Raw genomic sequence first — 72,089 nt, 5'->3', positions numbered from 1 at the left:
AGGTATTGGGATTTGAAAGTAAAGATAGCATAGAGAAAATACACCTTCAATTTTGCAAAAACATTTTGAAATTAAGAAGCAGTACACCAAATTATATGGTGTATGGGGAACTCGGAAGATTCCCTTTGGAAACTATTGTTAAACGTAAAATGGTGTTGTTTTGGAATAGTTTATTATTGGAGAATAACAAGTTATCTTCAATTATGTATAAATTAATGCTCAAATTACATTTTCAATACCCCACAAAATTTAAATGGATTACGTACGTTAAATCCATATTTGACGAAAATGGAATTAGTTTTATTTGGCATGCCAAATAAGATCAACTTCCATTGGATAAACTGTGTTTAAAGAACATTATTTCACAAAAACTGAATGATCAATTTATCCAACATTGGTTTTCACAAATGAATAACTCTTCAAGAGGTTCATTTTATTCAGATTACAAACAGGAATTTCGTTTGGAAACCTATTTAATAAAGTTGAAGCTGTGTGACAGGATTTATATAGCAAAATTCAGATGTTCAAATTTAAAATTTCCTGTAGAAACTGGAAGATGGTCTGGAATACCTAAAAATGCACGAATTTGTCATCTCTGTGGAAATGGTATAGGAGATGAATTTCATTATCTTTTCAAATGTCAAAAACAGGAAATAAAACTGCTTAGAAATAAATATATACCACAATATTATACTGCAAATCCAACGGAGTACAAATTAATACAGCTTTTAACATTCTGTCATGTAGAACTTTACAAAAACTTAGCAATATTTTTAAAAATACTTACACGATACTTATGATTTATGTTTGTCTTTTTCAGTTGAATATTTTGGTTATGTGTAAATTGACATTTTGCTATATGTTAACATGCATGCATGCATGGCATTATTCTGTTTAGTGTAAATATATTGAGCATAAACATGTGTATACGTGTATATATGATGTCCTCTTGTACACCTATGTGTCTGAGGTTTAATAATAAAGTATTGTCTATTGTCTAGACTTATTGGAAACACTGCATTGCCTTAGAATTGTGTATTGCCTAATTAAGGAACTCGGGATTAATAACACACTTATAAATCCTACAGCTTACGAAGCAGGAGATCATTGAAAACCACAAATAGGTTCTAATCTCCTTTAATCGGTTTTAATCCAAAGGATGAAGACCAGGATCTTCCATCCTTATATTGGATTCATACGCTTCACAAGAATCCTTATGAGGAAAGGTACATTGCGGGTTCTATCAAGTGTTCCACTAAACCCCTTTCTAAAGTTCTTACTGCCATAATCACTGCATTTAAAGAAGGACTTCAAAAATATTTCGAAACGGCATATTTAAGAAGTGGTGTTAATCCGATGTGGATACTGAAAAAAATATAGAGTTATTGGTGAATTTACAATCTCAATCATTAAAACATTGTACCAACATTAAAACCTTTTTTTCAACTCTTTATACCACTATTCCACATACTAAACTTAAAGATCGACTGAAAGAACTCGTCAGCTTATGTTTCTTTAACAAAAAGGGCACTAGACGTTTTAAATATCTAGTTTTGGGCAGGAATTCAGCTTACTTTGTGAAAAATCACACAGAGTCGAGCAAAAAATACACCGAAGATGATATCACTGCAATGCTGGACTTTTTAATTGACAACATATTTGTTTAATTTGGAGGTTTGATTTTCCAGCAGATTAATCATTATTGGAATCCCAATATGTACCAATTGCGCTCCTCTACTTACAGATTTGTTTTTGTATTCCTATGAAGCAGAATTTATCCAAGGGCTTGTACAGAAAGGAGAAAAGAAATTAGCCCGGTCTTTTAATTTCACATATCGGTATATTGATGGTGTACTTTAATTATAATAGATTCAGTGATCACTTACATTTAATATATCCAAGTGAAGTTGAAATTAAAGATACTACCGACACAAATAAATCTGCTTCATATTTAGACGTTTTTTTTCTCGAAATGAATACTTATGGTAGGTTAAATACCAAAATCTATGACAAACGCGATGATTTTAATTTTCCTATAGTCATCTTTCCATTTCTGTATAGCAACATCCCAGCGGCACCAGCATATGGAGTATATGTGTCTCAATTAATACGTTACTCTAGAGCTAGCTCAAAGTACGTTGATTTTGTTTAATGCTTTCTCAAAACTTCTAAAGACAGGGCTATGAATCAATCAAATTAAGGTCATCACTCAAGAAATTTTACGAACGCCATAATGAGCTGATTGGCCATTTTGACAAAAGTATGTCAGAAATCATATCTGGTATTCTTCCTCAGTCATAATAACCTTCCATCATTACCGAACTGACCAAAGAAATAACACGACGGGTGCCGTATACGGTGCAGGAAATGTTTATCCTTTATCTGAATTCACTCCCGGTTTTAAGTGGAGTACGTGTTGTTATTATTTGTAACTTTTGATGTAAATGTCTTTTGGTTTTATGAGTCTTTGTTTACTTCTTGGTTTTGATTGTTATTGTCTTATAGCCGTATTTGCACTGCTAAAGTGTAGAATGGTAACGGATTCTCCTTCATCGGGTTTTTGTCGGCGTTTCCGCACTTATGCAAAAGAGAACAGTTTAATTTGTATTCTTAGTAGGATTTCTACTTCTTTAGAGAGTACTTGTACACTATTTACAGAGGTGGAAGAATATCAAGATACCATGCAGTTATAAGGCCACAACCAATTATGTTGACCGAAAATCGTGACAAAAATATAAAAGATGGTACAAAGTTATACGTGACATTTTGTTTTAATTACAAAAGGTTTAAACTAAGTTTTTGTACACGATCTAGCTAACGGAAGATTGCTATTTTTTTCATCAATTATTGCTAAAAAAGAAAGCATTTAATTTAAACAAACTGTGTGATAAAAGTTGAACAAATCACGAGGGAACTGAAGGTGAAGACATTATAATTTTGATGAAACGGTGCTACCGAAGTTGTAAGACCATTAAAGCAGTTTTCAAAACTGTCTTTTTCCAAATGTCTAGAATTGCAATAAAAACCAGCATGGCATTTTTCATCGCATGATTCTTCATAATTCTCATTTACACTAACTGTCCAGAATTTACGGAAAGATTGAAATTCGTGGTTCTTCTGAGTCCTCATCCGGGTAACAAGCTGTGCCATCGACGCAGGAGAGAGGTCAGCCAACTCATAGGCCGTGGTGGCATTATACTCGATTTTCCATTCAGATTGATTGTTCCTATTGACTTCTGGTAAATCCATGTAATACTGTGTAAAGTCTAGCAAGTTTCCATTCGATCGGTCGTATTTTAGAAGCCTGAAACTTGGATTGTGAGCGGGTCCTGTTCTACCATCAAATTTGTACCTCCAAGGTGTTATGGAAGGCGCACAAAACTGCGCAAGTACACCAACACCTGTAAAAATAAACATGACAAATAGAATATCAAAGTGATAAGTAGATCATCATGAAGAATGATTTTTAAATCTAACAATTTCATAAAAAAAATACTTGTAACTAAGATCTTTATACAAAGTATGTATGATCCCTATTTTTACAAAATGGCTACGTGTTTAGTAGAATTTAAAATACCTATACTATTATTTCATCTCAGTATACTCTTTCTCTAGTTGGAATAATGAATTTGTATTCTAAAAATTAATGATAATGGCATGAATGACACTCTTCGTATGCAAAAAAAAAGAACATGATATAAAAACTATAAACATGAAGAGCATGTCACCAAATAAAATGTATCATTACCACATCTTCTTTTTTATATATACTGACATTATTTCAGCTTAGTAAATTATTCGTTCTTGTTTGATTATTCAATTTCAGTTCTAAATTTCATGATACCATACAAATCTCAAATTATTGGTACCTGTGTCGTCATGGTAGATTCTAAAATTGTCAGAATGTTCGTGTCCAAAATGCATCCCAACAATCTGTTTTGTGTAGTTCATAAATATGTTGTTCAGTTTGGAATTATATTGTGGGTACATCCAGGGGATTCTATTAGGGGTGGGATTTACACCCGGTGGTACATGTGCTGTTACTAGAACCTGATGAAAAAGAAATGTATTTACGTTTAAGTTGTAGTTGTTTAAAAAATAAACAAGAACTTATTTGATGATATTTTATAAGTATTACTATATATGCGTTCCGTGGTATTCTCAAGTTATCAAAGTCGTTAGTCAAAAAGAGTTTAAGAGATTTTTACAGAACCTATTGAAGGTAAACCATAAATTCAAGGCAGCAGTCCTTTTGCGACAATTACTGTTTTTCATGGGTATCATTTGCGCCAAATTTTGTTTTCCAAATGTATCAATTGCGCCAATATTCGGAACTCATTTGCGACAATTTACCTGTACACATATCTATGATCAAAAATATTAATGATAAATATTCTTTCTTATTTTTGGCTTAAAAAGTATTATAATTATGTTTGGAGATATTTCATCATGAAGATGAGCATCTGGAGAGAAATGACTTAAGATGCATTAATCTACAGTCCATTTACAGAGAGAGAAGAAAACTTATTGCTTTGCTGAATATTTAATACAAGATATGCCAAAAGAGAAGAATATAGAAGCTTTTGCTAATTATGTTTTAGCCACATTTTTTGATGACACAGTGCTGAAACTATATCTACCACAAGAAGTACCTGTAATGGAGAAGAAGCATTCAACAGAAATTATTATGAACTGTTTTATGCAGTTCATTCTTCAATGTTTGTCTTTTTGGACAATAAAGTGAAGTTACAAGCTACAACATACATTAAATGGGGAAGTACACATGCAGCAGCAGTAGGAAGAAAGTATGTTTCAGAAAAAGGAAACATTTGTCGCGTAAACTCCCGGTTCGAAGTCCAAATAAAGGTGGAGGGAAGTCATTTTTCTTCTAATTGGCGCAATCGTATGTTTTATTTTTGGCGCAAATGATACCATATAATTTTAAAACAGGTGGCGCAAACATAGCATTGGAGAAAAAAGTTGTGGCGCAAAAGGACGCATTTTTGGCGCAAACGGATCTCCGTCCCAAATTCCAAAACATCAGAAAGGTATACAAAACCCAACAACATTTGTATATAACCATAGACAAACTCTCATGTCGCTTCTCACTTAGGATATACTTCTGCAATCAATCCGAAACAAAACAAAATTTTCTATATCGTTTAAATTCACATACCTTCTCATTGGCTACCTTAGCTGCGTCTAGTACTTGTTCTAACCAGACAAACTGACCGGCGGGATCTTCTGTGGTACCAGTTTGTTTGTTGGAAGTATAATAAAGATTTGTATTCAGTCCAACTATTCTCATACCGGTTGCAGTCTTTAGTGTATAATACCCACCTTAAATAAAAGGATCAGAAGAGAATAATGGTGGGTTTAGAATAAAGGGCAAAAAAAATAGGCTTAAACAATAAAAATTGAAATATATAATTTAAGGAACTCAATCCAAACCCTCATATATAATGCATATAGATATATATCCAGTTGTTTGAATTAATGTAATTATAACCAGTAGAAACTTTATAATTGCAGTATTTTGCACTGATCGTTAAACATAGTACCAAGAATATTACGCAAAGCTTTATATTTAGCGCTATATGCTTTTTAAAATCTCCTCGGACGGAGAATGAATATTCCAAACATTTACCTCGAAGAAAAGTATTCATGCTTTCTTCACCAATCCAGCTTTTCCATCTATCAAAAGACCTGTTATACAACAAATTACCGGTCTCTGGGAACTGGTTATGGGGAAAGTAGTCATGGTTTCCGAATGTGGCATACACGGGAACAGTCGTAAATACATCCTTGAGTAGATTTGTAATGTTTCCCAATATTGCATCATGGATTTCAAAATTAACGTTATCATCACTTGTATGGAGAGTATTGTCTCTGAAATCAATTCAAAATTAACGTTATCATCATTTGTATGGAGAGCATTGACTCTGTAATCAATTCAAGTTTCATCTTTACTTGACATAAACTTAAAGAATTTCGTATTTTTTTCAATGGATATCTGTCTTCTTTTTTTTCTTTTTTTTTCTTTTTTTGTTGTTGTTTGTTTTCTCTCGATACAACAGCAGCGGCCAAATTATAAAGCTTAATCACATAACTTTCTATACTCTCTGGACAGGTTTCAAATACATATACGTACAGAATATTTATCAACTATAAACTCTAAAGGTTTGACTTATCCTTTATGCCTACTGTCTTTTTTACAGTACAGGAAATTGTAAAATGGTGTAGGGCTATCCTAAATATCAGAGGTATATCATTGAAAAAGAAGCTAACATAATTTAAGCTTCGATATAAGAAATTGAAATGAAGTAAAAAAAAGTATACCCTGTCCACAATATGAAGTCTGGATCAGGCTTAAGAGCCTTCATTGCTTCAACGCTGTCGTTCACAAGTTTCCAGGGCGCATCACACCAATAATCTCCATATAGACCATAGGTTTCTACGACGTCATTACAGGAAAGGTCCTCACTCATGTAAGTATGATCCCAGTGGAAATCTGTCACGTGCCAGAAATATCCTGTAACGATTTATTGGGAATACAATATCAAATAAAGGTAACATGGATGTATTACTAGTATTTCCATGCAAATGTATACAAAAACAGACAAGTAAGACAAACTACACCACTATATGTACGCCATCAGCATCTTCACTAGCCAAGGGTTACTATCCAATCCAAAACACGTGGAGAGGAAAGGGATGGATCGCAACCCTTGGTCTGCGAAAATGGATGTACACATGCTACAGGGACACTGTCTTAATAGCTTTAGATGTATCGCAGACGGGTCACCACGGTGCATATCATACCATTTATCAGTGCAGTTTACTTATGCCCGAGCTTTTGAATGATTTAATGCGGCGATAAGTAATTACCGGTTCCAACTATCATAGGGTTGACTACTCTATCTTCTGTACAACCTTACTAGGGAAATGTTCATATATTCATTTAAATAAAAACGCCAGTTTAAATAAATATAGGAGTTATAATATGCTTTAATTTCTTCGGTGTCTTTTGGCTTTCAAGACGAAAGAATACAGTTCTGATTCCTTCCTCCCTACCGACCCAAAATGTGCATGCATACTGAACAATTTTGGTTTAATATTGTTAAATTTATGACATATTTTGGTAAAGCACCATTAAAGTCTGAACATTTCCAAACAAGTTCTAGTCTGTATATCATTTCCCGTGTAAAATTATTGTACCTACCTACATACCTTATTTTATCTGTCAAGAGGCAGAAAAAAAAACATATTTTGGGGGCCTAATGATCTTAATACTAGTAAAACAAAGAAGAAATCAATACTATACATTTATATTACTATACACGTCTACCACCAAGTAATGTGTATATTATTCATTAGCTTCTTCAACTTTTAGAATTGCTGTAAGTAGATTATTAGTCCCGAGGTACCATTTCTTTAGCCATGCAGAAGAAGTATAATTATGCATCAATTGTCACTGCTGCACTAACATGCATGACGGGCAAACATGTATCAAGTATTGAAATATTGATATATAAAAAAATCATACATGATTTGTACAATGTTTAATGGAATTGTTCTAAAATCTACTCACCAATATCTGCTGTTACGGAAGAAACCGTCAGTATTAGCATCAAGATGATCATCTTTTCTTTGTTGCTGCTAAAGCTTCAATATGATCATATTACAAAAAAATCTGTTTACAGTTGTGTCTTCGTGAGACATACCAGTCGAAAGTGATGTTTGTTTTAAGTGGTGTTTCTTAAAAATTAAATGGTAGGTAGGTAAAATAATTCCACTTTCTATTTCATTGAATTTATTTAATGCCCTAATGATACTTTTGAGCGAAAGAAAATTCACACGAACGTACGAAATTGTTACATTAATCTATACTCTGCCTGTACATACATGTATGTGGAATGCCGTTTGCACACAGTGGTATTTATGGTAGCCCCATTATAATTATAGCATGTTGATATTGCGACAGGTAAACGATGTTTGTTTAGAGCATGTAGAGTGTCCTAGGTTTTGCATTTGAACTTAGTCAGGTAAATCCAATAAATCACGCATCCCACTTATTATAAATGAACGCGTTTTATGATTTATTGTATCATTTTACCACGAAAATGAAATTTTCTATGTGTCTAATACATATAATAAATATATGGAGTTGCACAAACATATTAGACTTAACCACCTCTGTCACCAACTGACCCAGTCTCAGGTAAAACAAAAACAAATATTGGTTACTAGTATCTCATTTTTGGATCAACTTTCAATTCTATCGAAATTCATCTATCGTTCTCTGCTACTAGTATTCTAGTTGCATATATTTTGACCATGTTGATCGTAATGCGTTCTATATAGCTTCTTGTATGCTTGGTATATATTCTCCTTAAAAACATATCATTCCTTTAAACTCGTGTGATAAATACTCGGACACACATCTAAATGCAATAGTTTAGCATGAAAGACAGAAACATCGACATGCATATACCATGAATCTCCACATGTATTCTTCATTCTGTGTATTTCTCTTGATCGTGGCCGTCTTCTTATAATTATTATGGGTGTTGACTGTCCCCTACATCTAATGAAAAAAGGTGGCGCGGCTTAATATTGGCATTGAAGACCAGAGGACAAAGGTTTGGACATTTTCAAGTCACATACGGCCTTCAAACATGAGCAGAACCCCCATACCATATAGTAAGCTATAACAGACCTCGTTATGACTACAACTATGAACGAAAGAAAAATCAGTATGAACGACAGAAACTAACGACAATCACCGGGCTGCCTTTAATATTCTGTGACAGTCAGTTTTTCAGTTTACTTTCAGGTTATTAATTAAATTTTCGTTAAAAAGAATCATTGCAAGGTGTTCACATCTGTCTTTCTTCTTTTTCATATAATACTGTATAATGGAAGCAATGTACCTTACGTCAAATGTCAGTTTTTTTTTCAATTTCAATGTTTTTTGAGTGATAAGACCAATTTCTATTTGACTATCAGAATATCGTGACCACCTTTATTGTTCTACAGAATCATTGTAACATGTACATGGTCAGCTGACAAGAGACACCTGGCAGTAAACTTGGTCCACGCAGTTTACATTAATATTAAATGTAAATTTGCTATTTGTGTTCTACAAAATCTTCTCAGGGTGAATATAGGATACGGTATACTGTACATCAACCACCTAAGGATTCTGTTAGACCACAACTAGTAAAGCTAGTATATTAACTGTATGTGGTCTACATAATCTTTGTGAGGTGAATATGTCTAACCATGACCTCATCTTCATGATTCATTAATCGGTTAAGTTTTGGTGATTATATGGATCTTTATGCCGGAAAGGGTTCATCTGTTACTTAATAACCCCTTAATTGGTACCTTCTCTCTTTTAAAGTTTTTACTGCTATTTGATCCCTCTGGATCGGAGACCATGACTGGAGACGTAAAATTATGTATTTAAATTCTGAATACCACGTAGAAACTGTGAGGTTAATTAGAAAGAAAATTTAAGCTTTTAAAAATAGACTGTAATCAAACTATTTCTGTTTATGCATCTTTCAATGTTGAACTTCCATGTTTTTATAGTTATATTTAATGGACAGATGGAATGAAAACCTGCAGTCCTTTTTATCGGAAATAGTCTGAATATTACATCAAGCTAGACTACCAGTTTATCCCGATTGCACCTGTCCTAAGTCAGGAATCTGATTTACAGTAGTTTTCGTTTGTTTATGTAATTTATACTTGTTTCTCGTTTCTCGTTTTTATATAGATTAGACCGTTGGTTTTCCCGTTTGGATTGTTTTACAATAGTAATATTGGGCAGGGGCGTAGCTCGGCAATTTTGATATGTACGCAATGCCGGAGAAGGAAGTCATACGGCAGGGGGTCTGGGGGCCGATTATGCCCCCAGAAGCTCTGGGATAAATGGTGCAAAATCCTGCATTCTCGCAATTTCCGAGGACTTAAAATGACCTCACATAAATCTTACTTTTAGGAAAAACAAGTCAACTTTGGAAATAAATAATCAGAGAAAAACAAAGAAACCCGTACTGTTGGCTTAACAATTTTTTTTTTTCCTTATGTGTAGAGGGTAAAAATGGCTTGATTAGGTATATTTTATTTGTTACCTAATCATGCTGAACCCACTTTACATTAGAAAACAAACTAATTTCTAAGCCAACACTGTCCAACTTAAATGGTATTTTTTTTATTGAGGAAATACTAAATAAAAATTCGAATCACATATATCTTTATGTTTTAATTTATGAGTGAACAAGCAGTGTTTTTCAGCTTTTTTTTCTCTCTCAAAGTTAATTCTGAAAAATCAATGCCCATTTCCTTTCTTTTTTTCTACTAAAGATGTCCAAAACCGTGTCTGCTTTAATTTTTTTCCTCGGTATATGTTCAAAAGACCGAGTCCAGATAAACAATTCGTTTTCATTGTATTTCTCAAGTAGGTCTTCACTCTTCTCATGGTACTAAAAGACCGTTCTGCCGTTGCCATCGAGACCTGCATACGACGGACGAACCAACAGACAGACGGATGTACAGACCAGAAAGCACAATGCCAATCTATTATCGTAGGTAGGGCATAACAAAATCAAATCATTTTTTTTCTTCAACAATATTAAATAAAATCTAAGATTAAATTCTAAAAATTTGCTAGTTAGTAAAGGTTAAAAATGGTAGTAAAGGGTTGGGTTGGGATGGTGGATCAGTACTTCGCGAAAAAAAGTTTTTTTTTTTATTAAAATTAGGATTACGGAAAATAAAAACTTTAAAACTGAAAGCATGGAAAATACGCACTTTTATTTAAATTTGGGAACATGTAACTTGTTGAACGAAAGAGGCACCCGTCTTGCACTAGAATTTAAAAAATGGGAAAAAAAGTTGAACGTCAAATGAAAAAAAGGTGAATACAGTTGCACGAAAATTACCCTTTACCACTCCCGTTAAACTTAAGTTGGAGTAGACTATTTAAGACTTATACATACCTCACAGGAAATTCATAAGAATGAATTGATGTCCATGATCTTTTAAGAATGTCATATTTTATTTCATCAGTTATTTTGGAATCTTCAGAAAAGATGTCAGGGTAAGGAGGCATAGAAGACGTAACACTTGTGTTTTGACACCCGGAGTACTCAGCCATTTTAAATTATTGGCATCAGCAACATAATTACGATGCTGGTTTCGTGATGAAAAGGGAAGACTAGTTTTTGGAACGAAATATAGCTACAAAGTGATCATTAACATATTTGTAATTTTTTTTTAATTAACTTTATCACTTCAGTTTTGCTCTTACTAGATTAACCATATTTTTATTTCTGTGAAATTTTCAATGTGTACGCAACTGCGTTTTTGCGTACGGGTTGCTACGCGCCTGTTGGGGCCCTTTATAGCTTGTTGTTCGGTGTGAGCCAAGGCTCCGTATTGAAGGGCGTACATTGACCTATAACGGTTTACTTTTATAAATTGTTATTTGGATGGAGAGTTGTCTCATTAGCACTCACACCACATCTTCCTATACCTATCCAGTAATTACTGATAAACCAAATGCTATGAAGAACATAAATCCATCAACTGGTCCAAGGACACAGTTTTATCGTCTTTTGGTTTTCGTTTCACAAATATAGTCCCTAGTGTGAACAGTGTATAACTTGCAATTTTTATTTGATACACTTTCCCAATTTATTTCTTGATATTTAATGCATGAAATATTAAGTAGGGTGGGGGTGTAATTACATGTTAAAAATATTTGGGTGCTGAATCTTTTTGTTAAGTGGTGATTTGGTCCAGTTAAAAAAGGTCAAATTTTATTACGTATGAAGCTGTCAAACTGAATTTTAGGCCCCCTTAACACATAATTGTCAATATTTTGGGTTAGAGCTGGTAGAAGTTTCTATAAATTTTATATTTTAATTTGAATTTATTGTCTAAAAGAAATGCACTACGAAATAACTGTGTTCTCTGGCCAACTGGCATATAATTGCATAAAATCAATACAATGCGACAGGAATGTTCCTAGGTTCCGACAAAAGTGCAAAAAATCGGAAAATTTCATGGCAATAACTCATATTAGGAATTGACTGGTGATTTTGGTTGTGTTATCTGAATTGTAAAACTTGTTTTGCTGATCACTCAAGTCTTTGGTTATCTAGTTTCAATGTATGCACTTAGATGTGCAAAGACAGAACGATGGGTATTAGTTGTCCATAAAGGGACTTAACTTCTAAAGAGGTCTGACGTTTTTGCAAATTTTGTCCTAACTTGTCTTCTGCCATTAAAATTTTCTCTATTTCTATGTCAGTTCCACAAAAAAAAAAAAAAACACGAAAATGAGTACAAATCTTCACCAACTTCTTTAATGAATTTCAGCCATACATAAATATTTGTTAATCTTGTCCTGTTGATCATTTTGGATTTTTGAAAAGATTCTCTTTATCGATTACCATTTTTAATAGCCTTAGGACAAAATTGGTTAAAAATGTCACCCAAGGGCAACAACTCCTTTAGAAAGTCTTCAGACACTTTTAATCAGCATAGGTGCAAGGTAGAAATTGACATTCACAACATTCTGCCCTCGTCTTAATCTATAATGGTTTACAAAGTAATTAACAATAAGTTGCATTTTACCCTATATTTTAATTTTATGCTTGGCATCCATGTTAGGTGGGACAAGGATTTGTATAGTATGTTATACAAATGCTTTGCTGGGAGGTGAGCACATGATACACTTTTTCTTAACTATATACCAAAGGATGGTTGTGGTCAAGTTGGTCCCAATTGGCCCCAGAAATTTCATAGTGGAAGATTTTTGTAGAAGTTAACAGACCACAGATGACAAGTGATTAGCATCACATCCCTTAGGGACAGGCTAGCTAAAAATTAGGGGAAACTGATATTTTCCAAAACATTTCTGAGTCTCTGATACAGGGCTATAACTTTAACAACTGAAACTGAATCATAATCTGTGTATTTTAATATGAATAAGTCATGTTTATACCAAAATCTATTCAACAAACTGAATTATAAGAGAACAAATTCTGAAAAAAACTTGATGGATGAGGATGAACTGCCAAATAAAAACCTAGTTCCCTTCTGCCCCTTGCCAGTATATGGGCTTACAAAAGGAGAAGTAGAGTTCAAATCAAAATAAAAGATGCATCAAGGAAAATAAAAGAGATTTCATAGTTTTCAACAATAGACAGGTGTCTGCAAGATATGCAAAATTTATATCAATTTATGAAAAATGAAAATGAGGCTTAGGTAAGTGACCATGGACAGATGGACACCTTAAACCAATCAGAGTAATAATATCTACATCACAGTCGTTTGAACGAGACTTTACCTGCGCTATTTCTCGATACGCCATATAGTTTTGACACTGACAGCGTGTCTTTATCTTATAATTTTGGTAATCGGTAATTAGTTTTTTAGTATAATAGTCCCAGTTAATAATACCATAAGGACATACCTTTAACTTTTTAAAAAGTATGTTTAATGCCAATAATAGAGCTGAATTCTGTCTCCAGGTGCTGGATTTTTTCTCGCTGTGTTGTCAAGACCCATTGGCAGCCTAATTCATCCGTGTGTTTTACTCTTTGACACATTCCCCATTTTCATTCTCTATTTTATTCAATGGGTCTAAATCTTGACCAGGTAATTTCAATTTAGTCAGCATACACAATTACAGATAAAGTAAATTGTTTGTTGGTGTATATTATTTTGTTTTTCTCTTGTTTTGTTGATAAATCAGGCCATTAATTTTCTCAAATTGTTTTACATTTTTCATATCTGGGCCTTTTATAGCTTCCTCTGAGGTATGTGTTTTGTTCGTTATTGAAGGCCATACATTGACGCTATAATTTGTTAACCTCTATATGTCATTTAGTCTCTTATGGAAAGATGTGTCATTGGTTATGATATGTTTTCAAATCAAACCTCAGACCACAATTGCTGAGTGACTTTTGTGTTCTACCAACATTTTCATGTCAATAGTGAAGCAATAATAATAATCTTCCTTCAGCATGTTCCTTTAGTAGGCTCCTGTGATAATTGTCATAACATACACTTTCAAGTTTGCTTACTGTTTGACATAAATTTCTAAACCATTAGTAAATTAAATAATGGGAACATGAAGTACTTTTAGTACATTGATGAGTGTAATGTCAATTTTCATAAACATATTTTTTGTCCATTCACCATTCATGTAAAGTGATTATTAGAGAGTTCCGAATGAAAATGACGCCAATAACTTGACAAAATCTGTGTTGAATTTTTGTGGAAATACTTCTAATTTGGTGAGTTTTTTGTATTGATATTATTGTATAAACCTTCCGTAACTTGTCAGAGTTGTATTGCTTAAGTTTAAGAACTTTTTTCAGTGAATAGAGATGTCAAACTCCTCTCAGACCATGCTATATTTCTATAAATAGATATTTCACAGGTTGTAAAGTGTGAACTGATAATTACATTTTTGTGTCAATGATGTTTCATTGTTTTTTGGTTAATATTGTTTTTATGTATTTTCACTGGGTTAAACAAGATGTTTACAAGTTTGGTATATAAATTTGTTTGTTTTCTGGATAACATGTATTTTTGCAATGTTTTGAACATTTATTATTCAAGTGAATGACAGTATTTTTCAGTAAATCGTATTTACCGTATTTAGAGTATGACTTATTTGTATGGAACGTATTTGTATTGAGGATTTAAATATGGAACGTATTATGATATATTGAACTTTATTAGAATATATCACTGTGTTTACTGGATTTAATAAAGATTAATTAACTTTCTCTGGAATACGCATTTGCCTTAGAATATTTCCACACTTTAACTTTCTAGCCAACACAATGAGACAGACAAAAACAAAACAGCAAAAATTGGAAAAAAAAAGATTCGCATTTAACAGCCTTCAGAAATGGACATGTTTTACTAATTTCTAGGAGTTATTACTGTCAATTGGAATCAGAAATCTATAAAGGAAAGACATGAAACATTGTCATAGCATCAAATTCACTGAATAGTCTATAAAAATCTTAAAACCAATCATAAATGTAAAACAAGCAATTTTATTAATAGATATCATACAATGTAACAATTTACAAATGAATTTATCTACAATTAGCACTAGTTAGATAACATAAACACATTAATAACAACTAAAAAAGGATTTGCTCATATTAATTGATACCATGGCACTGTGACAAAATGTTTTATTATAACATTCCAATTTTGGGAAAAGTTAAAGAAATATATTTAAAATTGAAGATGATTTTTTTTTCGAGTTCTTTAACTGCAGATAAAACTTTCTACTGGAAACAGGATTTATTTTTAAGCTTGAAAAAGTGCACTTTTACAGAAGAGTACATCTAGAATAAAACAAAATATATATTATGCAAGCAATATGGAATTGGAAAAAAACTTTTTGTTTTACCCTCATGTCTCCACCTCTTCAAATAAAATAAATAACACATAAAATTGTCTACAAACACTAAAAAATTTCAGATCTACTTTTGAACTTTTCCTTGGTTTGCAACTTTATCCATAGCTGCCTTAACTTGGGCTTCATCAGCCAGATAATAATGCTTAATTGGTTTAAGATTTTCATCTAACTCATAAACTAGTGGGATACCTGCAAAATAATATAGAACAATTTTTAACTTTACCAAGTTTCCTCATCTTTATAATTATACAAATCTGAAGAGATAATATACTTACCACAATTTTCAAGGGAAAACCAGCAATCCAAAGGCAAATTTTAGTAGTCTGTTTTTTTTTGCTGGAGATATTTTAAAGGCATACTTTTTACAAATTTTGCAGTTCAATTTTTCACTGGATATACCTGGGTTTAGTGTTTTAGTTAGCAAGATGTTGTGACAATGTCTACATTGATAAAGTATGGGTATTTATCTCATTTCAATTGTATTTCATTTGTAGAATAAATAAGAAATCTTTTCTTAAAACTTCTCTGGATTCATCCGAAATTATACTGATCCTGTTTATTTTCAATAATTATGTATGATTTGCCCGCTCTCGGCTTTAAATTTGCATACACTAAATTATGACTTTACCAAACGTTTTTTAGTATCTATGATTTCAACTTCTCTTGATTCATCAGAAACTTTACTGATCCTGTTTATTTTCTATGAAGCATGTCTGATTTGCCCATTCTGGGCTTTAAATTAGGATGGAGAGTTGTCTCATTGGTACTCATACCACTTCTTTTTATATCTACTAAATTTTGACTTAATCAAAAAAAAAAATAGCATACTCAGATTTCCATGCAGTTATTTATCTTCATCTGAAATATAAATCTGACTGATTATGAAAATCAGTGCAAAGTGTGTATAGACATAAACATTTACTGACCTGTTGGGATATTGAGTTCTGGGATTTCTGAGTCTGGAATATTATCCAAGTACTTCACTATTGCTCTCAAACTATTTCCATGGGCTGATACTATAACTCTCTTTCCTGCCTATGAAAAGATTAAATATCTTATAACATTCAAACTCTAACATTTTTGTACATTCTAGTAACAGAGGATCTTTACACCACAACATATGCAAAGTAAAAGGAAAAGCTCATAAATTCAAACAGTATTTACCTCTACACCCTGTATATATAAATTATGATGCATTCAAATCAGTCTTCACAAAAAAACTTTCAGGCAAACTGACTTTAAATCGTTTTTCTTAATATATTTCAGTATCTATGAGGCCCATAACTCATGTTTTGCCTAAGAAGTTAATGGCACAACAATATTTCCACTAGCTAGGTCAGCAGGATTGTGGTTTACCCCGAAATTACATTATACAGGAAAGGAAATCTTTTTACAGCTGTTTAAATGGAACTGTTTGTCTATTTGATTTTTTGGTGGCCTTACAATTTTTTAAATAGTTACTATGGACAAGAATGTCGGGTAAATAATGTCAAAAGGCTATAAAACAAAAAGCTATGAAAACTTTTAAATCAATGCTACTTGTCCTCAAACTTTTGAATCACTATTACATAAAAACAAGTTATTACCTTCATTGCTGGTACAATGGCATCATGCCAAAATGGTAAAGCTCTAATAACTGTGTCTTTTAAACATTCACATGGTGGAACAACACTTTCATCTATATTCTGAAATCAAAGAAAATTCTGTGATGCCTTTTTAAAAAGAAACCTTTCAATTATGATGATTTCAGAACTCAACATTTTAGATACAATCCATGTAAAGTTATTGATCCTTGAAATAACTTGTCCCTAGAGATCATGAATTTCAAGACAACACTGAAGTTAGATCTTTGAATACTGTCTTTATCTGAACTAATCTTGATTTTGTTTTTTATTTACTAAAATTTTAAACATAAATATTTAATATATTTCTGTTTTGAAATATTTGACAGCTGACCCAGAGTAGCAGTAGAAAATCTGCTGACTTCTGCCTTTTCAGCCTTTTTAAAAATAAAACTTTTGTTCATCGTGCTAATACATCGTAATAGCAATGTCTGACGGGTGGGATTTCTGCTCATTATAATTCTTATAATTTAGTTATTTACTTACTCCATATTTAACCTCATTAGCTGACCATCTTTTATCTGATTTCTCTAATGCTGGAGGTGGTGTATCATAAGATCTTCTCCAAATCTAAAACAAAAGTTTAATGTTGTTAGAAATCATATATTCTACATGTTCTAATAGCTATTTGTACTGTCTATACATATTTATTCTGATTAACCTGATTACAGTCAGAAGGAGGAATCTTTTATTAATTACAAATAGTGACAAACTTACCAATATATTCATAGAGATTTTTTATTTGTAAACAATATAAAACTGACAGTCCCTATCAAGAATTAAAGTTTGATCCATAAATCACACATTTCTATCTAATAAAGGGGATTTCAAATGAGCTTAATTGATGCACAAATTTGCTCATCTAGTTTGTTAATTGAAAAAAAAATCTTCCATTCTACAACTGCAAGAAATACTATAAATTTCATTAATTTTTCAAATGTACAGGTCAGGGGTTCATCTGACATGGCAAATTATATAGAATTCACCTTCCCCCTCCACCCTACCCCCCCAAAAAAAAAAATTAATTATTTCATTGACTCAAATGAATGAAACTATCAGAAGTGATATTAACACAGAAATATTTAAAGTTCATCCGGTAATAGCTCTTCACTTCAGGTGCAATGAGAGTTCGAGGGAATAAAAAAACATGGCAACTAAGCATATACAAATTCTGGCATAATCACTAATATTTTACCTTAACTTGTGCCTCTCCATATTTTTCAGCAGTTTCTGACTTATTCAGTCCCTGTAAAGCACCATAATGTCTCTCGTTCAACCTCCAATGTCTAACAACAGGGATCCAGTGTAAGTCCAGCTCATCTTGTACGAAATACAAAGTTTTTATAGCTCTCTTTAGTAAACTTGTGAAGGCTATGTCAAAGGTATATCCCTTTTCTCTCAACATCTACAAAAACATCATCATAATGTTAAAATTATTGTATCAATATACGTGTAACCATGGTAACACTGAATAAAAGTAGCCTCCAAACATCAATCTAACTAAAAAAATGAAATTCCTAATCTTAAACTTATGCACAGATAATTAGACAACTTCTTTGTGTATTTAAAAAAAAAAAAAACATTTTGTAAAAGGTTTATTACATTTAGATGAGGGAATTACTTTAGTTACAGAATGGAAACGAAAAATTCTGCAATTTTTTCATTTTTAAAGGGGCATAACTCTAGAACAGTTTTAGTCGCTACATAAATTCAAACTTGATCTGTATTTTGGGTATACCTTTCATTTTATTTGATTGAGGCAAACTAACGTTAGAGAATGGAAACAACTTTGGGATGAACGGACAAACAGAGGTACAGACGGACGAGGGTAAAACTTAATGTACGCTACAGGCATACAAAAAACTAATTGTGGCAAAATAAACTTTCCTTTTTTCTAATTTTCATCAACACAATGTTATAAAACTCATTTCATTATTTCTTAAAACCCTTTCCTCCATAATGACGCATTTTGACGCCTGTGTAGTACCAGTTGAAAATATGGAAAAATTAAGGGCGGCAGGTAGGTAAAACTTACATGAATGAAGAGATAAATGAAAAATGAACAGATTGATGCCCAATTTATATAATTCCAAGGCCGTCAGTCAGCCCCAGAAGCAACGAGCCAAGTGCATCTGTTTTGGACAAGCAAATATCCACTTTTTGATATGGGACAAGCTCTGACGTCCCACATTCCCAGCATGTCAGGCAAAAAAGCCGCTGGACATCAGAGTAATCTCGGACTAGACAAAGTGGGCTAATAAAATGTCTAGGTTATGGAATGATTAGCGCTGAGTTCAAACTAGTTTTACATTTTTACCCGCCATATTCTGTATGTGCCTGTCTGAAGTAATTAGGAGCCTGTAGATCGGTGTTTGTCACTGTTGTTTTTTGTTCATTATTTTGTATATAAATTCATTTGTAACATTTTTTATATATAATTTCAAAATCTCAAAAGGGAATTTCGGCAGCTAGTCAAATTGGACTTATACAGCTAGAATGAATTATGATGGCTCAAACTACAGATGTGCTTAACTGATGTTATGCAAATTACTTGTATCACTGTCTTTCTACACCCCAAGGTTCATACATGTACACCTATCACATACACTGTGACAGTGTCAGACAACTGTCAAAATTTACCGTTCCAGCATTTTTAGCTTCAGCTAAGCCGGTTTCTGACAAATCAGCATCATGCCAGCCACAAAATAAGTTCTTTTGGTTCCATTCACTTTCTCCATGCCTCACAAAAACGATTGTATATTTTGCCATGACTGTTTATAGTTGGAATATGAGAAGTGACCTTCTGCCGGTGTCCTGTCCTTCACCTTTCAGGGAAGTAAGGGAGGTAATCCAAAAGAGTTTCCGTGTCATGACGCTACTTTCATTTTGATCATCCTGCATCGATTTCTTAGCAGCCCTTTTATTGAAAATTTAAATTGATTTTGACGAAAAATATTTAACTAGGTAATGCTATGAACTTATTGATAACATTATTAGTGAGTGTCAAATCCACTTGGACAAGGATTTGTATATTTTTTGTATTTTTCTCCCCCCCTTTTTTTGTTATTAAAGAAAGATTATTGTTTGTTATGTATATGTTACAGTAAATAGGTGAAATTAGGAATTAGACGTAATTACTAACATTTCAGTAAATACCTGTATTCACTAGTCAATTTAGTAATTACATGTATTTACTAGTTGTTTCAGTGATTACAGGTATTTACTGATTTATTTTGTCATTTTTACAGCTATTCACTAACCATGCTAACTTCATATTTTTGTTTAAAAATTAAAGACATAATTCAAGATATCAAATAAGAAAGTAAGGGGTAGGGATTTTTAGGGCTTACTTAAGGGGCAAGGATTATAAGGCACATTAAAAGTGCATACTCTTCAGTATTTGTGATAATTGAAACTGGAAAATGGTTGTTTTATAAGTTTTGAAACTCCCTAGAAATCATTTTGAACATGCAAGACAATGATATCAATCCAAAATTGAGAAAAACATTTGAGAAATTTATAGTCAACTTAGCCAGCTATTTTTTAAGATAGACATTAGATTAATGCAAACTTGGTTAAATGATCTTGATAATTCTTAAAATCTCATAATTTTGTTATATTAAAATCTCCATCAGGCATATCAACTTGGCCAATAACATGAGTTAAATTCCTTTTACAAAATAGGTTTAACTACGACTTCTTTTGTCAGACATTTGCATTGAAGCTGACATTCTTCACAAACATACAAATTGATGGCGTTAAGAGTCACATTTTCATATTTCCGTGTTTTTATGAGTTTTTCAAGACCTCCAAACTTAAGCTTATATACCTCCAACAAAATGTCATCATCGTTTCTTCCTGTATAAGAATGATCTTTTTGTGGATTGAAAAAGTCAACTAAATGGTCCATCCCTTTTGTTTTCCACAAATATTCGCTCTGTGGTTATATTTTTTAAATTTGGTAAGTTTCTCAAATTATCCTGGATTTCTACCAAACTTGAACAGAAGCTTCAGTTGTTTACGATCAAAAAATAAATTTCAAGAAGTAAATTGTATGAAAACTAAAATCAAGTTTTTCCGTATTTTACTTATAAAGGGACTTGGTTTTTATGCCTGTTAACATTAAATTCACACTGTGGTTAATTTTTTTTAAATTTTAATAATTATAACTTTCTCAAAATATCCTGGATTTCTACCAAACTTGGACAGAAGCTTGTTTATGATCATAAGATAATATCTAGAAATAAAGTTTGTAAAAAAAATATACTTTTTCGTATATTACTTATTTAAACGGACTATTTTTTTTGAGTTAACATATTCTTACAGAACTAGTCAAAAGATAGTATCTAGAAGAAAATTATAAATATTTTTTTCCATTTTTTGTTGGACCTGCGACTCACAGCAAAAGTAGGCGAGACACTGGGTTCTGCAAAACCCTTAAAATTTTGATAGCTGAATACTCACTGATTTTCTAATTAGTATTACCATAACTTTTGATCTGTTGACCATATTACAACATTGTTTTAACAATTAGTAAATAGGTGTAAAAATTCATTTTAAAATCAGTAATTACTAGTAACTACTGGGCAGTTTTAGAAATTACTTGTATTTACTAAGTGCATCGGGAATTACATGTAATTCCTAAATTTTAGTAATTACATGTAATTCCTAATTTCACCTATTTACTGTAACATATATAATGATTTTAATGTAATGTTTCGTTTATCTGCATTTTATGTTTGCTTATATGCTTTAATTGTGCTTATTAAAATTGCTGTGCTTGATAACATTATTTATTTTGCATGATGCACTTTATGTTTTATGTGTTTTATGTATTGTGCTTGCAGAGGCGGATCCAGAACTTTTCCTAAAGGGGGATGCTTGATGTCCTTATTTGGAACTTGATTGATATGCTTATAATAAGCCCTATGATTAGGAAAAAATAATAAAAAAATATGCTATTCTAGTTTACCACAGATCGAGTGACAGACCAATTTCAAGTTTTTTATAGGCACTGGCTACTGTCACATAAACCTTAAATCTCTATTACTGGCTGATCCAGGAATATGTACCGCTGGAACTATTCATCGTAATGCAACAATCACTTTTCCATTGCAAAATTTTAAGAGAACCTGTGTGATGTCCAGTAATAGCGGATATTATCGTCATGTCATATGTTTTTGTATGTCATATGATTTCGTATCATCCATATTTCATCGGTTTTGATTGAGGAAGCGTATATACTTGAAGTGTTTTTTGTTTCTATATTTGGAACTACAACAACACTACCACTTGACAAATATAAAACACATTCAAATTTGCTTTAAAAGATGTTAGAACAAATTTAATAAAACTGACCTGTTTAGCCCTTTTTATTTACTGTCAAAAATATGCATCAATAGAATAGTTGATGAAAAAAATTCAGAAGGGTAACATGAAGTAAAGCTATGTCGTTTGCCTGTCAGACACCTGATCTTCAAGACATGTGACTGTCATGTGTTTTTTGGTCGTTTTTATTACAAACAAGCAAGTTAAAATTAACAGGGTTTTTTTATTAAATGGTTGTTCAAACTCCATTCATCTAATATTCTATTGACAATTCTTTTTATTTATCCTTAATACATTACATGACATTAAGATGAAAGCAGTCTTAGCTTTTTACATTGAATCACAAATTTTGAAAACTGCATTTTAAGTTAAAAAAAAATAATGTCTTTTGTAGAAAACCAGTGCCAATCTGGAAAAAAATTTCATCACAAAAATATGAAACATTTTTTTATGATTCAAGCAATTACAAGAACCATGACTTTAGAAAATACTCATTTCCAGGTTTTATAGTCATTTCCTGTCCGTGCACTAACACAGTTTTAACTTCATACGATAAAACACTTAACACCATTAAGGGATTTTTAATTGGAATAATCGGAAACAGTAAAAACTCGTAGTGAGCCTTAACAAAATATATTGATACCTAAAATCGTTCGACAGAATATGCTTTAAGAATTTGAGTACATATGTGTATAAAACCTCAACAGTAAAAACCGTAAGCAGTGAAAATTGTTATTAGTACGAAAACACATAACACAAGGATATATGGTGTATTGAAAGGTTATACAATAATTAAAAAAAAAATTTTAATGTTTGATGTACAGTACTAGCATAACAAATTAAATCATGATTTCTTCTTCATTTTTTAGGCCGTACCTGTTAAGGAGATGATACTTAAACAAAGAATAGTTTTGCTATTAACTATATTGTATACAGTTATAACTGATGCTAGTTTGTCTCCAAAAGACAAGAAAAAAGTCAAAAAGGATAAGGTAACATTCAGCAGAAATTACAATATCACACTACCACATGTCACAGACAGGAATTGAATCAATTTTGATATATATGTCTTATTCAACTTTAAGCTAGTAGTCAGGCTACTTTGGTATGTCATTTTGGAGACAGTACCATTAACACTTAGGGACTATGATGCCTTACACATTATATCAATCTTGGATGTCCCGTAGTTGGAAAACCCAATACTGATGTACCAGAAAAAAAGTAGTGTTCACAAAACTGGAATAAAATTTTATACCAGTTTTGTATATTTTTCACCAAACAAACACAAAAACAAACAAATGATGTATAGATGAATTCTTTTTTCCAATCATATATTCACATTCCTGTTGCTACAGCAAATTGATTCTCATGCACCATATTAAATTGTACATTCTGGATATCAAACTGCTCTTTCCTTCCCTGTTCTAATAGTTCAAAAGTTTTGTTCAATGAAACATCTTGGCACAGGGGCGGATCTAGCCATTTTAAAAAGAGGGGTTCCCAACCCAGGACAAAGGGGGGTTCCAACTATATGTCCCCATTCAAATGCATTGATTGGCCGAAAAAAGGGAGGGGTTCCAACCCCCGAACCCCCTCCCCCCCCCCTGGATCCGCCAATGTTGGCATCTTTCTGAAATCATAAGAATTATTCTTCCAGATTTTTATAACGTTTTGCCCATGTTTTGACTTAGGATGATGATTATACAAAAGAAATTGTAATTTTATTTTTCATTGCAGTTCAAACCAGTTACAAACAGTGTCATAGAAAGAGGTCTTGTAAAGGAAGAAATAAAGCTAAAAGATATCCTGAAAGAATATGGTTCTATTAGTGAATCAAAGACTCCACATTTTACTGGTGATATTCTAGCTTATGTTACTCCTGTAAGTTCACATGAATACAGATCTTGAATTCTTTATTATGGAAAAACAGGTTTTATTAAACAAATTTGTATTATGTAAACATGTTAATTTTTGCAGCATATTAGTTTTGTTTGTCATGTATAATATAAATATCTTGTTTGTAAGTATTTTCATACCTGTCAAATGACCTGTATCAGAGTGTCACACCGGAGAATTTCACCCCATACGCTGGATTTTTCAAAAACCCGCCTGATCATTTTTTCCTTGATTTTATGATAATATATGTGTTCCATAAATATGGTTTTGTCTATGGTGCCATTTTGTGTTCTTTTTCATGCAAAAGCTCATATCTCCCCACCTACCCACCGAAACAAACTATCTAGATTCATATTTCAGCTAGTTTTAGACACTAACATGTCAAAAGATAGCACCAATAGGAGTATATATTTGTTCTCCAAAAGAGTGAGATATGTTTACTTTTAATAATAAAAAATTTTGGAAACATTGATTGTAATGTGTTAGAAATTTTTATTTTTAAATGCAAATATAAAAAAATCACTAATTTTTCAATTTAAATGATTAATTGATATTAATTTTGGAGAAGATAATTGAGATTTATCACTTTCATAATAATAATAAAACTGAAACTCCCTTTTTCTTGCTTAATTAAAGCTTATAAAAAAGATTGTTAGACTTATGTGATTTATCCAATAAGAATATCTCCCCTGGATTGAACACACTTTGTGGAAAAGGATTCCCTCCCCTTGCTCAATGAATATTTTTTTAAACATTTTATTCTTTTTTCTGTGAATGAATCTTTTGAATCCTAGTTGAATTTTAAATAATATTCTAATTCAAAACAATAGGTGGTTTGTCCTTTATATGTCAAAGATAAATATGAATGAATTCTCAATTTTGCCTTAAAGTTTGTGAATTTGAAATACATTGTACATGATATAAGAAATTTGTTCATTTGAAGGAAGTCCAAATTTTGCAGGACATCTTGATACCTCTTGTGGGCACATTATTTTGACTCACTGACTGTTGTAACTCTTGATGCTAAATTGTATACGGTGAGCAGCAAATCACAGTCTTGGTTTGGTTGAACTCAAAACCTCCCATACTTGAGCTAAGCTAAATTGGACTATTATGGACAATAAATTAAGTGGTCTGTGCATATGATAGATATGAAAATAAGTAGATGTGGTATGATTGCCAATGATTTAACTTTCCACCAGAGACCAAGTGATGGAGAAGGTTATTAATATATAATCTATATATGATCTAACTGGGTTTACTTTGAGATTATAATTTGTTGTTTAGGATGTTATATTGTCCATAAACTCTTTCTGTTTAAAATTACTACAATACACAGGCATCCTAGAAATAAAAAGTAATAATAAATTTTAAATTAGTTATTAATTCTTCATTGTAGTGGAATAGCCATGGATACGACATTGCAAAAACTTTCAGTAACAAATTCAGCATGGTTTCTCCTGTTTGGTTACAAGTAAAAAGAAGGCCTGGTGGATCATATCACATGCAAGGAGGTCATGATATAGATTCAGGTTTGTAAGATTGTGATACTACTGTGGATTCATAAATAGTCGTTGGATAACAATTTTTGTGGATTTCAATGGTACAGGGAACCACTAATTTAAAAGTTCAACGAATTATAAATTGTATAAGGGAATTTAAGCAGACTTTGCTAAAAATATCCACTAAGATGCAAGTTTTCCTCAATCCACGAAAATTGGTACCCATAAAAATAAATGAATCCACAGTATCACATTAGGAATTGATATTGACTGGAGTTAATAAAATGTTAATAGTTCTGCCTAGAATGGGAAAAAATTAATGATTTTAGCACATGAATCTTTTTAGCAAAATTCTGAAATAGTCAGATTTTGAATCATGTTATTCCATATATAGTTTATTTAAAACTACTGATAAAGTTATTTAACTTTTTCTTTATTTGTACATTTCAGGATGGGTTGAGGAGGTCAAGGAAGGAAACACAAAAATGGGTTTGTATTAAACCAGTCATTGAATATTTAAACTATTTCTGTAGTTAAAAATCTCTTTGGTAAATTACTTCCTCAAAGTTGTCAGGAAGAAGAAAAAGCGTTTCAGGGCACGACTTCTATAACATAAGTATTGTGTAAATAAAGTTAATGATATGACATGTATCTTATTCAAATACAGATCCTTAGCTATGTCCATGCTTTGCTTACAAGGATCTAACAACTGTTCCTTCATCTTTATTTTCTGGCAATTATTTTAACAGCCAATAAAATTTCAGCCTACATATTTTTGAAGGTGTGTTTTATTATGAAAAAAGCAGAGGATCCTGAAATTAGAATGGAGTGTTGTCCAATCCTGGTAAGCTAAGAGTGAATAGAGAACATGTATCTTTATTTCAACCAGATTTTATGCATGCTGAATTATGAAATGTTTTTTGAAATTTGCTTTTTCTTTTTTTATTTAAATGCACTTACTTTTATACTTTTAATAGAGTTTTTAAGTCTAAAATACAATACAGCATATCAAAAACATTTACCTGTAATCTAAATACCTAAGAGGCAAATATATAAGATATAATAAGATGCTAGAACACATCCGCGATATCTCTGGTCTGTGACTGAATTATAGTGTGACTGAATTATAGTATCTAATGATGTGTAAGCCTAATTTTAGCCTGGATTTTTAGTATTGGTATTGTCCTGCAATAAAGTCATGCTGATTTTAAGATGCACAATTTTCTCTGCTTTCAAAATCTTTCTGTTTGAACCTGTCGACCTGAAACTTATCAATTATTGGTAATGTTAATTATTTGGAAAACAAAAGGGTGTTTGAACCCGTAGGTCCCGGAACTTATCAATTATTGGTATTATTATAAAAACAAAAGAGCCTGGAATGGAGTAATTTTGAATCAACAGCATTGTCCTATATTAGTTATAAATAAAGTTGAATTCTTTGATTCACTGTTTTACGTCATGTTGGCTAACAAATTGGAAACTGTACCTATGTCTTATTTTAAGTCTAGATTTTTAGTATTCGTATTGTCATCTTGTGAAAAACATGCTGATTAAAATACTACAATAGGAAACAATGTGACAATGATTGAATTTAGTAGTGTCAACCCTGTGTTTATGACCCATGTATATAACAAATCCAAAATACATCGTTTAGCTGTGTGCCTTACAGATGTGGAACTTACAGATAAGGTAATAGGTAACATGTGACATATAATGACATGACTAAAAGGAAATCGCATCAGATCTTTCCGGAACTTATTAATTTGTCTTATTGCTTATTGTTTGAAACATTCATCAATGTCGAAGGGTAAAATTTTAGCCTACCCTATCAAGTGTATATACCCTTATATAAGTTTGACTTGTAGCTTCCTTCCGTTATACGTTTATTAGGTGAACAAAAAATGGATTTTAGATTTAGAAGTATAGATACTCAAATCACAGAAAGTAATTGCATTGATATTTATTTTAGTTCCAAGAGTGTTATTCGATGGATGGAGTTTAAAAGATTTTGAAGCCACATTTTCCAGTGAAGATAACATTGAAGATTGTATAGATACTATGTTAAAGTTTACCAAGGTATTAAAAGAGTTCTAGTGTATGTGTTTAAAACCATATGAACATGTTGACAGAACACATATAGTTTGGACCATATAACATGATATGAGTACATACGAAAAATTCCTGTAGACAGCTATTATTTATAGATTGGCAACACATGAACTGAAAGAGATCACAATTATGAGAAATGACAAAAATACAATTAAACATTATGACAACTATTGCTAAATTTAATAAAGGAGTATAATAAAAAGATGGAAAACAAGCATTAAGTCATTGCTAGCTGGGGTTTTAAAAAGTTTTAACCTTAAATATACTGAAGTAATCTAAGTAAGCCTAAAACTTTTTTTTATCAATTTTAATGTTTTCTCAACTTTTCAATATTAACCACATTTTAAGTGAATATTTTTGTATAAAACTTTTTCTAAGTAAGAGTGAGTCAAGCTGCTAAACTTGAATAGCTCCATAGATCTGGATACAAAATAATAGTCTCAGACTGAGAAGTTTAATATTATCTTCCTTGTTGAAAAACAATAGCTTTAGAATAAATTATGACAAGTACCTTTGTGTTTTTTTATTTTTTTTTCAGAAATATAAATTTGATGGATTGATAGTAGAAATATGGTCACAGCTTGGTGGACAAAAAAGAAAGTAGGAACTTATTTCTATTTAATGAGAATGTACACAGTAAATATTTCTTCTAACTTTTTTTTTTATTGAATGCTAGCAATTTACCTTTGAGAAGTATATATGTATGTTTAATAGCATACAGAGTGTTATGATTGTAATGGGCGCATTGCATTTTCGCCAATTTTTGAAAATTACAATCTTTCATTTGCGCCACAAGGTTATATTTCATTTGCGCCAACAAATTAAAACTTCATTTGCGCCATTTTACAGATAATTCAGGTAAGCAAAAACTGAAGCGTTAAATATTCATTGCTCTAAAAGGGTTGTCTGTACAGTATTCCCCCTGGATAATTGAGTGAGTGCAATGCCACACTCATTTCTGAAGCTGAGAGTCACTAAGGTTTTTAATTATATATACAGTAGTGTTTTCATATTCGAAGTGTCAAGTTGGACATTTTCAATTAAGACATAAAACAGGAGAATTATAATAAGTTTGTAATATTTGATGACCACACTTTTAGTTTAATATCAGATCAAAGATCTGAAAAATGGAGACCAAGTCGTTTATTGGAACCCCGAATAAATAAAACCGTGCAAAGCCAGTACATTTGTATAACAACTGAAATGGATTACAGTTCATGAAAAAACGGACTATAATTTTTATCAATATGATATGCACTTGAGAGGAGGAATTTTCAAGACATAAATACATCAGGGCCGTCATTTACAAGTTTTGTACAAGGGTATACTTTACAATAGTGTTTCATGCTTTACAGAATAACTCTAGTGTGAACTGTTTTCTTTCATATTTCATATTAGGTGTTACGATTCGTTTATTTATAACAGAACTGTGTTTCATTAAGGTTTTAACATTACTTGTGTGGTTTAATGTCGACTGATTTCTGAGGAATATATTTAATGTTGCAAACAAAAACGTTTATTATCAAAAGTCTTTTTTTAAATATATGTTTTATACTATTTACCTGTATTTACCTGTAATATTGGCGCAATTTAAAGGTTTTATTTTGGCGCAAATGAAATGCCAATTGGCGCAAAAGCAAAGCACCGGATTGTAATGATTGTCTTAATTGTCAAAACATGTCAGACAAGTGACAGTAATGTAATGAACAGTGCGAATTCAACACAGGCTACCAAAGGTCTCTTATCAAAACCAAAAAAAACAAATTAGACAAATTAGATGCCCGCTGAATAAGTTTGTTTTTGGATGTAACTTGTAACATTTTAAGGGTTAAATAAGTTTTGTTAAGCCTCAACCTTTGCCCTTATATTGAAATAACAAAATGTATAGAGAAAATTATCCAATGGAAATTATTCCAGGAAAATTCTTTTTTTTGTGACATCAGATTTACAGATGATAAACACATTGTTACACAAGAAATACAGTATTATTATCCTCTAAAAAAATCAGAACAGATTTATACCAACAGTAGAATTTTGCTGATTCATAATAAAACACCAAGTAAAACAAACAATTTGTGTATAGTTTGGTTACTGTTTCACTGATGATTTAATACTTAACATCTCATACAAAACAAGAATGAAAGGATATTTATATTGTCTTTAATGTTGTTTTTTTTTCATTTCAGAGAGTTAGTACATTTCTTAACTCACATGGGAGAAACGTTTAAAGCAGCAAAGAAAACATTGATTTTAGTTATTCCACCTCCAGTTTATGCAAGGTAGCGTATTTTACATGTAAACTTTCATTTTGATATAGACTTAAGCTTTGTAATTTAGAATTATATCTGACTTTTAAATATCTTATCACTTAACTAATAAGGGTCACCAATGAAAAACCATTAAAACAAAACAATAAGTTTTTAAGGATATCTTTTCATTTTTTTTGGTGTCTGCATTGGTTTAACTTCATCAACCCGAGTTCATAAGATCACATTACCCTTTTTAGTTGATAAGCACATAATATACTTGGATTCATTTTCATGATCTAAATTAAAAAATTGAATGGAGGGAAGTTGAATTATGTGACACTCCTGTCTTCCTCCTAATACAAAATCATCAAATTTGTGTTTTTTTCCTGAAATAAAATTGATATCACAATCATATAATCTATATGTCACAATGTCCTATGACATGTTTTCCCCAAATGGCCACAGATTAACCGGGTTAGTTCATTCATAAAATCTAAATTAGAATGTTGTGTATTTACATTTCCTAAACATGCTATTCTTTCTACATTGTTTCTTACACTATCTGTATATGTTTTGACTATTTTTCAGTGACCAAGCTGGAATGTTTGGTAAGAAGGAATTTGATAAGCTGGCACCAGTGATTGATGGATTCAGTCTGATGACATATGATTTCTCAAATCCACAAAGGTAACTGATGCACAATTCATTTTAGGAGAAAAATTGTAAGTCAAATAGGAACATAAATAAATGATTGCAAAATTGTGAGTATCAATAAAAAGAGATGTAGGGTCATTTAGACAGCAATAACACAAAAAGAAGCCAAAAGAGACCTAAGGTTAACACAAGGTCATTAACAATACCGGTATACATATATCTGTTCAGAATGTCAAGCTAAAAGGTAAGGTTGTTTAAATATATATATATATATATATATATACAACTCGTCTAAACATCAACCCAACAATGTTAGATCTGTAAATTTGCTTTCGCAAATATTTGGTTCTTCCCTCGCCGGGATTCGAACCCATGCTACTGTGATATCGTGACACCAAATCGCCTGCACTGCAGCCGTCCCGCTAGACCACACGACCACCTGGGCTCTCAAAAAAAGAGTTTTCGCTGGCCGTGTGTTACCTTTCCTCGTCAGTTTTAATCTAGCGGCGTACTACAGTACATGATATATAAGGCATGAAGATGTTATTGTTACAGATCAGCTAAATTACTATAAGAATCTAGAGTTCAACATAAGAGTTAAATATAGTGCATAATTGCCACTTCAAAATTTTGAATACTCATCGACACTTTTGTACTTTTTTATAGGCCTGGACCTAACAGTCCAATATTATGGATGAAACAATGTGTAGAAGCTATAGATCCCAAAGCTACAAACAGGAAGAAGATTTTACTAGGATTAAACTTTTATGGTAATGAATATCATGCTGGCGGTGGTGGACCTATTTTAGGTCATCAGTAAGTGTATCCTTCATCACTTATTTTATTGATATTATTTTAAAGTACTACCACAATAAGGTTGCACATTAAAAAAAAAGGATTATTTTCAAAGCAAAATACCTGCATATGGACATTACTGGCTGATACTGGCAAATTTGTCTTAGGTTGAATGTTATAGTGCTTGAGCTAATGAATGCAGTTCATGCTATGTTAAGGGTATTTTTCACTAATTTTTAAGCTATAAACCTTTTATTGTATTGTAAAACTTTTATAATGATAATTATATGAGGTTTATATTTTATGGCCCTTTTGTTCATTTTGTGTTTTACATGTTTTCGATATTATACACCCAAGCATAAGTTTTGTTTGGTTATTTTTGTCAAACAAAAAATGCTTTTTTGCCAAACCAATATTGATTGAAAATGTAATTTGTTTATTTTTGTTTTTAGATTTATAGAGATTTTAAAGAAACAAAAACCTAAATTTAATTGGGATGCAAATGTAGCAGAACATATAGGTGAATACAAGTAAGTATTGTTTAATGTAAAAAAAAAATATTTTTGTGGACAGGTCTTACCACACAAACTGTATTTTGTGATCACACATAAAATTAGACAGACTGAAATGTGCAACACTCAAACTATTTAAATTAACATTCCCATTTTTTCTGGTACAATTGTAGACTCATCAGGTTGGGCGTAATAAACACTTGAGTTGGGTTCTATTGGTTTATTAAAGTAATCTTGAATAAACACCCTGTAACATATAAAATACACAATAAGTCACAATACATACGTTCAAAGAACAATAACTCTAACTATATCTCCATCTTAATAAAATGAAATATAAATTATCCAAGTAGTTAACTTCAATTCGAAATATACCATAATTAATAAAGTATGTTTTACTACAAATCATGAGCATATATACCAAAGTCTATTTCCGGTAACTGTTCAATATGCAATTCTACAGATATCAATAACACCTTGTGTCAACGATCATTATCTAAAGTAATAGATTCTAATACACTATTCTATTCGGAGATATTAGTAAACTAAACAATAACACATTACAAACACAGACAAGACACACATTAATTAAAACACATAGTACAAATAGACGACACGTAAACAAATAAATATGTAAACACAGAACACAGGTTACCGTGTATATAATACAAGGGCTGAGCAGTGCTTCTCTATAAAGTTACTGTACCCTTTAATATACTTCACATACTGGAATCTGAATATAAAGAAATATGACTTCATACGTCTTAATTTCAAAAATTGTATATAATCTAGATAAACTCAATGCAAGACAATATTCTATGCTGAAATCTAATAGAAGCTGAATATGAAAAATAATACAATAATTGTAATATTCTTTCTGTCTTGCAAATACCAACTTATAGTAAAAATATGAACTCTTTCATACTCATGGGAATCAAAGTAAACTTTCATACACATTTTCATAACACATTCATATCTTTTATACCAAGATAAAAATATAGAAATACATACATCAAATACTAATGTAAAGAATATAACTGACCTGAATAAAAAGAATGGTTTCCATAATAAGAAGAATAAATATATCTAAATCACAATAAAGTATCCGTGTGCTATATCTCTGTGTAGAATTTGAAAAGAGTGCCTCAATATCAAAGGAGTTCACAGAGTAACCAATCGGAATAAAGAAATAGAAAACCCAGGATGTAAATACCTAAGTGAATATAAAATCAAAGTACTGTCATACTGTATACTCGGTCAAAGTCAGTCAACAAGTCAATGCATGAACAAATATATACAAATACTATTTATTAACATAAATGATAAAATCAAGCTGTACTACACATGTAATATTTCACTTTAACAAATATAAAAATCTGTATCATTTGTCAAAGTGAAAATGAGTAGCACATACATTAAGTTCTAAATTTACATTACTGCATCATATATGAACAGGTATTGAAAAATGAAAATAAACACATATTTAGTTTATATTGGTGGCAAAGAAATTTGCAATTTTGACATTAATATAAGTCAGAATTGTCTTGCTGTTATTGATTGCTGTAATTGTCTTTAAACCTTGTAATTATTCATTTATGGTTGTTAATGAAGCTCAGATAGTTGCTCCTGTAATGTGCATAAAGGGAGATAACTTGGATTTGAATTGATAATTTGAAATATTTTTAAAATGCATGCACTTTAACAAAAAAAGAAGGGGAATGATTTACAAGTTACAGTATCTCTAGATATTTCAACAGATGTTTTCAGCAAGAACATGCGATATATTATTAAACATGAAATTCTTGTAATAAAATGTACCTTTTCAATTTATTGTGATGTGTTATTTTTTTTCAGACACAATCAGCAAGCTAATGTGATATTTTACCCAACATTAAAGTCCATACAAATGAGATTAGATCTGGCCAGAGCATTAGGAACAGGAATTGCTATATGGGAAATTGGACAAGGACTTGATTATTTCTATGATTTATTATAGCATTAAAATGTGTGAAAAAAATAAGTTTATTTTTCTGATACAGTAGACTCCACCTAATCGGATATCGGCTAAACGAATATATTCGCTATTGTAATATTATTTCAAAACACCAAACCCTTTCCTATATGTTTAATGTTAATTTTATCGTGTAATCGAATATCGGATATAAGAATATATCGGCAAATCGGATAAGAATATTCAGGTAATTTGGTTAAAAACCATGTACAATCGGATATTTTCAATGTTTTTCTGACAGGAAATTGACCCGGAAGTTACGAATTTGCAACCTTGCAGACAAGAAGATTTTGTTTTTAATAAATAAAAAGGATCTACATGTATTTCTTATTAAATTGTTGTTTTTATTCATTGTTTTCCTTTGTCATGTGAATTAGATGCCCTTTTACTTCAAATGGTTTGAATCTATTTATAAATAGAATTATACAAGACTCAGTTGACAAGAGCAGTACGTTCCTGTTGGGAGAATTTTGATTAAACTCTAATTGTTCATAGAATGAGAAATATAATCTAAACTGAATGTACCTCCTTCTGAATAATTTATTGCAATATAAATATAAATCTCTTTTGACAAGAGAAATCTGACTTTTGAAAGAAATATTTTTTTCACATGTGCAAAGGTAATCACGGTGGCGGCCATATTGGTTTGTTTACAAATTTATGAAGAAGCCTCTAGAACCATGAACTTCAGAAAACGTAAACTTTATGCAATACTATTTTATCAATCTTATTTTATCAATAAAAACTGCAAGTGCAAACAAATTTAATCCTTTCATAATCAGCTGATAATTTTTTATGCAAACATCGTGGTGATGTAAGTGATAAAAATCACTCCATCAATCCTCCACCCCTTTCACATATTAAGCAATTGACAGGGTTAGTAACATCTCAGGATTAGATCTACTTATTATTGCAGAATATTCAATGAATATACATTCATCGTCTAATTGAATATATCGGGTAATCAGATATTTTTAGCTGACATTTTGGCCGGAGTCTACTGTAATTGCAAAAACCAAAAAATGAATGTCAAATATACAAAGGATTATGGTTCATATGTAAAATTTTTAGTTGGGCTTTTGCATCCCTAAAATAGTACCTACTTACATACCTTTAAAGATTTTTATACGACCGCAAAATTTGAAAAAATTTTCGTCGTATATTGCTATCACGTTGGCGTCGTCGTCGTCGTCGTCGTCCGAATACTTTTAGTTTTCGCACTCTAACTTTAGTAAAAGTGAATAGAAATCTATGAAATTTTAACATAAGGTTTATGACCACAAAAGCAAGGTTGGGATTGATTTTGGGAGTTTTGGTCCCAACAGTTTAGGAATTAGGGGCCAAAAAGGGCCCAAATAAGCATTTTCTTGGTTTTCGCACTATAACTTTAGTTTAAGTATATAGAAATCTATGAAATTTTGACACAAGGTTTATGACTACAAAAGAAAGGTTGGGATTGATTTTGGGAGTTTTGGTTCCAACAGTTTAGGAATAAAGGGCCAAAAAAGGGCCCAAATAAGCATTATTCTTGGTTTTCGCACAATAACTTTAGTAAAAGTAAATAGAAATCAATGAAATTTTAACACAAGGTTTATGACCACAAAAGGAAGGTTGGGATTGATTTTTGGAGTTAAGGTCACAATAGTTTATGAATTAGGGGCCAAAAAGGGGCCCAAATAAGCATTATTTTTGGTTTTCGCACAATAACTTTAGTATAAGTGAATAGAAGTCAATGAAATTTTAACACAAGGTTTTTGACCACAAAAGCAAGGTTGGGTTTGATTTTGGGAGTTTTGGTCCTAACAGTTTAGGAATAAGGGGCCCAAAGGGTCCAAAATTGAACTTTGTGTGATTTCATCAAAAATTAAATAATTGGGGTTCTTTGATATGCCGAATCTAACTATGTATGTAGATTCTTAATTTTTGGTCCCGTTTTCAAATTGGTCTACATTAAGGTCCAAAGGGTCCAAAATTAAACTTAGAATGAAATTCATAACAGTGTAGCTATGGCCATTCATTGACTGGGGAAAATTAGGTGAACGTTCGTCTGTAATGCCCACTGCTCACGACGTACTTATCATAGAAATTTAAACTGTGAGGTCACCAAAGGTTCTAAACGCCTAAATAAAATAATTGAAAATACTAATCAGGAATAACCTTTGTAATTTGAAAATAAATAAAAATGGCCTTCAACACGGAGTCTTGGCTCACACCGAACAGCAAGCTATAAAGGTTGAATACTTAAAATTCTTTACTTGATTTTTTGTTATGGTTTGACCATCAATTTTCCTAATATGATATCGCACGTTCTTTCAGATTATTTTTTTTACTTAATTGGCTTTAAAAGTTACAATGCATGATGTCGTCTGTTTATGTAGTTCATATGTGTTTTTCGTTTCTCGTTGGTTTTCCCGTTTGAATGGTTTTACACTAGTAGTTTTGGGGCCCTCTATAACTTGCTGTTCGGTGTGAGCCAAGGCTCCGTGTTGCAGGTCGTACCTTGACCTATAATGGTTTACTTTTATGAATTATTACTTGGGAGGAGAGTTGTCTCATTGGCACTCATACCACATCTTCCTATATCTATCTATATCTATACATTTTTTTTTCAACAAAAGAATACACCACAAGAATATAAGTTTTGTAAGAAACGTGAGAAATTGTGTTGGACTTGAAGATAAGGCAAAGTGACAAATATCTGAAAGAATGAATCGTTTTATGGTATTAAACAAAGAAATCAAATGATTTTTTAATTATCCAGAACTCTTCACAAACAAAACCCACATGTATACGCATTGAATAAATAGTAGGCCATTCTTAAATGATCACACCGTAGAAGTAGTTGTGCTCTTAATCAATGAGATATTTTGTGAATTAACCCCATCAACTTAATAGTTTTTTTTACAATGGATAAACCTATTTTTTTATTATTATTAAATAATATCATCTCTGAACATTATTATTCTTATAAATGACACGGTTGTATGTGATGATTATAATAAATATTTAAAACAAATTCCTTTCAAGCTTTGTAAAAAGAAAGTTTCATTTTATGTATCGGAATGTGTAACAAGTGAATATTTCAATCCCCACTGGAAGGCCTCTGACAGACTGGGTGAGCATAAAATCATAGCCGTTGACAAACAAGTTACAACCTACAAACGTTTTACTGTCGACCACACTGTTATGCAATTAATTCTAGTTTGATTTTAACAAAAATTGAATCCTTGGGGTTCTTTGATATGCTGAATTTAAAAATGTACTTAGATTTTTAATTATTGGCCTAGTTTTCAAGTTGGTCCAAATGGGGGTCCAAAATTAAACTTTGTTTGATTTCATCAAAAATTGAATAAATGGGTTCTTTGATATGCCAAATCTAACTGTGTATGTAGATTCTTAATTTTTGGTCCAGTTTTCAAATTGGTCTACATTAAGGTCCAAAGGGTCCAAAATTAAACTAAGTTTGATTTTAACAAAAATTAAATTCTTGGGCTTATTTGATATGCATTATCTAAATATGTACTTTGATTTTTGATTATGGGCCCAGTTTTCAAGTTGGTCCAAATCAGGATTCCATATCAAGTATTGTGCAATAGCAAGAAATTTTCAATTGCACAGTATTGCACAATAGCAAGAAATATCTAATTGCACAATATTGTGCAATAGCAATTAATTTTCAATTGGAGTTATCTTTCTTTGTATAGAATAGTAGTTGATAATATATGTTGGAAATTTGCCAGACATGACTATGATGTCATTTTCTATTTTTATTTGCCAATAACTTTATGTAAATAACTTCATTGGAAATTTGCCAATATAAAATGTTGCTGATCAGTGATGAAGCTTTTTTTCCTTATCTTATCTAAAATGTTTTTAGATAATGTATGTTGGACATTTGCCAGACATGACTATGATGTCATTTTCTATTTTTATTTGCCAATAACTTTATGTAAATAACTTCATTGGAAATTTGCCAATATAAAATGTTGCTGATGAAGTTTTTTTTATTGTTTTATACAATAAACAATGTATATTCACTTTTACTACCAACCAATCTTTACCATTCAGTGATAACAAGCACTTTATTTTACATTTTAATATTTTATGATGTATTTAAAAGAGTAGTTATTGTTGCAAACTCCATTAGAAATTTGAATTGATATCAGTTTTGGAAAAAGGGAAATGGGGATGTGAAAAAAAGGGGGGGGGGTTAAATTTTTCTCATTTCAGATTTCATAAATAAAAAGAAAATTTCTTCAAACATTTTTTTGAGAGGATTAATATTCAACAGCATAGTGAATTGCTCAAAGGCAAAAAAAACTTTTAAGTTCATTAGACCACATTCATTCTGTGTCAGAAACCTATGCTGTGTCAACTATTTAATTTTAGATTTAAAAAGTTTGAAGAAGAAATCTTTAATTGATTTGTAAAATCTTGACATATGTTTTGTGTAAAAAAAACCCATGTAATGTCAAATATTTGATCACAATCCAAATTCAGAGCTGTATCACGCTTGAATGTTTTGTCCATACTTGCCCCAACTGTTCAGGGTTCGACCTCTGCGGTCGTATAAAGCTGCGCCCTGCGGAGCACCTGGTTCCCAGTTAGTATATGAATTCAAAATGCATCATGAATCTGAGAAACATGACAATAAATAGTGTTTCATCCAGGAAACACTGATTCATTATGAAATAAATGTAATAAAAAAGACAGTATGGAGAGCTAATAGAGCCAAATATTGAAATAACAGTATACTGTCAGGGTTTAAAAGGTGGCACAAGTGGTCAATGTTTGTAACACAAAAACACCCATTTCTAATATATTTGGTTAATCTGCAATTTTCATCAAGTAAAAAAAAGTTTATAACTTCAAAATTTGTGGAATCGATCATGTAAAGTTCTAGGATTCTGGGTTGAAAACTGTAGGTTGATACTTGTACCCATTTTCATAAATTCTTGTTAAAAAAAGAAATAAGTGGCCAAGTCTGAAAAAGTGAGAAAATAAAATCCTCAAACAATTCCATAATGCAAGTACACAACAATCATACTGGGACATTTGTGTAATCTTTCTGTGAAGTTTTAGGGATCAGTGTAAAAAATCTGTAGGAGGAGTTGATTACAAAAAACCTGTACCCTCTGTCATAAATTATACTGAAAAAAAGACTAACTTCCCAAGTCTGGAAAATGAGAAAAATATTCTCAATCAATACCATAATAGCAGGTGCACAACTTCAACATATGTGCAATCTTGCTGTGAAATTTCAGGGATCTGGGTTGCCATCTGTATAGAAGTTGATGACACAAATCTTGTACCCGCTGGATCAGAAACTGTAGGATCAACTAATTACACAAATTAGGTACCTACTTTTCAATGCCTGCATGTTTACCCAACATCAGTCATCGCCATACAATAAGCCAGTTTCAGAACAACCTGGCCATACATAGAATTTTGAAGATAATATTTTTTCTGTTATAAAGAACAAAGCCTCGTCAAACAATGGGTGGTAGTTCCTTCTTTCAACTATATTGGTTATATTAATCATGAAGTGGTAATAGTTTCTGATGTCAACTACTCAAACCAAATTCTTTGCATTGATACATCTCAGATTTGTTTGAATGTTCGGTCATGTCAATAATTAGTAGTTGTTGGTATTTTGCAATTAATGATTTTTCAACTTTAACAGCTAGTATAGGATGTGTCAGCAACATCCTGGGGACTGGATAACTTATGTATCAGTTACAACCTGGGGACTAGATAACTTATGTGTCGGTAGCATCATGGGGATTAGATAACTTATGTGTCAGCAGCATCCTGGGGACTAGATAACTTATGTGTCAACAGCATCCTGGAGACTAGATAACTTATGTGTCAGCAGCAGCCTGAGGACATATAATTTATGTGTCAGTAGCAGCCTGGAGACTAGATAACACATATGTCAGCAGGATCCTGGGAGCTAGATAACGTATGTGTCAACAGCATCCTGGAGACTAGATAACGCATATGTCAGCAGGATCCTGGGAGCTAGATAACGTATGTGTCAGCAGCATCCTGGAGACTAGATAACGTTTGTGTCAGCAACAACCTGGGGACTGGATAACTTATGTATCAGCAACAACCTGGGGACTAGATAACTTATGTGTCAACAGCATCCTGGAGACTAGATAACTTATGTGCCAACAGCATCCTGGAGACTAGATAACTTATGTGTCAGCAGCAGCCTGAGGACTAGATAACTTATGTGTCAGCAGCAGCCTGGAGACTATATAACGTATGTGTCAGCAGGATCCTGGGAGCTAGATAACTTATGTGTCAACAGTATCCTGGAGACTAGATAACTTATGTGTCAGCAGCAGCCTGGAGACTAGATAATGTATGTGTCAGCAGGATCCTGGGAGCTAGATAACGTATGTTTCAGCAGCATCCTTGGGACTAGAAAACGTATGTGTCAGCAGCATCCTGGGGACTAGATAATTTATGTGTCAGCAGCAGCTTGAGGACTAGATAACGTATGTGTCAGCAGCATCCTGGGGACTAGCTAATTTATGTGTCAGCAGCAGCCTGAGGACTAGATAACTTATGTGTCAGCAGCAGCCTGAGGACTAGATAATGTATGTGTCAGCAGCATCCTGGGGACTAGATAACTTATGTGTCAGCAGCAGCCTGGGAACTAGATAACTTATGTGTCAGCAGCAGCCTGGGGACTAGATAACTTATGTGTCAGCAGCAGCTTGAGAACTAGATAACTTATGTGTCAGCAGCATCCTGGAGACTAGATAACTTATATGTCAGCAGCAGCCTGAGGACTAGATAACTTATGTGTCAGCAGCAGCTTGGGTACTAGATAACTTGTGTGTCAGCAGCAGCCTGGGGACTAGATAACTTATGTGTCAGCAGCAGCCTTGGTATGTGATACCTCAAGTGTCAGTAACAACCCAGGGATATGATAATGCATGGAACAACAACCTGTTGATAGGCAAGCCTTAGGAATAGGATATCCGGTTTGTCAGAAACTTCCTGGGGACAGGGTAACGTATGTACCAACAACATCCTGAAATAAGGATAGCTTGTGTGCCAGAAACAAACTGGGGATGTGATAACTTATGTTTCAGAAAAAACATCAGGATAGGATAGATAATGTGTCAACAAAACCCTAGGTTAGGATAACTTATGTGTCAGCAGCAACGTGGGAATATGATAACGTGTGTGCTAGCAACAACCTGGGGTAGGATAACGTTTGTGTCAGCAATAACATGGGAAGGTCACTTATGTTTCAGCATCAACTCCGGGATTATATTACAAATGTTTCAGCAGCAACCTGGAGATGGAATAACTTATGTGTCACTCGGCAACAACATGATGATAGAATGTGTGTCAGCAATAACCATTAGATAGGATAGCTTATGTGTCAGCAATTACCATTGGATAGGATAGCTTATGTGTCAGCAATATCATGAGAAGAGGATCACTTATGTTACAGGAACAAATCGAGGATAGAATGACTAATGTATCAGCAGCAACCTGGAAAGAGGATAAATTATGTGTCAAAAGCAACATCCAAAGAACCAAACTTGTATCCAAGCAATAAACCTAGGAAGATATAATGTACGCCGAAGTAGTAGCTCGCGAAATAGATGTCCTAGCAACAACATGGGAAATGGATAAGTTATATCCACAAAACAACTAACTCATTCCAGATATATATTTAGCAGTTACAATTACAAACTATAAAGTACATCATATCGACTTTAGATAACTAATGTTGGTACTTTGCTATTTCTAACAGATCAAGCAGGTTTAAAATATACTAGTTTTAGCAAGGCTTTGTTTTCTGTAGTCCTTTTTTTACAATCGTATTATTTTGCATTGACAAATATATATTTTAGATTCTTGCTTTCCAGAAAAAAAAAATTACAACTGTATATTGACCTCAAAATCAGTTTTGGTTAATGGTGTCTACCAGTCCACCGTATCTCCACATCTCGATTTATTCAAATTAATCATGAAAATGCATTTTGGTCTAAACCACTGATCCAATTTAGACATTTGCAAACCTTTGCCTAAAAATGCTTATATTGATAATAACGATTTTTTTAATGTATTGGGAAAAAAATGAAAATGTGATTCCTATTCCCGCTACCAGAAATGATTTTGTCCTCCCTTATTTCATGGAAAATTAATATTATTCGGCTCAAATATTGTTACGCAAAGATATCCGTACAAACATACTTATTTCGAATTATTACAGATTGTTTTTATGTTTCACTATTTCTAAAAGAGCTGCTATATATATAATACAAGATTTGAGCCTGAATATTTAGATTAGTTTCTGTTTGTGTGATGTTTCGTTTACTTTAAAAGATACTCCCGTCAGATCAAGATACAAGTTGACAACTACTTAACTTATATTTATTGTGATATCACGATCCAGGAACCTTTTAATTTAAACTATTTGTATAGAGGAAGTAAGATAAATAAATGGAAGGACGATATTTACATGTTTAAGGTTAGTCTCATTTTCATTATCTACCACGTGTGCAATAGGGTAAACAACTTTTAAAACTATTATTTAATTACAAATGGCATTGAAAATTGGTCTTCAATTTTAAATGATAGTAATTATTTGAATTTTCAATGATGAAAGAATTTAAAATTTGTGGTTAACGGTGGACGGAAGAATGTAATTACTTATGAAGTGCATGCATGTAGTGCCATACTCAGAACGACGGATATAAGATGGTAAACAAATGCTGGTGAGGGAAAGGGGTTCACAATGGTAAATTTAGGCTGCCTCTGAAAAAGCTTTAGTGACATTTACAGCCCCGGTGTCGGAATTTGCTAACACTCCCCTACAGTGTTACTGATGAACATAGGTTCAAAACATCCTACAGTGTCATCTATCTAAATGTGAAACACTCTATAAAGCGTTATTAACTTTGATTTAAAACACTCCCCACAAGTTTCAAAACACTCCCTTTTTGTGGTTAAATACCAATGAGACAATTTCACACCAGAGTCCGAATGACGTTTGATCAAGGAATTGCCAGCGTATTGCATATTAGCTTTTTACTTCAACAACGAGCAAAATCCATACTATAAAAAGCGCAATAAAATGCTAAGAAATAATAAAATGTAAAACATATCAATCAAGTAACCCAACAGCCTGATTTGAGACAAAACAAGAAATGAAAAATGAATATTCTACAAACAGTCGATGCCCGCATTTTGGCATTGCACAATGCCATGCATGTTTTCTCTGCATGACTGTTAATGACGTCTTTGCAGTTTACACTAAATCAATTGGATATTGGATGTGTCCTTAGATATTCTTGATCTTCAGTCTTAGTCCATAATAGCTAGGTTTCAATGTTTTGTATTAATCCCAGAGCGGAATTAAGAACAAAAACAAAATTTCATAACAGCCAGTATATCAATGATATATGCCACATGTCTTACTGGATATATGGTAGAACTTTAAATCACATTATATATATGAAAACCGAACTGGTGTTGAAACTGTCACAGTCATGCGACTACCACGGGATCGTGACCCTGATATAGGAGTATACGACTGTTCAATTTCTTCTGGTGTAAATTGGATATGCTTCAAGTCAAAAGGATTGTATGTCTATATATAGGAATCTTTATAATTTCCCGGCTGTTGTTACCATAACAAGTGACGTTCCTGTGATAGTCGTTTATTTTTCTGAAAGAGCTAGTTTACTTTATCAAGAAAGTTCAAGATTTGTTTTTATACTCTTCAGTTTCAATTTTTTCAGACTTTTTCTATATCAGTAACGTCGTCCGTCTTTGTTGGGTGATCGATCAATAGGTCTCGATTTATTTTGAAAATGCCGCCAAATTGAGGGCCTTTTAAACAACATTTATTATCACACTAGACGTTAAGCAGATAACAATCGATCTTTTTTTTAATTTAAGTTGCATCTTTAAAGATTAGTTTAACCATTATCCACTGTTCATCTATGTTCTTTTTATATAAACAACAGTCGTTTTATCAACCAATTGATTGCATATTAGGAACAACTTTTAAACAAGTTGCCTGATGGGTGTGGTTGTAAAGCAAAATATTGTCCTATGAAATATTGTACCACAAGACAATATTTCATAACTATGTATCATGAAATATTGTCCTCGTCTATGGAAAAATGTCCAGAGAAGGACAAATTTTCATAGTGAAATTTTGTCTGTATATAGACAATATTTCACAGATGAATACTATGGAACTTTATCTTGTTAAAGGGAGGTTATATTTTGTGTGAATTGAGACAATATTTCACAGATTAATACTATGAAATTCTTTCTGTTAAAGGAAGGTTATATTTTGGTTATATTTTGTGAGTATTGAGACAGTATTTCATAGACAGATTGTCATGGAATTTTGTCTCATGAAGGGGAGGTTATCAACATATTATATTCATGTTAGAGAAGGTACAATGTATACAGGAATTTTTGTGTATATATTTACAAAGTAAGTGATTGTCAGTACATTACTTATATTTGTACAGTGTAATTAATGTAAAATAATGAAACATACAATAGAGAGTTGTCTCATTGGCACTCATACCACATCTTCCTATATCTATTTGACAATTCTTAAATCTATTATTAACCATTTGTAAAGTATCTATGCAAATTTTAAACTCACTATTAGTAATAATATAAATTCCTTAATATAAAAACATGGCTATCGATGACTTCTTTACACTAAATCCATGGGATGTTGGATGTGTACGGATTGATAGTTTAGTCTTAGTTCCATGATTTTTTTTATTAGTTGTTAGTGGCTTTGAACTAGCTGTCAGATAACTGCGAGTACTCTTTTATACAGTTGTTGTAAGTTTTAGATATTGCTTAGAGCGTTTGATAAAACTGCTAGATGCAAAACGCACATACATGGTGCAATTTCATACGTTTTATGAGATAAACAATGCTGAATATCTTTTCGTGCATACACTTTTGCGTATTTTACCTTAAGCAATAATAAATAACTATACATTGAATTACTACGTGCCTTCAAATGTTCCCTAGAACTCAAAATAAACGCAATATCATACTTCTTAAGTTTTCTCTTACTGTATCGTTCGTCTCACCAAATGTGTCGAGTTCGTTGTGCGTTTTTAAATAATCACTGTACAGTTCGTTGACAAAAACCGTCATAAACCACTTTCTTATTAAGGTATTCGAGATGGCATCGACGACCCTTTTTCTGTATGTTATTGTAAATTTTTATCTGTTAACTTATTCGAAGTCGATGAACATAACATATCAGTCATCCAAGGCCAAAATTACAATGTTTAACCAGTGTACATCTAATAGGAATGTTTCTATCGAAAATTGGGACTTTCAACGTTATTCCAGATGAACTAAACTGTTAATAAATATATTCCGGAGGAAATAAAGTTTCAGATAGTATAGAACTGCCAAAAAAAAACAAACTTTAATGACTATTTCTTTTCACCATTTGAGGCTCTTTCAAATGCCGATGTTGGTCCAAATTTAGCCTAAACGAAAGCAGCCATAGGAGCTCGTTGAACTTAGTTTGCCGAGACGGAGTGCCTTAGATTTCATTCCAACTGTTTTTTTTTACATATAGATGTGGTGTTGGCCAGTGAGACAACTTTCCACCAAAGTTTTAATGAAGTACATGTAGGTGTATAAAGCAATTATTATAGTTCAACGTACAAAAGTCAACAATGAAGTAAAACTATACCGTATAGTCAGCTATAAAAGTCCCCGATATATTTAAAAAAAAAAAAGGTGAAACATAGAAAACTAGGTAAGGAGCCTGTAATTCAGTGGTTGTCGTTTGTTTATGTGTTACATATTTGTTTTTCGTTCTTTTTTTTACATGAATAAGGCCGTTAGTTTTCTCGTTTGAATTGTTTTACATTGTCTTATCGGGGCCTTTTATAGCTGACTATGCGGTATGGGCTTTGCTCATTGTTGAAGGCCGTACGGTGACCTATAGTTGTTAATGTCTGTGTCATTTTGGTCTTTTGTGGATAGTTGTCTCATTGGCAATAATACCACATCTTCTTTTTTACATTTTAGTTATAAATATAAAAATGTGCATGAAACATGCTTGTGTGCTACTATTTCTGATTATGTAATAATTCGGTTAAAAAGATTTTCAAATCCAGTATTGATCAGAATTTCATAGTGAAGTATTGTCATGAACAGAATTTCATAGTGAAATATTGTCCAGAAGGAGATGACAAAATTTCATGGACAAGGACACTATTTCATAATAAAATATTGTCAATGACAATATTTCATTATGAAATACTGTCAGTGGACAATATTTTATATGAAATTTTGTCCGACAGACAATACTTCATGGGGGACAATATTTTATGTTACATGGTCAAGTTAGGTTTAAATGTAACTGTAGGTTTGGTCCGGTAGGAAAATTTGTTCCCCAGACTTTTCCTCCAAGTTAATGAAGTCCATGTGCATGATTTTACTAGAAATATAAGTCCTAGGACAAGTTTTCCTGGGAAAATAAGTCCATAGGTAGTAAAATATGTCTGACACTTGTTTTCCTAGGAAAAATGTCCCAAGACTTGTTTTGCTATACATTTTTATTATAATATAAAAACTATTCAAAATAAAAAAAAGATCTTAGTTAAGATTGGAAAGTTTCATTGTTTTGGTTTTTTTCCTGTTAAAATAAAGGACATGTACGTTATAACCTAGTCCTTGGAAAATTAATCTGGGACATTGGGACATGAATTTTACTTAAATAGTGATACACAACTGTAAAACAATATTAAAATATAACAGTTAAATTTACCTTTTAAAATAAAGACCATGGACATTTTTACTTAGGAATATAATGACATGGACATGATTTCATAGGAAAATTAGTCTGGGGACATGAACTCTATTAACTGTTAATGCACAACACTTTAACATTATTAATACATAAATATTGAGTTGCTATTGTTTATAATATTTCCTTTTAAAATAAAGGATATGGGCATCTTTACCCAGTAATATTAAAGACATTGACATGATTGCCTACGAAAATTAGTCTGGGGACATTCATTTTATCAAAAATATAAATACGCAACTCTGAAACAATAACAAAAAATAACATTTCAATTTCCCTTCTTTATAAGTAATTGAATGTATTAAACATATAAAATAGGATATTTTATAGGACAATGATTTTCTGAGAAAATTAGTCGGGGGACATAGATTGCTAGCATCGGATTAAATATACTAGTAAACTCTGTAACCATGGACTTTTTATACTAGACTGAAGTAATATTTGTCTACCCAGACATATTTTACCAGGACAAATTAATCACTTACATAAAGTGGACAGTCTACTAGTTTCGGACATGGTCCAATTGCCAGATGAGCTATGACATCGGGCAAGTGTCAAGTCTACTTATATTGCAAATATATACTAATCGTGTATATATATATATATATAATTAATAGACATAATCTTCGTTGGATAATTCTTTTATCTAAAGACTAAGTGATTTAGTTAATCAAGGTCTCCCACGAAGCGACCAACCACTACAATGAGTGAAAGGCTGGAGATTCAAATTCAATAAAACTTATCAACCAAGTTTTTCACATATACATTAAGAAAAAGAAGGTATATATAGTACATACATTCATGCCACAAAATCTGTACAAAGTGTCGTTCAGAACTTTTAACAATGGTACATCTGTAATTGAAATTACATAATAATGCCATCATTGTCACTTAGAGGTCATTTAGATATCATAATTATGTAATTCACCTTTTCTGTATAACAAAGCATTAGGTTTCATTTACTTTATTTAAATACTTTAAACACGACATAGGCTTTCAGGACGTCCGATTTGTTTCAATCTACTCGTTATTGTTTTAGTGGTATAGGTCGTCAAACATATGGAATTTTCTGTACACGTTTATTCATAAATCATTTTCGACGAAAACTGTAATATATAGTAAATGTTTAAATGGAAGTTTGTATGATCTATGAGTCTTAACATCTTCAATAAACGCTTTTAACATCTATTTTGGTGAAATCAAAAGATATTAAATTTAGTTTTTGGAGTGGTAATTTAAGTGTGTTCAGTTCCAGAGTACCATATTTCATGGTTAAAGTAGCGGGATAGACTATTTAGGACTGAAACGACTTCAAAAAGTATATGAATAAAAAGGTTTCTACATAATAAAATGATTAATTGAACTCAGATGAAGGTTGTAAAACGTCTTTGCACTTTAGCACACACAATATCTAATACAATTTTGATACGGCTTTGGATAACAGGGTATACAATACTACTAAATTTTGTAATATATCGTAAACGTACGTTCATGTTACAAAAAAAAAATAGGATAAAAGTAAAACTGTGTAACATGTGAGGGAAGTTATTGATGTGGTGTTTATTAGAAAGAGAAAAAAATAACTTGAGTTTGAGGAATTTCGTTGTATCTTCCCGTTCCCGTCACCGATGGTACTTTTTATAATCCTTAAACAATCAGTTTCTTTAGTTATCTATTAATACACCGTGAGATATGTAGATTTTTTAAAAACTACATGAAATTTATTGCCTCCGGGAAAAACAAGCTTATTAAAAAGAAGATGTGGTATGATTGCCAAAGAGACAACTATCCACAAAAGACCAAAATGACACAGAAATTAACAACTATAGGTCACCGTACGGCCTTCAACACTGATGAGCAAAGCCCATACCGCATAGTCAGCTATAAAAATAACAATTCAAACGAGAAAATTAACATATTATCGTGACATTTGTGTACTATCCAAAAAAACTCAGTACTTTTAAAATGACAACAGGATAGACACATATATTGCACCATACAAAAATGTTTCAGTATAACCTTTTCGTTGGTTCATGTTCGTCATATTTGTTTTTCAGTTATTGTTTTGTTATAAATTAAGCTGGAAGTTTTCATAAATGAATTGTTTCATGCGTTTCATATTTTTCATGTGCCGCTTTTCAGTATAGCCGACTGTATGAAAGTGTTTTTCTCTTTGTTGAAGGTCGTACTGTTTCCTGTGATTACATCCGCTTTATTTGAACTTTGTTAGATAGTTGTCTCATTGGCGAAGACACCACATCTCCTTATTTTTATATTACAGGTGTAATTAAGGTTGCAAATCATGTATGTTTTCAAAGAAGTATATTGAAATAAGAAGATGTGGTGTGAGTGTCTATGAGGCAACTCTCATGCATTTGAAGGCAACATTTATAAAGGTAAACCATTATAGGTCAAAGTATGGTTTTCAACACGGAGCTTATTGTTTATTTTGATTTTGCATATAAATACGATAGTTTAATCATATATATATATATTGTTTATTTTGATTTTGCATATAAATACGATAGTTTAATCATATATATATATATTATATAAGATTAAACTATCGTATTTATATGCAAAATCAAAATAAACAATAAGCTCCGTGTTGAAAACCATACTTTCATATATATATATATATATATATATATATATATATATATATATATATATATATATATAACACACCTTGGGTTGACAGGAGCCCTCTGTTCGTATCGGTCTATCATTTGAACAAATCCTAATATAATATCGAAGCCATGATGTAGGTTGTCAACACCTCCCAATCGTAGTTAAACAAATATGTTTAAACAGATCTGAGATATACGAACAGACAAACACACACAAACTGAAAATTAAGAAACCAACTATTGTGGGCGAAGTTGAAAAAAATAACAAATGATAAAACAATAAAACGGTACCGCGTAAAACACAATCAGCAAGTCCCAGTTTATCAAGGGGAATCATATAAAAAAAGGCTATAATTGTGACCATATGAAATATGAATAAAAATGACATGAATATTTCTGCAATATAGCAAGCAAGGGCAAACAACAGTATTTAAGAATCCCTCAGCCATAACATACAGCAATTTAACGCACAAGCTAAACCAACATTTTGTTCTAAATGTTTTGACATCTTTGTTAGTCTTCAATGGTGGATTCAGAAATTCATACTGTTTTTTTTTTTTTTTTTGTTTTTTTTTTTAGAGGGGGGTTGGGGGGGGAGTACTGAGTGAGCTCCGTCTTATGATAATATATCAATAACCGCTGTGGATAGTAAACTTGGAATTGATGGTTAATAGCAAATGCAAGTAATTTCTACTAGTATATATATGTTCATACTGAGACTACTATAACACATGTGTTACATATGAGCAAATATGGAGCCAATTAGTGAGAATTAAGTTAACAGCTATCTTTCGAAATTTTACAACTATTAAATCGGCAATGTCAAAAATAATACTATAATAAACGGTCATCAATTGAATTGTCTCAGTTAGCACACGGTCTAAAAAAAAACCTTTAATGTGAAAGTATATGGATAAAGTGCAATGCCTGTCCTAAATAGGCCACGCATGCATCAGTTAGATCTATCATCTAAATTCAGCCCGGACATGAGACTGGAAAACTTGACTTAAAGAAGAAGAAGCTACGCCCGTGTCCTTTAGGTTCAAACAGAGACATATAATACAATTGTATTATATGTCTCTGGTTCAAATAAAACTTCTTTAAAAACTATTGTTTCTGAAAGATGTATGTTATGTATATGTTGGTAGAATACGTATCTTATAGGAACATTCGTTGAACATTTATTATAACACTCGACGGTACTTTCTACCATGATATAAATAAAGATTATTGGTATTTAGCTAAATCATAAAAGTGGTTCAATTATCTCCCTTGATCCAAAATATCAACAAGGAAGAAGCTGAGCGTAAACAGTAGAACTGATGTTATCTGCTTGTTTAAAAGTAACATACTCATTTTTTTAAACAATGATAAACTTAATGTCGCATCTTACTATTTTTATATATTTAGTCTTTATGTAGAACAATGCCACCTGTAGATTTTACTATTAGGGGCACCTGTCACTTAAGCTTGTTGATGAGACTGACTTGATGACTCATCTAATCACTTAATTGAAACATTAAATTAATGGCGTAAATAATTTTATGACATGACAAATGCAAATCACGATGGCCTAATGAGTTATCTCAAATTCATTGACTAATGCAGTAAATTTTATTGGTAATAAACTGTACAGCTACTCCACTGCCTGTTGCAGGTACTCAAACAGGTTTGGCATATAATTATAACATTTAAATTTAACTACCTATTGTCTATGAGTGAGGGATGATTTTAAGTCGTCTAATTTAAAAAAATTAAAACATGTACTTTTTTCTTGAAAAAGCATGTATACATGTACATTTATGTATATATAAGTACGTCTGAACCAGTGACGGCTCAATAACAGATTTTATCCATCAGATCACCAGCAGTGATGGTCATACAAGGTAAAAAACACATTTGTAGAGTGGTCACTGATTCAGACATAATTATAAGATAATTATTTCTGTGACTGCATTTTACATTAACTTGTAGAATCCTTACAATAGATATGTTGTAGACCTGGAGATATAAAGGTAGTCTAACTAGTTGAGTTAGGGAAGATCATTTTCTTTGCCTCAATTGGTTAGAGCGCTGCGTTTAGATCCCGTGATTGAGGGTTCGAATCTCGCTGGTACCATCCATGGATTTTCACAACATTGGCGCTGCGAGCATCTGCTGCTGGTACAAAAATTGTATATAGAATATTGCCTGGCAATGAGATGTTAGAATTGGTCATGAGGTTTGATCAGCAGGTCATAGGATATGGCAATTCTAGGTGGCATCTAGGGAACTGGCCAGAGGGTTTCCGAGAAGAAGTCTCGGGGTTGTACAGTAGTGGATGTGTAAGTTGCTCCTGGAGATATAAAGGTAGTCTAACTAGTTGAATTAGGGAAGATCTTCTTTGGCTTAATTGGTTAGAGCGCTGCCTTTAGATCCCGTGATTGAGGGTTCAAATCTCGCTGGTACCATCCATGGGTTTTCACAACAGATAATTCAGCTGATCTGTAACAATTCCATCTTCATGCCTTATATACACTGTATCATGTACATGTACTGTGTTACTCTAGATTAAAATTGAAAAGGAAAGGTATCACCCGGCCACCGAAAGCTCTTCTAAAGGTTGTCACCAGAAACAGTTTAGGTAAGAATATTTATATGAAGTTCCATGTATCCCCCTTTTATCAGACATGTATCACATGGTAGGCCTTCAATTAAAGTTGATTCATACATGTACTATCTTAAAATGTTGGAATTAAAGGTTCTTTCCTCAACATTAATTCTTCCACTTTGGCACAAGACGCCTTCCTTATCTTAATTTATTAGTAAGCACAACACAACACAACATGGAAGTTTATTTACATATTATGAAACAGAAAGTGATACCTTTTAACATGTCTTGCATGTTTAACCTCAAAGATATAGACATGTACCAAAACTATTTATTTAGTTTTTAAAAGAAATTGAACACCAGGGATGTCTGTTGTTATAACTACTTTATTATTTTTCTTTTCAAAGTTTTTTTTTATTAGAATATGGAAATATTTTCATTTAAGTATAAGGTACTGTACATGTATTTATTTTTCGATTTTTGATAGGGGCCTCAGTGGCCACATGGTCTAAGTAGTACTACTATTGTAATCACTAGCCAGTCAGCACTGAGGTTCTGAGTTCAAATTCCGCTCATGCAGGTGCACTCAACTCCAATCTTAATTGACAGAATTGTCAGTTTCCTATTGTAGGTCAGTGGTTTTCTCCAGGCACTCAGGCTTCCTCCACCCTTCAAAAATTACTGCTATAAAATAACCCAATTGTTGCACTTGAAAGTGGCAATAAAACACCAACAATCAATCAATTTTTCAATTGATTTGTAGTTTATCAGGTGCATGTTTTAATTAAATTAGTTGATAATTTGTTTAAAAGCAAATACAATGTCTATGTACAGTCTACATGTATATGCATGATAAGATACAATTTGTTTGTTTAATGGTTTAAGGAAACTGAAGCAATTTTAGTAAATGAACCTGTACTTGTACAGATGATTTTTATACAACCGCAAAAAGAATTTGTGGTCGTGTATGTGTATCACACTGTCGTCATCCTCCTCTGCGTCGTTTGAAGACAGAAGAACTTTAGTATAAGTAATAGAAATCTATGAAATTTAAATACAAGGTTCATAACCACAAAAGGAAGGTTGGGATTGATTTTGGAGGTTATGGTCCTAACAGTTGTGGAATTAAGGATCAAAAAGAGGCCAAAAGGGCAGTTTTCTAGTTTCCAGACAATAACTTGTGTTTATGAGTATGGATCTCTCTGAAAATTATACCATACCACAGAGGGATGGTAAGGATTGGCTTTTTTTGGGGGGGGGGGGGGTTATGGCTCAAAACATTTAATTTAGGGGCCAAAAAAGGGGAAAAACAAGGGTTTCTTGTTTAATAGACAATTAAGACAATTTCAAAGCAGTGTAATGGAGGTAATCCAAATATATTGAGGTAATCTAAACAGGGTTTGTATCCAGCTGTGCTCGGCAAAGCAATTTATTGGCACATGCTTACAGAGGACTTATATTTCCTTTATTGTTCTTTGATGACGGATGATGACAGTTTAATTACTGTTAGTCAAACAGGAGAATTTTGACATGGGCACCAAGAGTAAAGCAAACAGCTGATGCCATTTAAAGTAAAAAAATTTACTTTGTGACAGTTGTGAAACCCAATCCCTGCTTCTTTAAATGAAATTTGTCAGATTAAAATATTTCTTTTCAAGGTACAAAATTGAATGAATGATCTCATCTTATGCTTCTCAAAATATTTACATTTTGTATTATACTATATATACAATAAATATTTTACAACCCCTGATATCCTTATAAAGTTTTGTTTGGTCAAAACATGTCTAAAGCATTAAACCTTTTATTTTGAAAACAAAAAATAAACATGTGTTTGCACAGATACATGTGAAAAGTATCTACATGTATGCAAGGTGTAAACAAAAATGTTTCCTTGAAGATTGTATATGAACTGTACGTGTGAATAAATGTGCACAAATTTTATGAAGTTTGAGGGAATTGGGTCTAGAATTGATGCAAATTAATTATTTAAATCTACAATTTAATCTTACAGGTTAATATGATGTTTCTGATCAAGTAGAATGTTATGGATAACGTCATTAAACAGGGTTACTTGAAGAAATCCAGACCAACAGCTCCTGGAAGTAATCCAGCGAACAGCTTTCTCCAGGTTAGTTTTGTCCTTTAGAGACAATGGTTTATGTATTATTTTAGTTATAGGTGTCCAATTGTGTAAAAACAGTTATCTTCTTATTACACGAACGTTTGAATTTCAAATAGGGATTGTGGACCATGACTCAATGAGACAAAATAGTGCAGCAACTTCTTTTTTTTCGAAAACAAAATATATAAAAATTTCTTTTTGGTTTTGTAATTAAAACTTTCTTCAGGAATTTCCGTCATTTAAGACGGCTCTGACTATTTCATAGATTAAATGTGATAATAGGTATCAAAGGTACCAGGATTATAATTTAGTACGCCAGACGCGCGTTTTGTTTACATTAGACTCATCACTGACGCTCATATCAAAATATTTATAAAGCCAAACACATAGAAAGTTGAAGAGCATTAAGGATCCAAAATTCCAAAAAGTTGTGCCAAATACAGCTAAGGTAATCTATGCCTGGGATAAGAAAATCCTTAGTTTTTCGAAAAATTCTAAGTTTTGTAAACAGAAAATTTATAAAAATTACCACATTAGTGATATTCATTTCAACAATGAAGTGTTGAATACTGGGCTGGTGATACCCTCGGGGACAAAACGTCCACCAGCAGTGACATCGACCCTGTGGTGTAAATAGTTATCAAAGGTACCAGGATTATAATTTAGTATGCCAGACGTGTGTTTTGTCTACATAAGACTCATCAGTGACGCTCATATCAAAATATTTATTGTTTAAAAATGATTAATGTCATGAATGTGGTAAAAAGAGGCCTTTCTAGAAAATAGCATTATAGTATCTAACTAGTAATTGTCCATTACATGACAAGGTTAAATATGATACTGTGTACACAATATATGTACCAAACACACTGGCTTTTTATCTGCACTTTGTTCAACTTTACTTGTCAACCTACTGGTTGGTTGATAAGCATGCTGCTCCTAGTATAAACCATAAGTTTCATAATACTGTATAAAAAAATAACTAGAATTTATATTTTTGATTAGCAAATAAAATAAAGTTTTGCATTCTTTTACAGCTGTTTGAACCAACACGATGGTTTGTGTTTGGTCTTCGGATTCGTCGTCCATATTTAGAGTATTATGAAAAAGAGCAGCATGTTTTCACAGCTCAGCCAATCAACAACTTTGATCTCTATGAATGCACTAAAGTGACTTATACTCTAGGTCGCAACAACAGAAACTGGACATTTTGTTTATTTCTACAAGACAGGGTTCTAGAATTAACAGCAGATTCAAGGTATAAATCTAATTTATTGCCATTTTTGGGTAAAAATTGCATTAAATGCATTTAACACTCTATCATGTGTCTATGGTAATGACTAAGTCACTTGATATCTAAGTATACACAAAATATAGTGCATTGATCATAACATTATAAACATCCTCTTCATGGACATTTTTCAGAAATTTATCAATGATATATATGCTCAGATATTCAAGTCACAAAAAGATGTTATACTTGTCAAGAAAATTACATAACTTTTGCAACGTGCAGGAATCAGTATCTTCTTTAAAAATATCAATGATGTTATTGTTTAAATAATCTCATCTTTAAGGTTTTGAGTTATCTCCCTTGGTCTAGAATTCAAGATGAATCAATTACAACCAATGCCTTATAATGTATTTTTACCTCCCACTGATAAAGTAATCAATCTTTACCCTTCAGATTTTCAAAATAATGTAATCTATGTACCTACCTTCTTTTTAGACAAAAACTGTCAGACGACTCTATATATGTAATTCATCAAGTAATTGTCCAAAATGAGGATATTTACAATCTTAAATTTGGGTAGTGCCAAAAAATTGTTGAAATTCCAATTTCTTCACTCTTACTTTACTTTGCCTTAACAAAATGATATATAACATATGCACAATGATTATTCCCACCAAACAGTGACAAAGATCAATTTTGAATTTGGTTGGCAATATACTGTCACAGTTTTTGAGTGATGTCACATAATAAGTGAAAAATTTGTGAATTTGGCTGAAGTTTATCATATAAAGTGATGTGAACTTGAATTGTATGCCTATTTACAGTTTTGACTCTGAGTTCATTGGAACTGCATGGGTATAGTTTTGTCACAAAGCCAGAAAAGCAAATCCATGTACATGTAATGCAATTTCATCATAAGAATTACACATGCATAAATAATCTTCAAGTGCCAAATACATGTACATATTTTGCATGAACATTTGTTGGACCAGCATACCTGTCAACTGACCCGTAGTCTGCGGGTGTGACCCGAGATTTTCACAATTCTGAGGGATCACCCGGGACACCCGCCGGGTCATTGAAATAACCCGGGAATTCCGAAAATGACCCGATTTCACCCGTATTTCTTAGCCTTGAGATTGATTTTCATAAGTAATATTCCTTTGAAATACCGGCAAATTCGTAATTCTTCCATGAACAGGTAGTTCATCTAGCTATGTAAACTGTCAAATTAAGTGACCCATTAAGTGCATGGCTTCACTTGACAGCTTTGGTGCCAAACACACTGTTAATTAACACCAATTACCTTAGCTTTGGTCGTAAATAAATTGCACTACTGGTTTACAAACATATTTGAACTAGAGTTACTTCCCCTTATTTGTCACCATTCAAAATTATTCCTTATATTTACGTTTTATGGGTGAAAAAGATTAAATCATAAAAATATAAAATTCAAATACATATTGAAAAATAACTTTACATTATTTTTATACTTTATACAATTTTAAAAAAAAAGTTGAAAATTATTTTTTACATTTATACTTCCTTTAACTGTATTACTATATTTTATCATACTCTAATTTCCTTATTAATTGAAAGATGAATGTTCATAGATGTAATACCTCTACATGGTATGTTTAAAGGCTACATAGCCAGTAGTTTTATTTTAAAATTACATTTGAAAATTAAATTTTAGATGATGACAAAAAGTAAAGAACATAAGACTGTGTTACTCAAATTTATAAAAATCTTTAAAAGTGCAATGAAATAATAATAAATAAGATTTAAAATAACTTAACCAAGTGAACATGCATTGATGTTTTGGTATCTTTGATATACATTATAAGAAAATGTACCATAAATACTGAAATTCAGCTCGAAAAAGTTCGTACGCGTTATGACCTGAGATTTGATTCTTCAATGCAGGTCATGACCTGCATTTTCATCGTCACAGGTTGACAGGTATGGACCAGTAATATTTGGGAACATTTTTTCAATAACTTAAAACAATTGTATATATAAATTGTAAACAAATTTGTTTTTGACTTTTTCCAGGGAGGTGATGTTAAGTTGGTGTAGGACTCTGGAACATACATTACAAAATTATGGAGCTTTAGTGAGTATATTAAATAATAACACTTAATTGTCATCTTTCTTAAATATACATCTTAACCTGTTCCTTTGGTGGCCTTATGGGATATGTAGATGAACATAACATAAGTTATATAAGATAAGTTAAGACTTTTTAACGAGATTTTTATATTTCTAAATGAATTTTTACATAATCATGATAATTAAAGACGATGTCAATAAGACAGCAACCCGAGGACATTATAAACCAAAAGTCAACTAGACCAACAAAAGACAGGTGTCTATAGATCTACAATGTGATTTATATAAATTAAATCATGTTGTGGTGTACTGTACTAGAGACTCATGCACTTTGTTACTCAAATGGTAGTTAGATATTTATTTTATTATATACCTGTGTTATCGGAATAATGTACAGTGATTATGCAGTAAGATTATGTAAGTTGTTTTTTTATTTTTATGCCCCACCTATGATAGTAGAGGGGCATTATGTTTTCTGGTCTGTGGCTCCGTTTGTCCGTCCGTCCGTCCGTCTGTGGTTCCGTTCGTCCATCCAGGTTAAAGTTTTTGGTCAAGGTAGTTTTTGATGAAGCTGAAGTCCAATCAACTTGAAACTTAGTACACTTGTTGCTTATGAGATGATCTTTCTAATTTATAAGCCAAATTAGACTTTTGACCTCAATTTCACGGTCCACTGAACATAGAAAATGAAAGTGGGAGTTTCAGGTTAAAGTTTTTGGTCAAGGTAGATTTTGATGAAGCTGAAGTCCAATCAACTTGAAACTTAGTACACTTGTTGCTTATGATATGATCTTTCTAATTTTAATGCCAAATTAGATAATTACCCAATTTCACGGTCCATGGAACATGGAAAAGGATAGTGCATGTGGGGCATCCATGTACTTTGGACACATTCTTGTTTTTTCTAAATCAGAAACATGTGCCATCAGAACACATATACAGTGATTATCCAGTAAGATACAAACCAAAGAAGTCAGCCAGTCCCCCACCAATAGAAGACAGAGATTCAGCCACACCCACTCCACCTCCCTCTGAACCTGCTCCACCTGTTCCTCGAGAGAATGGACTGGTGCCCTTACAACCCAGAGCAGGAGCTGAATATTGTAATTCAGGTATAGTTTAAGTCTTAATAGTATTTAACATTTTATACTTCTTTTTAAATAAGACAAAAATCTTTTTCCAAATGGGCAGAATAAAACCACAAATGTAATTGGATGTGTCAAATTTTATGAAGTAAAAATCTCAAGTTAAATGAAATTATCCCTAACTTGCAGAAAATTAATTTCTGACATATTTATGTATATTAAAAAAATTATATGTATGATCACCAATGAGGCAACTTTCTAACACAGAAACCAAATGATGTACAAGTTAGCAACTATACAGCCGTCAACAATTAACAAAACCCTTACTGCAAAGTCAGTTTTGTAAAATGTCATCATAAATTAAGGACTGTTTACAGTACACATGGATTTGAAGTTGCCACATCTACAACCTCTGCAGAACTGTAGCAGACCAGTCATGATAGATTTTCTCGAATTAAATGATAAAAAAATTAGGATCAGTTGTAGTAAAGTCAGAACATGAAATAAGTTTGTTTGAACACAATGTAGGAAATAGAAAGGGAAGTTGCAAGCTTTTGGATTAGTCTTTAACTATACAATATTTAATACATATAGGTAGTTTTACTTCTGTGTAGATAATGAAATATCTTTCTTTAATCTATTTTTAGACTGGGTAGTGGCTGAGAAACCAGAGTCTGAACACAGTGAACCAGACACCTCAGAAGATGATTTTGTCAATGAAGAGTTCTTTAAACAGAAAAAATTAGAAGCATTTAGTAGTAATACATTAAAACCAATATCAAAAACTGAAAATCCTTTCGTATTACACTCCAGATCAGTTGCTTCACTGCCCCTGAGGTCTTTTAGTTTGCCAGCAGAATATGCAAATGATACTCCTCAGTTACCAGCTAGACCACACAGGAATAAACCAGTCACGGCTGGTACCTCAGAACCTCAGTACAGTCAAGTAAACAAATTAAAACCCAAACCAGAACCAGATTCTGAAGATGTTTATGAATCAGCATTTGATTTTGATGATCAGGGTACACAATGTAATAATTCAAATAGAAATACATTAACTGACCTGTCAAGTTATACAACTGATGAATTAGATGAGGGTGTATATGAGGCAGCTTTTGATGTTCGTGATACCCAACCTCTGTTTGAGAAAAAAAAATCTGATCCAATTGTTGAATTACCAAAGCGAAAGTCTAAATTAAAAGATATCAATGAACTTTCGTCTGAGAAAAGAAAAAGTCAAATTGCTGTTGAGGAAAATATCTATTCAGGTTTTAATTGTGGTGAAGAGCAAAACAATGATGTAAAATTTGTTGACAAAAAGGCTGACCTTGCAAACAACAATATTAAAAATGAAAACATTTACAGCAATACTAATTCTACGGACATTCCTGTGTCTAAGGGACATTTGAAAGATAATACAAGTCAAAATCAAAACAAGGATCATATTTATTCCAATACTAATGCATGCATTAATACTGAAGCTACATCAAAAGAAACAATGATTAATGACGAAGAGTCTCAAGGAACTGCTAGTCCAGTCAAACCCCCTAGAAGGAACTCAAGAAATGCATCGAAAAAGAAAGTAGATCCAGGCTATGCAAATTTTGATAAAGCAGGAAATAATAATTCCAAAAAGGTGGCAGAAAAACATGAAAAGACTGTAGAAACTGTTCCTTTACCTGTTAGACCTCAACCTGTGAAGGAAAATATTTATGACTTTGGAAAATGTTTACCGCCTCCTGTGAACAAAAGTGAAATATCAAAGGCTGATTTATATAGTAATTTGAATTCCATTCAAGAACAATCCCGTGGCAGTGCTGATTTAAAGCTAAGCTCAAAGTATACAATTCCACCACCATTGAATTTAAATTTTGATCATGCAAGATCTGATTCCTCCTCCCCTGAAACTCCTCGGAGATTAATTGAGTCACTTAAAATGCCATCTAAATTTGAACCTGTATCAACCAAAAATGATCTTGAGGACTTGCCACCATCCCCAACCTCACCAACAACACCTGTCAACAATCCTGGTATAGACTTTCCTACTGTTCATAAATCCGTAATAAATGTGACTGATATGTCTCATAAGAAACAGTCAACCCCATCACCAAAACCTCGTCACTCCAGAACTACATCACACTCACCAAAAATAAGACATTCTGACGACACAGTCAAGGAAGCTCCAAATGTACTATTACCTAAGTCAAGGCTCGTTTCTGGAAAACAGGAACGTCCACGGTCTTTGATAATGCCACAGCAGTATGACTACATGTCGTCTGTTCACCAACCTGTGCGCAAAAATACTGGAGAAGCATTATATTCCCCTGTGTTAAATAAGAAATGGTTTGGTTCTCAACCAATGCCTGGAATAAGCTCTCAACCAAAAGCTGTTGTTGCTTCACAACCAATTTTAAATCTTGGTTCCAGTATTGGATCTCAACCAGTATCAAAGAATGGATTTCAACCAATTTCTACGGAAACAGACGAAATTTATCAAGTGCCAAAAAGAGCCAGATCTGTAAAGGTAAAACATGAACCTCAACCGACTTTCATTAGTCGTGATATTGAAAGTAATGCTCTTGGTTCTTCGCCAAGCCATGATGGCTTCCAGTTTAATGTCCCTAAGCGACAGACGTCTGCTGAGGATAATGAAGATGAAGACGATGATTCACATGATTATGAAGATGCCACTATGCGTCATGGTGAACCACCTCTGCCACCAAGACGAACCAATGCAGCTGCTTCGAATAACCGTAGTCAGAGTGTGTATGTGCCATGTAATATTAACCCAGAAGCATCAAACAAAGGTAAGAATGAAAAGTTTAACTTCACTTGAAGTTATAAATTTGTGTTCACTGTGGATTCATTTATTTTTCATGTGTACCAATTTTCGTGAATTGAGGGAAAAATAAATTTCACAGATATTTTATTTCTTGGTTTTGCAAAAGTTTGCATACAAACCTATAGAAATGTTTATAATTTGTTTAACAATAGAATCCTTGGATCACAATATGTATACCTTCAAAAATTTATTAAAATTAGTATCCCACAATACAATAACAAATACACAATATTTTAAAAACAGAGAAGTTCTTTTTGTTTTCTAGTGATTATAAAAAAAAAGGGAAAAAGAGCAGGTGTCAACACAATAGAAGCTATCATGCACAGGAGGCTTATGACCAGAGTTTTGTTGAACAAAAATCACTGCTTCTCTTTATTTTTTCTCCAAGCAATCTCACTTTTTATGCAAAAAACTATGTGCAGATCAAACTGAATGTATTTTAGACTCCACTGTTACATTATTGCAAATTAATCCATTCCAATATTGGCCACTGTGACTCGCCATGGAGATAATGTTACAGTAAGTCGTGACATTTTTGGGATAAATAATACATAATGCATTGAAAACAACATTCCATACAACCTATCCATGAACATTTAAAAAAAAACTATCAGTGAAATGCTCAAATATTCAAAATGTAAATCATTGTGTATGTGTATAACCATTTATACTTGTAAAGAAGATTACATAAATTGAATCTGGTATGTTTTCTAAAAAAATCAAAAGTAATATTTAAATATGGAATTATCTTTCTTTGTCCATTATAGACAGTGTTCCCTTTAAATGATTTATACACTGCAATCTTTCCCCTACAGTGCCTACAAGTGCTTTAAAATTTGATTATAAAAATGCTGGAGTTTATAAACAGAAAACAGAACACCATATTGATATTTATCTTATAAGTATTAAAAATTTGTGCTTGATGATATCTTTCATACACTAGTATTTATTTTTTTAGTGATTATAAGACAGACATCATTACGTGAGAGACAGAGGATTACATCAGCGCCAGGATTGGTGACTGTTCTGCCACTAAAACAGAGTGAAATAGACATTTTACAGGAAGAACAACAATCACATGGCATAATTGTTAAAATATCTCCAGCAGCTTGTCAAAAGATAGCTTTGGTGGATAGCTTTAATGGAGTGTGGTATGTATTAAACATGTCAAAAGATAGCTTTGGTGGATAGCTTTAATGGAGTGTGGTATGTATTAAACATGTCAAAAGATAGCTTTGGTGGATAGATTTAATGGAGTGTGGTATGTATTAAACATGTCAAAAGATAATGTTAGAGGATGACTTGAATTAGGTATTTCAAATATAGAGGTTTTCAGGAGAAAATATTGGCAGGTGAAGGAAGCAATTTGCAAGTTAAAAAAAAGCAAGCAGGCACATGAAGAGCTCTCAGCATGCATATATATTTATATATATATATAAATACAACTGAAAAAATATTTAAAGAATTCAGAAAAATGACCTTATAAAAAAATCACAGAACCCCCATCCAGACCATTTTGTTTGTTCAATGTACTTTAACTTGATTATTTCAGGATTATAGGATGGGATTTTAAACATTATCCAAGGTTATCTGAGAGTATTCACATTGGTGATGAAGTTACAAAAATCAACGACCTCAGGGTAACTAACGCTAACATGGCTAAGAAAGCGTTGAAATCGTGCAATACAGAACAGATAGATCTGGTTATAAAACGTCTTCCTTACGCTAAAGTGATGGCCATACGAAGACAGCAGACTGGTGAAAACCTAGGATTACAACGTCTAGGAGGAACTGCTGAGGTAATCATATTTATATTGATAGTTCAAAACACTTTCAGCCAATCAGAAGTTATGTTACATAGAAAATAAAATTATAGTACAGAAAATTATTTTAATATCATCTACCATTGAGTCAATGTAAGGGTTTGCTATTATCTTTACTTTGAAATTGCATTAATTGGCTTTCATCATCCTAATGCTAAAATTAGCTGAATTTAAGACTTTTCCTCAGTACACACTATACTAATATATAACAAAAAATATATCAAACACAATTTTATAATTGCCGATCGCCCACAAGACTAGAAGGACACTGGATTTAATTTTATTATAATCTATCATAACACACATAATATTTTATACAAATGATATCTATATGCATATAAACAATGCTTTCAATACGAAATGAAAACATTGACTCCGTCATAAACGAATAAGCCGGCCAGGAAAAACCAACAACCAAGTTACCTTAGTCGATATGGAAACCTGTGTTCAAACCCTATTGCTCAGAAGATCATCTTGAGAGGTGTACATTGGACAATACTGAAAGTTAGCTTATGTTTACATAAACAAAATATCATCAAAATGTGTAATAGTAAACAAAATTCCGATATATAGTACAAAACAAGAAAAAATCAAACAATAATGAACCAACATTAAATCTGAACTTGACCAGTTCGAAGTTGGCGAGAGAATGGTCTAATAGGGAAATTAACCTGCGAAAAATGACCATTCACATGATACTACAATTAATATCATGTGTCCATACATATATTTGAAAGGACCGTTAGTAAAATAATTTTCCTCTATACATGGAAACGTGGAAAATTATAATTATATATATGTAGTCTGGTCGATTGAACTTACATCTGAAGATACCATAGATTTTTTATCATTTTTAATTCATAAAAGTTAGAAATATTCTTCAGAGCTGCATAGACATTCAATATTAATCTGTCTATTAATTCTGTCATTGCTTTCCTTTAAACTTATGTTAAATCTTCTCATAACTGAATAAAATGCAGGACACATCTGTAGGCTTCTATTTTGTTTGGACATGATAAAGTTATACTAGTTTGGGTGATTGCATTCTAATTTTTCAGATAACTTATGTGGACCCCTCAGGACTAACTGCTCAACATGGCTTGACTAAACATGCTTCGTGTGTGGAGAGTGAGGGAACCTGTAACTGGTGGATTACTGAAATAAATAATAGACCACTTAATCTGTCCTTCAAGGGCAATGAGGTAGGGATATGAATAAACACTTAATCTGTCTTTCAAGGGCAGTGAGGTAGGGATATGAATAAACCTGCGCTACAAAATGCTTCTGAAGTCATTTAAAAGTAAAATACCTGCTTTTATACAAAATACCTTTTCCTTTTCCATTTTGAGATAGGTTGCAGCAGACCAAATACTGAGCTGCTTTGATTTAAGAACTCTTACGGAGAAAAGCTAGGACCAGTAGTTAGTGAAATAGTGTGTCACATTTGTTTTTTTTTTTCATTGAATAAATGAGTTCTCGTACAAGTTTATATGTGTTTTGCTGTGATTAAAGTTCATAGAAGTCATATGATAGAATTTGATACAATTTTATGTTTCAGCTATTATTCCGTTGTAAGAAATTTGCCATTTCTTGTTCGATTTAAAATATGCACATTTCAGTAATGGAAAACAAATGAAATTGAGAATGGAAATGGTGATTTGTCAAAGCAACAATAACCAGTCCAAAGAGCAGATAACAGCCAAAGGCCATCTATGGGTCTTCAATGCAGCAAGAGAATACCTCAACTGGAGGAGGGTCTCAACTGGCCTCTAAATAAAAATGTGTACTAGTTTTGACAGTGAAAATGGACATCATACTTACTCCAAAACATATAAATGAACTTGAATTAAAAAAAAAACCTGCTGATCAATAATGAATTTATGCCCAAGGCACATGGATTTCCCTTATTCGGATGTATCATTTATTTGAGATACTTCAATTACATTTTGATTTAAATGTAAATAGTATACCAGAATACATATAAAACCTTTATTTTTCAGATTGAGGCTAAGCTAAATGCAGTAGGCAAAGACATTTCTATTGTTGTTCATCCATCAGATTTTATAAAGGAACTTAAAAGACAGCTGAAAAAGATGAGAAACTTTAAAGACTTCATGGCTGTGGCGTAAACAGAGTACCATAATGAAAATGAATGTCTGAAATTCACAGTAAATGAAGTAGAAATATAAATATACATGACAAATACTGTCTGTGATCACTTTTATATAGTCCCATGTATTACTGTCTGGCTAAATGGATTTATTTTCAAAATGCTTGACTCTGCATCCTGAACCTGTAACATTTCATTTTTTTTATCAGCATTCCATTTTTTTAATGTTATACATGATGTTTCTCTGTTGAAAAATGAATCAACAGTTTATGCAAGACCAATTACTTGAAATGTTTTTCTTTTAAAAAGACCATTCATTTTACCAAAAAGGAGATTTTGCCAGATTTTCAGGGTATATCATATTTATACTTCACTATCTCTTGAGATATCTGTGTTCTGTACATGTATTTATCCACAATTAATTGTATTGGTTTTAAATTTATGAAGGTCAAAAGGTCATGTCAGCATAATCAAAAGTCAGATAGTCCAAGTTGATTCAAAATCATGTTTGTTTTTAAATAAATTGTTTGGGTTACATTTTAACTTGATAATTATATATAAGTACAATACAGGAGATTAAGAAGCTCACTAATCCGAACAATTTTTGAATTATGTCGAAAATGTTGGGATTTTTGGATTGTTTTTTCTTGGATGACCAAAATTACTTGAAGCACATTTTGAGGACTCTGTATGAAACCTGTAGTCAATTAAGAATGTATAAGCTTAAGATAGTTTTCTTTGATAAAATCATGACCTGAATTGACTTGATATTTCACTGTTATTGGTCAGGTATTGCAGGAATTTTTAGAACAATTCCATGAAAAAATGTTCCATTGGTCAATGCACAGGGTTACTTTTTGTTTTATTTCCCAATTTCTATGTAGTGGTTAGTAAAAATTGTAGTAAATTAAAATTTTGTTTAGAGGAATACATCTTGTAAAAATATTTATTGATAGAATATATTTGTAGAAGCGCTAGCTCTTTCTGTATTATAATACAATTATTATAGTAAAAGTGCTATGTTAGCCTTTTGCACTGTTTGCCATTTATACTAGCCCTATATACTGGTTTGCCATAAAGATATGTTATTTTTATATATTTTTAATGTTCAATATTTTGTACAATTGTATAGTTTATTGTTTCATAATAGATTCATTTATGATATCTTCATATTATTTGAGGAATTTGAATGGCTTATAAATGCCATTTTTGTATTTTTATCCCAATTTTATTGTTAATCGTTGTTAAATGAAAAAATCTTTCATTAAATTTATTTTACATTGTATAAGCATGAACATATTTTTTATTTTAAAAAAAGGTACACAATTTGACTTTGATATTTAAAAAAAAAATCACATATAATTAAAAAAAAGTTCTTTTCATGGCAAAGTAATAATGTTATTATTAGAATTTTACAGTAAAAACCGCTTTAAGACTTTAAAAAATTTCATTAAGAGCTATAGTTTTCAAACTCACAGCCCATTTATATTATAAGACAAGACATGTTCATGTTGACTATGGTTTTTGTTATCACAACGTCCAGATATGACTTGTAGAGTGGGGTGGTCATTTTCGCCATATCTTTCCATGTTTTCATCAGTTTATGTTTAGGTCTTTATGTTTTTGAAGTATACAGATATTTCTATATGAAGATAACTTCAAATGCAAAATATTCTTAGCTTGAAAACGTGTTTGTTTTGAGTAAAATCATCTGAAAAGTTGGATTAAATGGTGTATGAAATTTCCTATTTTTTGTCAACGGGGGACACATATTCGCTGTTTTTACATATCTATTTAATAGCAAATAACTGCAGCTTTAAACAATATTTATCAAATAAATTTCATTATAGGCGAATAGCAGACATTTGAAAGGTGTAAAAAACTGAAATTTAGGGCAATCAGTCAAAGAATAACTAAGGAATGCTTCTTTGAAATCGTTTTTTTCATTCAGGAAATTGGCTAAAAATCGTTGTCCATTTTTCGGTCCTTTGCCGTAAGTGCCGAAATTTAGTCTCATTTTCAAAAATAATCATAGTTGTTATAAAAATATAATTTAACGGCATATTTCTTCCATTTCAACCATCCTTTGAAGTTTTTACACCTCATAATCATAAAAAGGCGAAATTGTGTCCACGGCGAATATGAGCGCCCCACTCTATGTATAACACTATAATAGTTGAAATAACATGACTTGTATGAACTGTCTATGGCAGCTGTAGCCAAATATATAATTTAACCATTGAAAAGTTACATCAAAGTTTAAACCGTCTGATATTTTGTTTGCTCATTTGATGGAATTATGTTGTTTTTGTATGTAGAAAATCTGTTGTAAAATTTTCTACAAATGTACTTAGTGCTAACTTTTTGCTGCTGTATTGCTTAGCAAATCATCTGTAATTTATTTAAATCTAGTATCAGTAGAGAACATTACATGTTGCATTCCATGATGACTGATTGGAGCTATTCCAATCAAATAGTTAATTAGGGACCATAATTTAGAGTTAAATGAATAGAATTGTAATATGTCAACATGACTTTGCTTTCAAGGAATAAATCTGGTTGAGGTCATGTAACTCTTTTAATCAGTAATGTATTTGTTATGGTCAGTTTCATTACTGTTTTATAAGCATTGGCATAACACAGAATGATGATAATCTTTTTTGCATCGAAGCTTAGAAATGAATAAATGCATAGGTTGACACAAACATACCAGTGATTTTCCCGAGTTATGTCCCTTCAACCAAATTTACTTCCACCAATCTAGAACTACATTGGAGTTATAGTACCGGTATATATAGTTGCAAATTAAAGGTGCTTTTAGGTAGTTTGGTCATAAGAAATAGATTTTTGTAGTTTTTTTTATTTGTATAATAGTAAAATGCAATTGGATGATATTTATAGCCATGCAGGCATGGTAATTATTTTTTCTAATGTCTCAAAACTACAGCATGCATATATTCACACATATGTTCATGTTGTAAATATGTTTGTTATATTTTACAAGATTTTAGTGATGCTTATAGCAGATTATAAAATCATTTAAATCTAAATTGTGTATTTTGAAGGAGTTCAGACAATTTACTTCACATTTAAATAGGTTTTCTCCCAAGATAACAGTCATTTATGTTTTAGAATTAAAACTTTTATACAATTTAGAAGAATTTTCTTTCTCACACAAGTGAAACGTATGATTTTATCTAATGTGCAATAAACATATTATTAGTTGTCTCCCCCTTAATATCAAGTACTAGAGCAAACTATATATTATTTCCATGTCATTTACAGCAGTAAATTAATTATCATTGCTGCAGACCTGACAATTTTCCTGATTTATTGGGGCCATTTTTTTCCTAATTTATGGGGAATTTTCCCATTGGGAGGTATTGACCCAACTTTTGAATTCTTTCCTTATTATGCTCTGAATACTTATCCCTCATAATCATGCATCCATCTGAATTATATAAATGGCATGTAGGCACAAATATATCTTTTCAAAAAAACATGGAAAAGTTCAAATATCTTTTTTCAAAATCAGAAGAAAAATGAATTTTTACATATGGTTATAAATATCAAATTAGCTGCTGTGATTTTACAAAAGACACAGTTGTATTATTTTTGATGATTTTAATTTTTGGGATTTAAAAAAATTAAACTAACACTGCTATAGTGAGTTTGCCAAATCTGACAATATTGTACATATATAAGTTTCATAATTTTACCGCTGCAGGTCAGGCTGGGGATCCACAATAATTTTCATTCCTTCACATTATCATTTTGTAAATGTTATTGTAGATGATATATTTATAAGTAACTATAACTTTTTGCTTGTCATATATGATGAAAGGAGAGAGATAGGGGTTTTAAGATGCATGAAACAAAACCCTTAAGCACATTAAACAAAAGCAGAGGAATATAATAAAAAAATGGATTCTAAACAAAGCCCTTTGAACTTGCACTATTTTTGGTTGCTAATATTTTAGATAAAAATGAAATACCATAGATATATATTTAAAACCAGTTTGTTTACATCATGATACATTATAAAACAGAATCTGTAAATACAATTCTCACTGACAAATCGTCTTTTTAGTAATATTTTCAGAACCAAATATATCATTTTGTCTTATTTTCATAATTTTATAGCATGATGAAATCTTGTTATCCAAAATGAAAATGCTGATGAAAGAACATTAAGATGAGGATCTGCAATCTGTGTAAATTACTGTAAATGTCAATCATTTACTGGTTTAGATGTGCAGGTATGATTAGAATGCATTTGGTTTGCATGTGCTCAGGATAATCATTGCTTCATACTGAAATTTTATAATAATAATTTTTATTTAAAAAATTATCAGCAGAAGAAAAAAAATATCTTATTGCGAGTCCTATCATAGTTTTCCACAGATTCACCTGCAAGTTACCTGTCCATTTAAACTTTTGTAAGTCCTATTGTCCTATCTAACAAATACAACAGCTATTGTTCTCTGTTTAGTTTATTCAATGGGACCTTTAAATTTCTTGCAAGAGAAATCTATCACTCACTGATTAATTTACCTGAACAAAAAATTGAACTGTCAATGATGGAAATACATTGTACATGTACAAATAAGTAATTATGAAACTGCATGTGATGTTGTATTTATTCAATCAATAACACATTTTCAATTTGTTTGATATAAACACTGATTTAAAAATTAAAAGTTGATTTCGGATCAAATTTCAACATTTTACATATTAAAATTTGCTTTTTTTAGTCTGTTCATAAGTAAAAACTTGAAATGATAATGTTTAAATAAAGGTCTTCATAAATGTATTCTTTATAACTGAACAACCACAAAAAACATGCAAATTCTTTAAAACATAAATGCATGCAGTAGTTAAAAAAAAATCAGAAATAAACTTTTTATAATTAAATCAGTGCTTATATTGAACAGATTGAAAATATATTATTGATATTGAATAAATACTGTATCACATGCAGTTTATGTGAGTTTATACATGTATTTCAGTGAACAAAGAAGATATTTTTTTGGTCAGGCAAATTAATCAATGAGTGATAGATTTCTCTTGGAAGAAATTTAAAGGTCCCATCAAATAAACTATACAGAGAACAATACCTGTTGTATTTGTTCAATGGGACAATAGAACTTACAAAAGTTTAAATGGACAGGTAACTTGCAGGTGAATCTATGGAAAACTATGATAGGGTTCGCAATAAACAAAGTCCCTGGTAAACAAATATTTTGTTCAAATAGTTGAAATGGATAAGAGGTGCTTTGAGTAAATTTAGGAGATTTAGTAATTTTAACAGATTACTTTACAATACAAAATGATATGCAATGTATACAAATTAAATCTTTTTTATTATAGATCTTTTTCTGTAGACAGAAAGGTTCTGTTGCTTTCAGTGTTTTGAGAATAGTTTGCAAGATAACATGTTTCAGTACTTGCATACACACACACACACACACACGCACACACACCATAAAATATGTTTCAATACTTTTGTATATGCTCACACAAACATAAAACTGAAAACATGCTTCAATACTTATGCAAACACAAACACACACCAGTAAACATGTTTCTGTACTTGCACACACACCCCATAAAATTCTGTATTGTATGAGGTTATTTCATGGATGATTTTTACAAGAAAGTTATTTTCAGATATATTTTTATACCCTTATTATGTATACCTTACCTTGTTGAAAGGATGTTTGGACTTATGTGTCAAGTCTCTGTACAACTATTTTTCTGGTTCCTCTGATAATATTTTTGAATCTCTCATGTTTTTCCCCTTTATCAATATAAACAATTATCAAAACAACTTTTATTGCAATTTCTCTTTTTTTTTGTAAAATGGACTTTTTGGTCTAAATATCTTTTTTTTTCCATACAATTTAGAGTTCTCAAACTATTTGATGAATTAACTAATCAATACAGTTTATGAAATAAATAGATTTATTTAAATTTTGTCATGAAATGTTTTTAAACATGCATGATTCCACTGTAAAAAAAAGTCAATTGGAATTAAATCAAATTGCATAAAAATGAAAGAATTATGTAAGGATCTTTTTATGTCAAGCATAACGGGACCAGTAGATAAATATTGACCAGACCAAGGAAATCAAATTAGGAGAAATATTTCTATATACATGTACATGTTACTGTAGGAAATATCTGAATTATTTCCCTTTATTTGTTTGATTAACGAAAGAGCACAGTAATTGTGAAGCATAAATAAATGTGATTTGTTAAAAATTTCATTTAAATAGAGCTTTAGAAACTTATTGTTATGTTTAAATATATATGTTTTTATTTTGGAAATAAATGTTATTTTTTTTCTAGAGTTTATGTGTAGTATATGTATGAGCATTTAATGCATGTTATATGTTTTTTGCTATTAAACTATTCAGAAATTTAGAATTGCTAAATACTTTTGTCACCAATGAAGAAAGTAGGTCTACAAGATCTAGTTATAAAAGCTTGAACTGTGTTGTCTGTCTGTCTTGAAGCCCTTGGGTAGAAAACTTGTCATAGA

At 31.8% G+C, this 72,089-nt stretch overlaps 4 protein-coding genes across 8 annotated transcripts; 2 read left to right on the top strand and 2 right to left on the bottom strand.

Moving 5' to 3' along the window:
- Positions 1–2,743: 2,743 nt before the first annotated feature.
- On the bottom strand, positions 2,744–7,743 carry LOC143070735 (acid sphingomyelinase-like phosphodiesterase 3b). Its single transcript, XM_076244910.1, has 6 exons — positions 7,592–7,743; positions 6,340–6,532; positions 5,648–5,889; positions 5,177–5,340; positions 3,870–4,050; positions 2,744–3,401 (listed from the first exon to the last, which is right to left on the bottom strand). Exons 1-6 carry the CDS (start codon positions 7,641–7,643, stop codon positions 2,872–2,874), a joined length of 1,362 nt encoding a protein of 453 aa, XP_076101025.1. The 5' UTR covers positions 7,644–7,743; the 3' UTR covers positions 2,744–2,871.
- A 7,329-nt stretch (positions 7,744–15,072) lies between these two features.
- On the bottom strand, positions 15,073–19,927 carry LOC143072843 (2,3-bisphosphoglycerate-dependent phosphoglycerate mutase-like). The gene is made up of 6 exons (XM_076247956.1): positions 19,729–19,927; positions 18,284–18,493; positions 17,575–17,658; positions 17,053–17,151; positions 16,393–16,501; positions 15,073–15,655 (listed from the first exon to the last, which is right to left on the bottom strand). Exons 1-6 carry the CDS (start codon positions 19,855–19,857, stop codon positions 15,531–15,533), a joined length of 756 nt encoding a protein of 251 aa, XP_076104071.1. The 5' UTR covers positions 19,858–19,927; the 3' UTR covers positions 15,073–15,530.
- Positions 19,920–34,355, top strand: LOC143072842 (chitinase domain-containing protein 1-like). Its single transcript, XM_076247955.1, has 12 exons — positions 19,920–20,052; positions 23,286–23,408; positions 24,154–24,297; positions 25,712–25,844; positions 26,265–26,303; positions 27,784–27,890; positions 28,462–28,523; positions 30,110–30,202; positions 30,761–30,859; positions 31,493–31,642; positions 32,074–32,151; positions 33,988–34,355. Exons 2-12 carry the CDS (start codon positions 23,304–23,306, stop codon positions 34,127–34,129), a joined length of 1,152 nt encoding a protein of 383 aa, XP_076104070.1. The 5' UTR covers positions 19,920–20,052; positions 23,286–23,303; the 3' UTR covers positions 34,130–34,355.
- Positions 34,356–42,622: 8,267 nt separating this feature from the next.
- LOC143072840 (uncharacterized) lies at positions 42,623–69,921 on the top strand. Of its 5 annotated transcripts, XM_076247950.1 has the most exons (11): positions 50,898–50,967; positions 52,174–52,247; positions 54,229–54,345; positions 55,377–55,597; positions 57,629–57,689; positions 58,599–58,797; positions 59,418–61,577; positions 62,571–62,763; positions 63,165–63,411; positions 64,494–64,637; positions 65,436–69,921. In XM_076247950.1, the coding sequence occupies exons 3-11, from the start codon at positions 54,262–54,264 to the stop codon at positions 65,562–65,564; spliced, it is 3,438 nt and encodes a 1,145-aa protein (XP_076104065.1). In that variant the 5' UTR covers positions 50,898–50,967; positions 52,174–52,247; positions 54,229–54,261; the 3' UTR covers positions 65,565–69,921. The 5 variants fall into 5 exon arrangements, with proteins under 5 accessions (XP_076104066.1, XP_076104067.1, XP_076104064.1 ...); XM_076247951.1 differs by lacking the exons at positions 50,898–50,967; positions 52,174–52,247 and adding an exon at positions 42,623–42,647; XM_076247952.1 differs by lacking the exons at positions 50,898–50,967; positions 52,174–52,247 and adding an exon at positions 49,366–49,390.
- Positions 69,922–72,089: the final 2,168 nt, after the last annotated feature.

The sequence above is a fragment of the Mytilus galloprovincialis genome, chromosome 4 (assembly GCF_965363235.1).
Source record: "Mytilus galloprovincialis chromosome 4, xbMytGall1.hap1.1, whole genome shotgun sequence".
In the NCBI taxonomy this organism is placed as follows: domain Eukaryota; kingdom Metazoa; phylum Mollusca; class Bivalvia; order Mytilida; family Mytilidae; genus Mytilus; species Mytilus galloprovincialis.
This window is presented reverse-complemented; position numbering and strand designations above follow the sequence as displayed.

Excerpts from the sequence above, each read along its gene's own strand:
- LOC143070735 (XM_076244910.1), bottom strand. The coding sequence starts at position 7,643 with ATGATCATCTTGATGCTAATACTGACGGTTTCTTCCGTAACAGCAGAT. Across the intron at positions 5,890-6,339 it reads GACTTCATATTGTGGACAGG|AGACAATACTCTCCATACAA; the intron begins GTATACTTTTTT and ends AATTGATTTCAG. Across the intron at positions 3,402-3,869 it reads AATCTACCATGACGACACAG|GTGTTGGTGTACTTGCGCAG; the intron begins GTACCAATAATT and ends TTATTTTTACAG.
- LOC143072843 (XM_076247956.1), bottom strand. The coding sequence starts at position 19,857 with ATGGCAAAATATACAATCGTTTTTGTGAGGCATGGAGAAAGTGAATGG. Across the intron at positions 18,494-19,728 it reads AAGCTAAAAATGCTGGAACG|ATGTTGAGAGAAAAGGGATA; the intron begins GTAAATTTTGAC and ends ATGTTTTTGTAG. Across the intron at positions 15,656-16,392 it reads AGAACTCAATATCCCAACAG|GTATCCCACTAGTTTATGAG; the intron begins GTCAGTAAATGT and ends ATTATTTTGCAG.
- LOC143072842 (XM_076247955.1), top strand. The coding sequence starts at position 23,304 with ATGATACTTAAACAAAGAATAGTTTTGCTATTAACTATATTGTATACA. Across the intron at positions 23,409-24,153 it reads AAAAAGTCAAAAAGGATAAG|TTCAAACCAGTTACAAACAG; the intron begins GTAACATTCAGC and ends TTTTCATTGCAG. Across the intron at positions 30,860-31,492 it reads GATTTCTCAAATCCACAAAG|GCCTGGACCTAACAGTCCAA; the intron begins GTAACTGATGCA and ends ACTTTTTTATAG.
- LOC143072840 (XM_076247951.1), top strand. The coding sequence starts at position 54,262 with ATGGATAACGTCATTAAACAGGGTTACTTGAAGAAATCCAGACCAACA. Across the intron at positions 57,690-58,598 it reads TACAAAATTATGGAGCTTTA|AAACATGTGCCATCAGAACA; the intron begins GTGAGTATATTA and ends TTTCTAAATCAG. Across the intron at positions 64,638-65,435 it reads TGTCCTTCAAGGGCAATGAG|ATTGAGGCTAAGCTAAATGC; the intron begins GTAGGGATATGA and ends TTTATTTTTCAG.